At 28.3% G+C, this 52844-nt stretch overlaps 5 protein-coding genes across 8 annotated transcripts; 3 read left to right on the top strand and 2 right to left on the bottom strand.

Annotated features, from left to right (window-relative positions):
- Window positions 1-16963: 16963 nt before the first annotated feature.
- Window positions 16964-19073, top strand: LOC101490664 (xyloglucan O-acetyltransferase 1-like). Its single transcript, XM_027331745.2, has 2 exons — window positions 16964-17227; window positions 17704-19073. Exons 1-2 carry the CDS (start codon window positions 17050-17052, stop codon window positions 18798-18800), a joined length of 1275 nt encoding a protein of 424 aa, XP_027187546.1. The 5' UTR covers window positions 16964-17049; the 3' UTR covers window positions 18801-19073.
- A 475-nt stretch (window positions 19074-19548) lies between these two features.
- Window positions 19549-22238, bottom strand: LOC101514084 (xyloglucan O-acetyltransferase 1-like). The gene is made up of 2 exons (XM_004489820.4): window positions 21892-22238; window positions 19549-21129 (listed from the first exon to the last, which is right to left on the bottom strand). Exons 1-2 carry the CDS (start codon window positions 22109-22111, stop codon window positions 20024-20026), a joined length of 1326 nt encoding a protein of 441 aa, XP_004489877.1. The 5' UTR covers window positions 22112-22238; the 3' UTR covers window positions 19549-20023.
- A 7358-nt stretch (window positions 22239-29596) lies between these two features.
- Window positions 29597-31793, top strand: LOC101513434 (xyloglucan O-acetyltransferase 1). Of its 2 annotated transcripts, XM_027332014.2 has the most exons (3): window positions 29601-29974; window positions 30272-31387; window positions 31565-31793. In XM_027332014.2, exons 1-2 carry the CDS (start codon window positions 29758-29760, stop codon window positions 31384-31386), a joined length of 1332 nt encoding a protein of 443 aa, XP_027187815.1. In that variant the 5' UTR covers window positions 29601-29757; the 3' UTR covers window position 31387; window positions 31565-31793. The 2 variants fall into 2 exon arrangements, with proteins under 2 accessions (XP_027187814.1, XP_027187815.1); XM_027332013.2 differs by having other exon boundaries at window positions 29597-29974; window positions 30272-31793.
- Window positions 31794-42695: 10902 nt separating this feature from the next.
- LOC101490347 (GCN5-related N-acetyltransferase 5, chloroplastic) lies at window positions 42696-48372 on the top strand. Of its 3 annotated transcripts, none has more exons than XR_012161973.1 (6): window positions 42696-43413; window positions 45078-45343; window positions 45499-45675; window positions 45780-46989; window positions 47264-47358; window positions 48021-48372. XR_012161973.1 is itself a non-coding variant. In XM_073365104.1 (2 exons), exons 1-2 carry the CDS (start codon window positions 42785-42787, stop codon window positions 45334-45336), a joined length of 888 nt encoding a protein of 295 aa, XP_073221205.1. In that variant the 5' UTR covers window positions 42696-42784; the 3' UTR covers window positions 45337-45425. The 3 variants fall into 3 exon arrangements, 1 of the variants encoding a protein (XP_073221205.1); XR_012161974.1 differs by having other exon boundaries at window positions 45078-45374; XM_073365104.1 differs by lacking the exons at window positions 45499-45675; window positions 45780-46989; window positions 47264-47358; window positions 48021-48372 and having other exon boundaries at window positions 45078-45425.
- Window positions 46199-49301, bottom strand: LOC101513107 (probable serine/threonine-protein kinase PBL28). The gene is made up of 7 exons (XM_004489819.4): window positions 48669-49301; window positions 48379-48566; window positions 48002-48200; window positions 47747-47910; window positions 47561-47665; window positions 46881-47003; window positions 46199-46557 (listed from the first exon to the last, which is right to left on the bottom strand). Exons 1-7 carry the CDS (start codon window positions 48736-48738, stop codon window positions 46321-46323), a joined length of 1086 nt encoding a protein of 361 aa, XP_004489876.1. The 5' UTR covers window positions 48739-49301; the 3' UTR covers window positions 46199-46320.
- Window positions 49302-52844: the final 3543 nt, after the last annotated feature.

The raw sequence follows: 52844 nt of genomic DNA, 5'->3' as shown, positions 1-52844 counted from the left end.
AAGGAAGGGGAATACTGATGAGAATCCTCCGGCTGCAAATGAAGAACACCAAACCACTCATTCTCACCCACCAGGCTTTACCCCGACTACCCAGCAACCTCATACAACAACTATGCAATTTCCTATGTATGGTCTTCCACCCGGTTATGCTCCACCTTTAGTCGTCAACCTTCATAACCCAAACCAATCACAAATTCCATCTCCTTTGGGCTATATGCCACCCCAAACCCCAAATTCCATCTCCTTTGAGACACGAGTTGTACAACTCGATTGTCTTAAAACTCATATTTTAAGATAATTATCCAAATCAAACATCTTTTTTAATCTTTGAGTTATTAGAACACAAGTTGTGACAATTTGGTGGTTCTAAATCTCATCTTCACAAATAATTTAATAAATTAAAAATTATAAACAAATTAATAATTAAAAATTATTAAAATGTTAACTAAAAATAACATTTTTTAATCGCGGAGTTACATAATACAAATTATATATTTTAATAGCTCTAAAATTTATTTTTATAAATAAATAAATCTAAAATCAATTTTATTTTATTTTTAAAAAAATTTAATTAATTAGATGTGTTTATTTTAATCTTGAAATTGTTAAGACACAAGTCATACAGCTTGGGGGTTTTTTAAAAGCATAATAAAATAATAAAACTATTTTTTAAATTGGTTAATTAGATGTGACATCTTTTTACTCCTTGAGTTTTGAGACACGAGTTGTACAATTGGATCGTCTTAAAATTCATATTTTTAAATAATTATCCAAATCAAGCAAGTTTTTTTTTTTATGTTTTTAAAAATTAACTTTTTTTTTTAAATAACAAAATACAACTTATTTAAAAGCAATCAACACATCCACACCACCAAGAACTACGTAGCTTTGATTTCTCCATCGCATCGGGAGATACGTAGGAGCAAGATCACACTCTTGTCAAGTACACTAATAAAAACCTTTTTTTTTGTTCTACTATTTTTTAACACACTTTTATCTCAAAAATCACATTTATAAAAATATTTTATATTCATATTTAATAATAAAGAGGAATAAATATATATTTAAGTTGATATAATTTTGCACAATTAATTAAAGGTAACTGTGTTTTAACGGATGTCGTAGGGTGCTAATACCTTCCCTATGCATAATCGACTCACGAACTCAAAATCTGGTTTCAAAGACCATTTTTACATTTTTAAGGGGTTTCCAATATTTTCCCTATTTTAAAATAAATTTTGGTGGCGACTCCATTGAATTCGATGAAAACTCGAAATTTTAGGCCGCGACAACATCCAAGTAATGTTGATTGACCATGGTGATTCGCACCAACAACAACAAAGGGCATGTCATACTTATTACTCAAATATGTTGTGTCAAAAGTCACAACATCTCCAAAGTATTCATAAGCAGCTCTACTTCTTGCATCAGCCCAAAACACATTTCTTACGTGAAAATCGTCATCCAAATTTATGTCATAGAAGAAACCTAATTTTTGTTCCCTCATTTGGCAGAAATAGCTTATCAAGGCATTTCCATCACTTTCTTTTCATATTGCACATCTTTCCTTGTTAACATAATTCCTCACATCACATTCACAAAATGGTACATTTTCATGCTCTTCTGCATCTTTAACAAGAGATTGAAATGTCTTGTTGATCCTCACTCATGCATCATCATTGATTTGTATTGTTCTCTTCACATACAAATTCATCTTCTTGTTAGTTTTGAACAACCTTGCCTTTGTAGGAATCGTCTGGTGAGTGTGATCAGGTTCAAATTTTGTAATGTACCACAATCCACTTTATCCAACTTAATAATAATCTTGACGGGACAATTATTTACCTTAGTTGAAAGTGTTTCTAACGTACACAAATTGTTTTACACTTTATACCCATCTCTTGAGCATGATAAAATTAATTAGCAGAGCTCCTCATCTTTCGCTTTTCTTGAAGATCTAATCTTCCATCCAAAACCCCTTCTTGAAGAGTACTCTTCATAAAATGACATGACTTCTTCTAAGCAAGAAAAACACATCCCCGTTGCAGGCTCCCAACAACATGCGTTGTCATCATTATCAAGGTTGTCAATGTTGGTGTAATGACTTCTATCCTTAGGAAGTTGTATACAGTATTATTAACAAGATTATCTAATTCCTTCCTAAGTGATGAACTTAATATCAAAACCAACTTGTTTAATATTAATTCCAATTTTAACAGTAATAGATTCAAAGAACTCATGCATTATCAAGATAAGGAGTATAGGGATAGAGAAGTGTGCACCATAGATTTTTATACTGGTTCGACTATCAATTAGATAGTCTACGTCCAGTCCTGGAATCACTTACCGATTCCAGCCTTTACTATTATTGATTTGAGAACGTTTACAGACTTTCCAGAACTTCACTGCCTATACATCTAACTCAACATCAATCTTCAACAACAACCAATCTATCCTTAAGAACTAATCGCCAAGCTCTAGCAAGATCAGATTGAGGTCTCTTTTAGATGATCACACACCCTAAAAGATGACCACCAGTTTCACAATATTGGATTTCCACACTTTCTTTTACAAAGATAATTCTTTCAAAAAGACTAAAAACACTTGATTTAATCACAATGAATTCTCACACTAAGTATTTGCCAATAATATTTGTGAGTTATAACAGTTTTTCTCAAAGTGTATCTTTTTAAAAGTCAATGAGATTCTTTTTGTTCTTTCAAAGTATATCTGTTATCTTTAAAATTGTGATTGATTCAGTTTATATAGTTTCAGAAAAACTCAGACAAATCGATTTCCCAATCGATTTTATTAATGTGTATTACCAGCTCAATCGATTTCCCAATCGATTTCGCGCTTCTTGTTTTTCTTTAAATTCTTGAAACAGATGAACTAATCGATTTGCTAATCGATGTTTTTAATGCATAAATCAGAAAGTGATACTCAGTTCATATCAGATTCGATTGAGTAATCGATTATAATTGTTTTGTTTGAAATATGAGATCAAGCAATCGATTACTCAATCGATTCATTTTTACTAACATAATCGATTTGGCAATGGGCTAATTTCTCCCTGTTACTCAAACATTAAATTCAATCGATTTGCCAATCGACAGATTTCTTTCTGTAACTTAGACATTCAATCAAATCGATTCGCCAATCGACTGATTTCTCCCTGTAACTCAGATATTTAGTTACAATTGATGTGCCAATCGATTACTCAGTGTGTTTCTGATAAATGATTAACTGATTCAGTTTATGCAATCGATTACCTAATCGATTTCTTTTACTCATAGATCACATGTCTGATACAACCTGTTTAAGTAATCAATTTGCTAATTGATTACCTTAGTGAAGCCATTGTTCTGTGAATCAGAAAATCGATTAACCAATTGATTAGTAGAAAACTTGTAACTTAAGAAAAGTATATCAATCGATTGTCCAATCGATTTCCTTTAATCATAGAACACAGGTCTGACACAAACCTTTTAGTAATCGATTTCTAATCGATTGACTTAGTGAAAACTTGGTTCTATTGCTCAGAAAACCGATTTTCCAGTTGATTTCCCAATTGATTGATTAATATACTTATTTTATGATGTCAGTTTTAATTGGCAAATATTAGATGTGTGAAATCATAATGATGAATCAAACTAGTAAGCACTATGAACACTAGACATATTTACACATAATCTTCAAGCCTTGTATGATATGATCAATCTTTGCTTGATTGCTTGAGATCCAAGTTTTGTCCAAGTGTAGTGTTTGATTCTTTCCTGAAATGTATCTCAACTCAAACTATTAATCAGATAATGCATATACATTGTACGTTTGGGAGTTATATCAAAATCACAGAGGCGTATATCTTACAGTCAACTTCGATACCTTCATCTTCAATAGTACCACAATCAATGAAGTTTCAATTGATAGTTGAAATTTCACACAAAAACTATAAAAAAATAATTCAATCTAATCATTAACCAATGTATGCACTTTAGTAACCAAAACTAGCACCCCAAACTTAATCTATTGCTTGTCCCCAAGCAACAATCAATTTCAGATTTGATACAGTTAAAAGAAAACTTAAACTCAATTTCTCAAATCAAATCAAACTCAATTCTCATAGTTCCAGCTACTACAAAACATTCATCATGCTCCATGGTTGCTTACAAAAAAAACAACACAATTTGTACACTTTAGCCTTCATTCATCAAGTTCAACTATTTCTTCACACAATCTCACCAAAATTTCTCTCAAGTATTTAAAAAGGGTTATAATTATCACTTAAATCCTAGAACATGTATCGCGCTACGATAGATTTGAAAAAATTCGAGTTAGCAATCACAATGCAGCAAACAAATAAACTTTTGGAGGACTTTCAGGTTATAATGAGACTTATGTAAGGGTATCACATTTTGGGATAGTGGACTTTACTACTTGGAATTAGGCATACATTTTCAAATTATTCTACCACTTTTTTTTTCTCCATCTTTTTATTGTAGAGATTCTCAAACATTCACAAAAGAATCAAGAAGATAATATTTATCAAAGCACACAAACTGATTTTTTTTTCTTCTTTTTTTTTTCTTTTTCTTTTTGTGAGAATCACCACCCCAAACTTAAAAGATTGATATCCCATGAGCAACCCCAAACTTAGAATTTTACCAAGACAATAATTTTTTTTTTCTACCTAACTCCACGTAAGGTGATTTAATTAAAATCATAATTTTGCTTGTAATGTGGCTAGTAACCGAAATAAAAGGGTAAGAGTCAAAGGGGCTAGCAAATGATAAAATTTGCATAGGGTAGTTAAAAAGGTTTAAACGACCAAAAAAAATTGTCTTAGTGCATGCATAAATTACAAGTGATGTAAGTCAGAATTAGTGCAAGTTCTGAAGGGATAACACATGTCTGGATAATCACACAACAAAGAATTAAAGTGTTTACGCTCAAAAGCTCACAGCTAGAATAATAAGAAATAGTATGAACTATCTAAATGATGTCAAACATGCCACTACAAAATTTATTTAGTTTATTTTTTTATTTTTAAAAATGGCAAGTGAGACTTCGACAACCAATGAGTAATCAACAATGCATGCATTAGTGAAACTTATCGAATTAAGCAATGATATGAGCAAAGAAATAGAGTTTAAATTTCAAAATCTGAAATAAATAGTTTAAGACTAGCTTCAAGTTGTTAAAAAAATCTTCATCATAGTGCAAATTTACACACAATTAAAAAAAACAAATTTAAATAAATAAATAAATAAAAAAGATTGAAAAAAATAAAAGTTACCTCTACTTATGGGTTTTCTCCCACGAACCGCTTCTTTAAAGTCATTAGTTTGACGCCTCAACTATTGTCAAGGTGACACATCATCCTTCTTCTTCTTTTTATTTGGTAGAAATTCCATGAACTTGAGAAATAAAAGATGTTGCTTCCATGTCCTTCTCAATTGGACATTCATGAACAAGGCATAGATTGAATCTCGAACTTTATCAGTCTCTTTTTTTTCCTTTTCCTCGTTCGTCTTTTCCTCTTGCTTATCTTCTTCTACCACAACAATGAAATTATCTTCAATCTTCAACTTCTCCTCTATCTTCTAAAACTTAACCACTTGCTCAAATAACCTCTCACATTGACTTTCAAATCTTTCAATTGAAACCATGTTATTCTTCATGAATTTAACCAAAATGTCGGTAATGTGAAAGTCTTTGTCATCTGATTCTTTGGATATAATTTTAGTAGGTAGAATTTGTTCCCAATTGATCTTTTTAATATAACAATCGTCGTTTTATGCATCTTTGCCCAAAAAATCCTCATATTCTATTAGTTCAGCAAGGTCATCAAAACAAGTTCCATTCTTATGTCATTCTCCGCAAAAGTCACACCTAAGAGGTTGCATCTGAGAGATTTGAGGGTGATATTTTAAAAATGTATCTCTCAAGATTTGCCCCTCAATCATGTGACATATATCAGATATAAGACAAATATCATACTCTTTATATAATTGTAGTAGAATATCATCATTATAATCTTTCATGCTCTACAGCGAATAGTTATCTCAAACAAAAAAGAGATAAACCACTAGCACATGACATTGGCAAGTTCAACAAATAAAAATAGAAAATAAAAGAAAAACAAATTATTTTTTTCAAAATTAAAATTAAAGCAAAAACTTTATTGCAGAGCAAAAAATTTCAATTAAGTAAATAAATTAAATTCAATAGTGATATGGCAATCCACGACAGCGGTGCCAAAAACTTGATAATATTTCGGCAAATATACTGAATCGTTGCAAGTAATTATTAAAATTGTAGTACCGAGTGTCGAAGTCAAGGATTGCGTTTTACTATTGAATTATATTTAGTTACTAAAATTGAACAAAAATAGTTCCCAAGTTCATTGAAATAATATTTAAAATTAACAACAGTAATAAAATTGATCTTTTATAATAAGAAAAATGTTAGGGATGAGTTTCACCTCGAATCCAACCTTGGTGTCTTAGTTGATCCTAGTTATTGAATTCCTTTATTGAGTTATTACTGAATTCTCTTTATTATTCTTGCCCTAATGTCTTAGCGACAGAACCTTTAATTCCAAAGTAACCTTTAATCCCATGCACGACTGTTGCGCTTCAGGCGCACAACTTCCTATGTTTGACGTTTTCTGCATTTTTATCCTCTTTTGATTCTGAATTGGGTATTGGTGTATTCATAAAAGTTGTAGCTATGGAACTTAGATTTAATTTCCACTTGGTTTGACTCCAATTGAACATCTAAAATTCTAGATATGGCTGCATTACTCAACATAGGTCATGTTGATTTCTCACCAAAATTCAGCACTGCACTAAAAGAAAGTAACAACGCAAAACTCCAAAAAATCTCTACTTAATCAAGGAAATAATAACATAAACATTTCATTGAATAAAAAAACTAAAATCAACAAAATATATCAAATAACTCCTTAAATTAACTAATGGTTAAAGATAAATAAGATTAAAATCAATGAAAAATATGCATATGATGAAGAGCCATCACACACCATTAAATACATAATATGAAATGTGTTAGACCTATCACATTAAGACATAAACAATTCATTAACCACCTAGTGTACTGCACTAACCAATAATATTTACACTATTAAGCAGAAACAAAAAAATCAGAAAGACCTAGAATTAGCACACCATTAATCACATAATATGAAATGTGTTAGACCTACCAACAATTTAGACATTGATTAAACTTAACAATTCAAATATGATTAACATCATTGATTAACAGTGGTGAAACTTAATATTTAAACAAAAATAATTAATATGATTGATTAACAGTTCACAACCCTAATTTTTAGACAAAATAAGTCATTAACCATCTATTGTTCTTCATTAACCAATAATATTTATATTATTAACTAGAAGTAGAAAAACCAGATACAAATCCAGAAAAACGTGTATGAACCCAAAAAAACAAAAATTAATATCTAAACAAAACAATGTACCAAAAATAATTGCAATTTTTTCTAATACTAATTTCTAAAACAAACACCTTCTTAAAGTAAACAAGTTAAAGTAAACAAATTAAAATAAAGAAGACAAGCAAACAACCCCATTAATAAATGAAAGACAAATTTTGAAACTCAATATTATGAGAAATATGGAAATGAGAAGTTACCTTGCAAGGGAGGAGATAAAGTTGTTCAAGTTACTTTATTAAAAATTTGATTTTTTTTTCTCCATTTTTCTTCATCTTCCTTGAAAATCATGATGTTTCTCTCTAATATAATGTTTAACCAAAATTAATATCACTAAATAAAAGGAAGAATAAGAAATTACAGAAAAAAGAGAAGATGAATGTGTGATGTTTGTTTTCGTAGGAAAACAAAAAAATATGTATATGATAGTATTTGTGTTTAAAAGTATATTTAAATAACATTTCTCAAATGTTAATAATTAGTAAAATTAATATTATTAGTTTTTGGTGAAGATGGAGACAGTCACCAACATTTTTATCACTTTACTAAGCATTTGAGAGTAATCATAAATACAGCTCTTTAATTTGAGTTTTTAACATTACTCATTTGTAATTTATAATTTTTTTAATATTAATATTTAATAAATACTCAATCTCTTCAATTCAATAGTTTAATAAAATTCAAGTTTAAATACAATTTTAGTCCTCCTATTTTAATGGATACGTTATTTTGGTCTCTCTATTTTTTAATTTTGCAATTTTAATTCATCTATTTTAACGGTTTCGTAATTTTAGTCCCTTAATTTAACTGATTTGTAAATTTGATCTCTCTATTTCTAATTTCGCAATTTTAGTCTATTATTTTAACTGATTCGTAATTGTGGTCCCTCAATTTCTCAATTCATAATTTTAGTCCTCTAGTTTAACTGATTAATAATTTTGGTGTCTCTATTTCTAATTTCGTAATTTTGATCCCTCTATTTTTTAAAATTGATAAATTTTGCTCCCTCTATTTCTAATTTCGCAATTTTAGTCCTTCTATTTTTTAAAATTGAGACATTTTATCCTACCTATATATTTTACTATTGATATTGATTTGATCAACTATGACGTTAGATACAGAGGAACCAAAATTGCGAAATTAATTACGGAGGAACTAAAATTACGAATAAGTTACAATAAGGGGACTAAAATAGCAAAATTAGAAATAGATTGACCAAAATTAAGATTCAGTTAAAATAAGAGACTAAAATTGTGAAATTAGAAATAGATGGACTAAAATTATAAATCTGTTAAAATACAGGGTTAAATTTGCAAAATTAAAAATAAAAGAACCAAAATTAAGAATCAATTAAAATTGTGGGACTAAAACTGCATTTAAACCTAAAATTTACTAACTTTTATTAATAACTTGGAAAATGTTACAAATGAAGAAAAAATATTTAAAAGTTGTGTAATTCATATATGAAATTGTAAAATGTAATTTTTTTATTCAATTTTTTTTATTTTTTTATTTTTGTCTCCTTTACAAATGCACACACTTGTTAGCAGTACCTTAACAACTTTAGATAATAAAATAAATAGACTATCTATAAAAACTTATTTTACATTGTCATCCAATTATAATTCATCAAACATTAAATAATGAGATAATCACCGTTGATTAAAAAACAGTTTAATCGATATGTCATATTGAATGACAGAGTAAAACTATTTTACATTGTCGTGCACTATATTTGTACTCATAACTTTATATCATTATATTTAATAGGTTTAAATATGTCTTTAATTCTTGCAACTATTAACTATAACATTTTTTTTATTTTCATTTTCTTTAGTTTTTTTTTGTTTGGTTCACATCCTTACAAATATAACTTCATTTTAAAATAGTCCTTCAATCCAATTTCCGTTAAAAAATTGTAACACCGTTAAACCTAAATATAATTAAAATATAATTTTTTTTAACCTAAAAATAAATCCTAACATAATTAAATTATAATATGTTTTAACCTAAAACTAATCTCAATTATTTCATTCTTCTTCCCTAAAAAACTAAATTTCTACGTAAATTAGGATTATGGTTCCAAAAATAATATTAGTACAAAATTACAAAAGTTTGTTTCTTCTTTCGATTGATTCACTTCAATTTTATTTGTGTCGATGGATGAAAAAAGTGAAATTGAAACTAGCAATCAAGAATTGGTTCAAAAACGACGAACTGATTGTTTCCGTTATCAACGAATTGAATTTTGATTCATCAATTATCATATCTGATCAATTTTCAAGAAACTAGTCAACAAATTGAAAAATATGGTCAACCAAAAAATTCTCAAAGCAAATTTTACCTTGAAATGATTATTATAGAAGGTAAAAACTACAAACAAAAAATTGAACCAACAATTTCAAAAGAAACCCATCGATATTATCTTAATATCGTCGCTATTTTTGATAATATAATACAAATTGATATTTTATAATTAATCTTTCAGTGTTGATGCTTTAAACTTGAACCAACAATTTCAAAAGAAATCATTTTGTAGTTGTTAATTTTAAATTTTATTAAGGAAGAAGAATGAAACGCTAATTTTTGATTAAAAAGTATTATAATTTAATTATATTTGAGATTTATTTTAAAATTTCAAAAAAATATGTTTTAATTATGTTTAACACTGTGATAGATTATGTAATAGAAGTTGGATGAAAAAACTATTTTAAAATGAAACAATATTTGCAGAGATGTGAACCAAATAAAAAAACTTACGAGTATCAAAATTAAAAACAGAATACCAAAGACATATTTAAACCTTAATAATAATATCCTATCTCTATCTCCAAATATATGACTACATGTATTAAATAACATAAATTAAGAAAGTTGTTAATTGTATTATTATTATTTTTAAATAGATATTATTTTTACTTGTTTATCATCAAAGATAGATAATTAATTAATGTTTATATTATAATAATTTTTTTATAAAATTATAATATTTATTGTTGGTTGTGAAATATATATAATATTTATAAAATTATCATCAATACAATTAAAATTTCAAAGGGAATATTATAAAAAATGGCAGAAAAGTTTATCAAGAATGTTTTATATTATTTTTGTCTCTAATTATAGATATTTTTTTGGGAAAAATATTTGGCCCTAAATATTAGTATCATTTCAATTTATTAGGTGCATTTATTATTATTATTATTATTATTATTATTATTATTTTAAGATATTCTTTTATTAATACTACTGATTTATCTTGGAATATGAAAAGTGATCAAATTTAAAACATTTAAATAAAAAATATTATTTTTAAGAACATTGACAAATAAAATGAACAGATCAACCTTCCTACCAACTTTTTTAATAAGATACAATGAACGTTTATATTAAACCGAGTTAGTATTTAAGTCCAGGTAATATTTGTTAGATTAGATTAAGTATGACAAATTCATCAATTTATTCATCATTAATGTAATCCATCCAACTAATAATTCATCCAATGCATTCACTACTAAACAAAAATGTTATTGGACTAAATTCAAGCCATCTATTTCAAATTATTAATGGATTCAATCAATTCAATATTTTTTAAAAACTCAATAGATCACACTTTTTTTAATGTAATTCAATGGATTACATTCATTTTATTTAATATTTTTAGAAACATATTTTTAGTTTAATTTTTTTTTTTACTAATATCTGATTTTATATTTCTTCTTGGTAAACAAACGGTTTTAAACAACATAATATTTAAAATATTATTCTTTTAAAATATTTTCAAAATTGTTTTTATTAAAAATAGGTTATTAAAATAATAAATAAAATTATTTTTAAAAATAATAAAAACTATTATTATTTTAGATTTATAATTTTTAAAATATAAAAAAATTGTTTAATGAATTGGTGGATATCCATCCATTAAAATATGATAATGGATGATATTTATTTTAAATTGATAAATTGGATTGAATTTTTTTAAAGAATTTTTCGTAGATTGTAAATGTATTAATAGATTGTTTTGATCAATCTAATACCATCTACGTTCGTTTTGCCACCCCTAAGAGAGATGCATGACTTTTTTACTCTAGAACGGGAAATTGAATTCAGTACAAAAAAATTTCAGAGCATTTTGTGAAGTGTTAAATATTAGAAAATTTATATTGGACGAATTGTGTGGAAAACAAATTGTTATTGCAAGCAACACAATTATGATAGGACAATCTATACACAAGACAATTGATTTGAATGACTCAATCAATGACTTGATGATTCAATTAAATAAAGTAAATGTACAATTGCGCTTATCGGATTGCAGCATTGATAGGAAAATATATCAACAAATAATTCAATTTAAACACAATTTATGATTGTTTTGATATTTAATTTCAAATTTTTTAGTTTTTATTTCATTCAAAAACAGTATAATAATATGATCGCCTCTAAATACTAACATTGAAACATAATGAACCAAAAACATACAAGTAAAAATACTAAGAGAAAGAAAAAAAAAATCACATCACAATTTATATATCAATATATCTACGTCTTCTTTGCGTGTAGAATATTGAGTTATAACGAATCAAGGGTCAGACACCAAAAACATACAAGTAAAAATACTAAGAGAAAGAAAAAAAAAAATCACATCACAATTTATATATCGATATATCTACGTCTTCTTTGCGTGTAGAATATTGAGTTATAACGAATCAAGGGTCAGACTTGTTTGCACATGTGAGTATATGTGAGTTTGAGTGGTCGGGTGAGGATAAAAAAAATAGACTCATAGTTCTTTGAAACTAATCGTTTCACTTAAAACTCTAAATATAAAAAACTTAAATTTTATAGAGCGAGTCTCTCAGTTTCACTTAGTCATTACACTACACTGTTATGATAAATGTGTTGTCTCATAAAAATTTACTTAAGCATTAACAAAAATATTAAAATCCAAATAATACTTCTTTCTTAAAAAATAAATTTAGAAATAAAATCAACAAAATATTAAGAAAAATGAATATTCCAATAAAAAATAAAAGATCATCATCCAAACCAACCCACCACATGACCCGAAAACTAGCACTAACTGAATTTTGTCTAAATTGATGCAAAAATTGATCGGAATTGAGCCTCCAAATTGAGGACTCAATTGTTAGATGGTTTAACAAAATTAAAAGTTGATATAGTTCAAAAAATCAATTTTAAAGATAAAATTAATTTTAATAAGGAATAAGATATAGTTCAACTATCAAATGTCAATATTATTAAATATTATTAAGTTGAATATTAGGTTTAGTGTTCAAATCTTTGAGTGCAAATTTTAAGTAGTATATATTATCTCATCTACATTAAAAAAAAGTGACACGTATTTAATTCAATAGAAAAGTGAATGTTGAAAATATAGTGTGAAAGAGAGTGTTGCATCAATCACTAATAAAGTGGTGATTCTATGTATTAAAGAGTCGTTAAGTGCATTTATAACTTTGGAATTAAAGATGAGGGTAAATATAAGTGTAGAATAATTTTACACCGTCATTTATTCATAATAATTCATATCACATTACATTGTATAATTTTTAAATTAACGACAATTATTTAATTATCTAATAATATTGCTATGACGAGTTACATTTAGATAACAATGTAAAGTTATTTTACACTATCAAGATACAACATTTATTCTCATTGAAGATACATTATTTTCTATGTTGCTATTTCATGCGCTACTCTTGTGCCCTACAATAAATATCACATTTATAAAAAAAAATATGGTTCTCAAAAGGCTGTTTCTTTAAATTTTCATTTCAATTTCAAATTCTTTTTCTAATTAATCGAACCTTCTAATTTTAATTTTTTTTTATGTCCAAAGAAGAAATAATAAAGAAACTCGCAAATGAGATTTCTGATAGGAAAAACTTTAACACATATTATTAACAATATCGACATTTGTTAGTTGATTTAGACCTTAAGAACTCTAATTTAAAATTCTTATTCAAATCAATTATTAGCATTTTATTGACATCAAAGATCGAAAACATAATCTTTTTATCATTCTAGTGTCTAACTCTCTCATACTCACTCACTAAATCAACCTTATATCTTTTTCCATGGGCCTCAATTTACTATCATGATCTACTTAGAAATTATGATAAATACATTAATAATTATTCAAAAGTATTAATAATGGTAATTTGTTAATTAATATTAATATTCTCTTTCAATTATCATATTTTTTAATTAATATATGTAAAATGGCTAAATAATATGGTTATTATATGTAAGACTCTTTTATACAACTTTTTTTTCACTTTTATATAAAACTATCTTCAAATTACAATACGAATTAATTATTTTTCTTTTAAAAAAATATCCTTGATTAAATGTTAAAAATGAAAAGAACAACTACTTTTAACAATTAAAGGATAATTTTAAAAATAAAAGATACATTATTCACAAATTTAATATTTTTATATATTGATGATAGAAATCTGACATTTTAATGTATGAAGTGGAAAGTCTTGAAAGTAGGTTAACCAAAACTTAATCACCCACAGTCTAAGATATTCTTTTACAAATCGTCCTAGTAAGTCAAACAAGTAATGCAATCACCTTTTGTGGTAACCAAACAAACGTTGCCAAGAAAGCAGCAATGTGAAGTGGGTAACGACCGCTTTCAGTATCATGTTTTCCACATGTGTAAAAACCTATAAGTGGTTTATATCAACCAAAATAAAAAACTATTAGTGGTCTAATATGAATAAATAAGCAGAAACTACAGCATCTTATTCTGCGATATTTTTAAAAATAATCGAAATATATATATATAATTTCACTGTAAAACATTTAAATCTTAATCGTACAATCATATATATTTCAATATTAAAAGAAAATATCATGTGATATTTTAAGTGATTTATATATATATAACAATTAATTAATTATAACAATTTATTAATTATACCTTTTATATAAATATTAATTTCTTAATAAATAATTAATATTATTTATTTTATTTTATAAAGTAAGTTGTTGGTTTAAATATACATATCATAAATAACCTATCTTACAACTTTTGCTTTTTAATTTTACATTTTGAAATTTGTACTAGTTATTTGATAAATTAATTAAACCTCCGCAACTAGTATTAAATATCTTATATATTACTATACCTTACAAATTTAATATTAGTTATTGTCACATATGATGTTCCTACCTTTTTATAAACTCTCTCTACTTTTTTACTATACATTATAAAATGAAGATAATGAATTAATTAGTTTAATGTATTACATTAAATTTATTTCATATATTGATATTCTTAATATATATATGACTTTAATTTTTTAAATAAATTAGTTCATTAATATATATTTGAAAAAAATTATTTCAAAAGCTAAAAAAAGACATTTATTTAGAGATCTTTTTCAAACGGTAGTTATAAGACATCATCAAATAAACGGTACTTATGAGATATTTAACATTTTAAGACATAAATAATAATAAAAAATATTTAAAATTAAACAAATGATCAAATAAAACAATGATTAATTTATTATTTAAAATTAAATTAAATAACTGTGTATATTTTACATAATAAAAAATATTTTAACGCTCTGTAACGTGTTATTTCACATTGTAGCATTCTAAAAACACAAATCTAAAATCTTTGAAATATATTTGATACATCCTCCGCCATTTTGTTGAATATTTTCAATATCAAACATCATGTCACGTTTGTGTATATAGAATGTGTACAAGCTTACATTGTCCACTAATAAAAATATAGATTAAGATTAATTGCATTTTTAATTCTTTTATTTGTATTAATTTATGAAATTAGTTCTTCTATTTTAAAAATTGATAATTTTATTCTATTTCTTAGATTTTTGAACTAAAAAATTGAGATTTGATGTATTTTAAATAACGTGAGATACAATTTTTTAATATAGAATCATCTAAATGCATTAATTATTGATATTTCATTAATTAAATTACAAATATGAAAAAAATTCTTAAGTTGAAAATTAAATTTTTACAATGTTTTATTTCGATTTTATGAGTGTTAATCATTCTACATTATGGTATCATATGACACGTTAATTTAAAATATGTCACATTGTTATTTTTTAATTAAAATATCTTAAGAATTAATCAAAATTATTAATTTTTAAAATAGAAGATCGATTATGTAAATTAGTAAAAATAAAAAGGATTAAAATTACTATCAAATTTATTAACTATAACGGTAAAAAGAAGAGCACTAGTGCACTAAGATGTACCAAAATACAAAACAACATGTGCAAGTTCAAAAAGTTGAGGGTGTGCAAAGGTGAGTTCACGCTTGCTCTCTATTTTTTTTTTTAATAAAATACAATTAGAATTTATTTTTCTTTTTATATATTTGATCTATTTTATAAATTATATCAATTTGTATTGATTAAATTATAATTATATTATTTTTAATAAAAAAGACACGAGACAGTAATAAAATATATATTTAATTTTCTATGTTTATAAAACGATTTTACACAAATCTCATATCATTATTTAAATACTTAATATTATGAAAACTTTAAGATGATTCAGTCAAACAAACAAAAAGGGAAATTAGTATTTCATCTAATAGAAAGTAAAATATAATACATAACGTATACCTACATATAAAGTGCATATTAAATTTTGGTGACTTTTTATTTCTCTTCTTCAATTTTTTTCCTATTATTACTTAAATTATGTTATTACAATTTTGTCATTATGTATTCAATTAAATTATTAACTTACTAAATCTTTTAAAATGTCTATACATGAATGTAAAATAATATTTATTCCAATATTTTTTTATAAGAGACACTTGAGTTAAAATTAAGTCAATACAAATTAATAAATTAACAAAAGGACTGAAAGACATTAAATTTTGGTATAACATTTGTTTCTTTATGTTTTGTCATATATTTAAATTATTTAATTCAATTTTATAATCCGTTTAAAATATTTTAGTCCTAATCTTATTCTTTCTAACCAATCAAATAACTAATATTTTTTAAATAATCTTATAAATTTTATACCTTCTATTATTTTTATACTTTGTATAAGTAATTTTTTACTGTGGTATGCATAGCGCTTTTTCTTTTACCGAAGATATGCAAAGTGCCTAGAACAGACTTTCATGTATGATTTAGCTATTTGTCAAAAAAATAAATGTATGCTTTAGCTACTTTACAAATATTGAAATATATAAATTTTTAAGGCATAGTAACAAAGAATCATTACTTTCGGTCAAAAAACAAGGAATCGGACTTAATTAAGATATCAATTATAGCAATAACAATTGAAGATATATCTTAGTAAAGAAAAATACAAAAAAAAAAAAAATTGAATAATTACATTTTAGTCAAAGAAATCATGATGGCTTCATGGAGATTGTTTCTACTTTCTATAACTGAATCAATTACCCAACAAACCTGTTTGACTTGCACACAAAAAACCTCCTTAAAAGAAAAGTGATTTTTTTTTTCATTCTTCATAATTGAAAACGTTAGTGGAAAACAAAGCACAAAAGAAATTAAGCTCTGAAAATGAGAACTTCACATTTCTTCAACAAATTTCTACCTTGGACTATTTTTTATATACTACCTGTAGCTATGTTTCTTCTATACTTTTACCATCTAACCCTTTCTGCATCTCCAAAAACTGAATTTTCTCATTCCAAGCCCAAAAACTTCATTTCTTATTCTTCTCTTTCTGCTGATACAGGTATATCCATTCACAATTTTTTCTTTTGTTCAAAATTATAATATTGCTAGTAGATTTTCTTTTCAATTTTATTTCCGGAAACAAATATTTTAGTCCTTAAACATGTATCTGTAAGACAATATTATAATACTATTTAAATGTATCAAAATTACAAAAATAATATACTTAAATGTATTTTCCGTTATTATGTGATGTTTGAATGTATTTCTTTTTAATTATTTCAGTTCTTATGATATTATAGTTTAATGACTATGCCATAAATTATTTATATTCACTCGTATTAGATAAGAAGGGTGTATCGAAAAAAACATACATTATTTATATTCACTAACCACGACTAATAGTATTAGATAAGAAGAGTGTATCGAAAAAAACTCAAATTCTAAATAGATTAAAGATAAGACGTGAAATGAGTTTATATAAAAGTGACACTACTGAATACAAAATACTAATAGTTTGACTATGCTTGATTTCAGTAAAGAGAAAAGCTTATGAAAACCAATGTGATTACTTCAAGGGTGAATGGATCAAAGACAGTGCAGGACCTTTATACAATGATACAACATGTGGTATGATAAAAGAAGGAAGAAATTGCATAAAACATGGAAGACCTGACACTGACTATCTTTATTGGAGATGGAAACCAAACCAATGCAATCTTCCAAGGTTTGATCCCAACACTTTTCTCAAACTCATCAAAAACAAACACATAGCTTTTGTTGGTGACTCATTGGCAAGAAACCAATTAGAGTCCCTTCTTTGTATGTTATCAACTTCTTCAATTCCCAATCTTGTGTACCAAAATGGAAAAGACAATGAATTCTCAAAATGGTACTTTTCTTCACATAATGCAAGTGTTTCTTTGTATTGGTCTCCATTTTTAGTCCAAGGTATTGAAAAATCAAGCACAAGACCAAATAATGAGTTATATTTGGATCATGTTGATGAGAAATGGGCAAAGGACATAAATCAAATGGATATGATTGTTTTATCAATTGGTCATTGGTTTTTGCTTCCTGCTATTTACCATGAGGGTGGTTCAATTTTAGGGTGTCATTATTGTCAAGGTTTTAATTACACTGAAATTGGGTTTTATGGTGTTTTAGGGAAGGCTGTAAGGACTAGCCTTAATAGTATAATTGATATGAGAGGAAATAATAATAATGTTAAGGGTAAAAATGGAATTGATGTGATTGTGACAACATTTGCACCACATCATTTTGAAGGTGATTGGGATAAGGCTGGTGCTTGTCCTAAGACTGAGCCTTATAAGAATGGAGAGAAGGAAGTTGACGGAATGAGTAGTGATATGAGAAAGGTTGAGATTGAAGAAGTGGAAAGTGCTAAGGTGAAAGGTATTATTAGGTTGGAAGCACTTGACGTAACTAAATTGGCATTCTTGAGACCAGATGGTCATCCAGGTCCTTATATGAATTATTTTCCATTTGCTAAAGGAGTTGGAAAATTTGTTCAAAATGATTGTGTTCATTGGTGTCTGCCTGGACCTATTGATACATGGAATGAGATATTTTTAGAGATCATGAAGAAGTGGGAGGGTCAGAACAAAAGTTAAGTATTTATCAAATAATGTTAATTTATACTTTATTGTTTGCAGCACATGTGATTAATATTGCCTCAGAGATGAGAGTTTTAGTTTAAGGTTAGGTATCAAAAGGAAATATTTAAATTGATATTGATAAGAGTAGTATTTTTTCATTTTGTTTTAAAGTAAATTTTTTGTGGTTTGTACAAAAAATTAGAGCATTGTCCACCTGAGTAACTACCACATGGTATCACTAAATTTTTCATGCTTTAAATTGATTATGAGACTAGTCTTTATTTTTTATGATTAAGTAAAATTCTTTTTCTTTTGAATCTCATTCTCTTGATGTAAGTGTTTCTACAAAAATCTGAACATGAGTTTATTAAATGGTTCTCATACTTATGACTTATGAGCACAAATTTGTTCAACTAGACGAATCAGAATTCTTAAACTAAAATTTAAGTGTAAAGAGATTTTTTTTTTTTTTTTAAACTAGTAACATATATGTACATTTACACAAAATCATAGTTGTATAACTAACTTATATAACAACATTATAAAGTTTATAACGTTCATGTTATTTTTTGTATTTTAAAACTTATCACAATAAAATGTAGTGCAACATTTAAAATAAACGATGATCAATGGAAAATTGTCTTACATGTTGTAATACATGAAAATTTGAGCTTACCTAGTTCAATGACTACAAATATTGAATACCACTTATATATAGAGTCATAAAACGTAACATAGTCGATAAATTATTGATCGTAACTGATGAAACAAAGCAAAATTAAAGTACATTGACATGCTATAGGAGAAATGGTTGGTCCAACATGATTTCTTCCTATTGTAACTTACAAAAATTATGTACATCAAAGTTTAATTTCTGCATATTGGTCCAACTTACTTTAAAACCCCAAAACAATTTCCTTCTCTCACAACGATAAACAAAAAACCTCTTCCACTAACATATATATCTTTATGGAAGAATATCATAGAAAAAACAGAACAAACATAACCTAATATATGGAAAGATAAGATTAATAAATTAACAAGATATAAGAGGAATGACACAGACATGGTGTAACACAAATGGTAGATACTTGGATCATTAACTATTTGGTTAGAGGTTCGATCATTAACTGATACTTATAGAAAATCATATGTCGAAAGAGGTCAATCTCTCAATTGAATCTCAGAGAAATATGTCGCACGGCAAATACGTTGTTTATCCAAACAGGATAAATATTTCAATCTTCATTCCTTGGTTGTCCCTCCCACTCCCACTTCTTCATCATCTCTAGAAAAATCTCATTCCAAGTATCTATAGGTCCGGGCAAACACCAATGTACACAATCATTTTGCACATGATTTGAAACTCCATTAGCAACTAGAAAATGATTCATATAAGGACCTGGATGACCATCTGGTCTCAACAATGACAATTCAGTCACATCCAACAACTCAAACCTAATCCCTCCAAATTTGTTAGCTTTCACCTTAGCACTTTCCACTTCCTCTATTTCAATCTTTCTAATCTCACCATCCATTCCTTCAAGTTTCTTCTCACCATTTCCATAAGGTTCAGTCTTAGAACATGTTCCAGCCTTATCCCAATCACCATCAAAATGAGAAGGTGAAAAAGTTCTCACAATCACACCAATCCCATTATTCCCTTTACCTTTTCTCCTTTCAATTATAGCATCAAGACTTGTCCTTAAAGCCTTTCTTATAGGAACATAAAAACCAATATCAGTGTAATTAAGATCAGAACAATTTAAGCATCCTAAAACCAAACCATTCTCATAATAAATTGAAGGAACATTAAACCAATTCCCAAATGATAAAACTATCAAGTCCATTCGATCCATATCCTTCGACCACCTCTGGTTAACGCGGTCCAAATACATAGTATTATAATTTGGTCCTGATTTTGATCTTTCTTGGCCTTGCACAAAAAATGGTGACCAATATAATGATAATGTTGCATTGTGAGAAGGAAAGTGCCACCAATGTGAACCTTTATGATGAACAGGTTTTGGTTTTGAAACAGAGGATAACATGCAAAGGAGGGACTCAAATTGGTTCCTTGCTAAAGAATCACCAACAAAAGCTATGTGTTTGTTTAGACTTAGTTGGAGGAAAGTGTTTGGTTGAAACCTTGGAAGATTGCATTGATTTGGTTTCCATCTCCAATAAAGGTAGGTTGAGTTAGGTCTTCCATTAGTGATACAATTTTGACCTTCTTTGATAGTGGCACATGTTGTTCCATTGTACAAAGGGCCTCTTTTGTCATGGATCCATTCTCCATTGAAGTAGTCACATGAATTGTTATAAGCTTTGTGTTTTTCCTTTACTGCCAATAAAGGAAAAAGTCAAGATCATAGGGTTAGTGGATGCCACACAACTCCAATATCTTAATTACAATAATTTTGTTAAAGAATGGTCCTTCTTGTCCCAATTATAAAACAAAAAACATCAATGTCAATAAATTTATTTATTAGGGTCACTTTTTGAATAATTTTATAAATATATTCTTTTATAAAAAAGTGTGGGACATTGAATACATTTACTAATATTTAAAAGACAAATATTACATAAAGATAAAAAAAAGTTATTTAAACAATAAATACATTTTAAAAGTCACAATTTATTGTTATAAATAAGACCAAAAAATGTTTCAAATTTTTTCTTATAATTAGGATTGGAGATAGTATTATTTTGTAAGTGTTAATCATTAGTAGGTCTAGAAATTAGTTAGGAGTTAGTTGTTCAATTAGTTGTCCAGCTAATTTCTATAAATAGGACAATTAAGTATGCAATTTAATATCTTTTAAGTTGTTTTTTTTGGGTTCGAACTCGAAATCTGCTTGAGTTTATAGTGATATTTATCATTTTTTTCTATAAAAAAATAGTCTTAGTGGAGATATAATTAACAGTTTGAACTCAGAATAAAACATTCAACTTAACAATGTCGGCATTGGCATTTGTGAGTTGAATTAGGATTTAAAGAGAGAGAAAACTATTTGAAGTATGAGCTATGACTTTATCATCCATTGATTCTTCGGAAATTTATTAACAAATAGTTTAAAGGAGATAAAATTAAACATGCACGTACCTTGAGGAGAAAGAGTGACATGGTGAAGCTGATGAGGTTGAGGTTGAGATTGTGTAAGAGGCAAAGGGTAAAAGTATAAACAAAGGAGAACTATGGCTATGGGTAACAAAGCTACGGGAAGTAGAAGATGGAGTGTATGTGGAAAAAGGGTTTTGTTGAAAGGGGAAAGAGAATCATAATCAACATCATCATCTTTTAATGTAGTTTTTGTACTTTTCATTTTGAAAGCATTTCTTTGTGCTTCCCTTCTTGTTTTGTTTTCTTCTCATAGTCTCTCTTTTTGTTGTGTTCTATTTGGAATAGAATAGATTTTCCATCAAAATTATTGGCGTGAAGTAAACGTTGTTTAAGTGTTTTGTTTTAAGCTTACATTTTTAATTAATACACACACACTCACACATAAGTTGAAAATTGTGCATAATTATCTATTTTGAGCTCAAAACTTCAATTTGAAAGAAAAAAAAAATGTAACATTTAATGAAGAGATTAAGCCACACATAAAATTTTATTGTGTTTCTGACAAAGTACTATGAATTGAAAAATATTGTTTTTTCCTTGTCATGGGTTATTTATTGCATATGTGAGGTAATGTGAGATTAAAGAAAGTGTGACATAGAGACACAAATAGATTTGTTGGGTTATAAAATAAAATTATTCAATTGAAGAAACTCACCGCTTAATCGTCATGATTTTTTTTTGGGTCCGTTGAGGAGGGAATCAAATAATATTTTGACAAAATTCTATATTATATTTTGGATGAAAGGAATTATGGAAGATGTTCATGATGAAATGAAATAGGTTATAAGTAACAAAGGAGTTGTTGATCCTAAATGTTTCGGGAGGAGAAAGAGAAATCCATGAATGAAGGAAACAAAAGAAGGATGAAGTAAAAGCATGTATGTGAGGTAATGAAGGATACACGTATAAATGTGTCATGTGTGTAGAGTCTAATTTGGATCTCCATATTTCTCTCTTCACTCTCTATTTCTTTCATTAATTTTTATTATCACTCTTAGTTCTTACTTTTTTTTTTCTTTGTTTATTTATTTTTTAAACTAGTTAGGAGAGAGATAGAGAAGAATTTGGCTGAAAAAAGATCCGTAGAGGGTCATTTAAAAATGAAACTGATTGATTTGATTAAAATTAAATTAAATAAAAACAATTAAAAGCGGTTGACTATATTTATAAAAATAAAATAAAATAAAATAAATAGTGGTTGGCTCGTTTGGCTAGATGAGGTAAAATTGCTAGTTGATGATTGTCTGGATTTTCAGTGTCTCAAGTTGTTCAGTTTGTGAATTTATTTTTGCCGTCTCAGAAACCGATCATTGTGTGCAATTTCAAATCCTTGTATTTTGTAATTATTTATTTATCAATATACTTCTAAATATGTTATATATTTTTCTGTAATATATACTTCAATGAAAATATTAACTAGTTGTCTCTTTTGAAAGTTAAATTTATAAAATTATATTAATTATCAACAAATTTAATATCACAATAAATTTTCTTAATTCACATAATTTATTCAAATGAGTAGTATATTTAGTAATGAAGGTAGTATTCATTACTAAAATATTTTGTGAGACTTTTATTTAAATCTACATCTCATTTTCATTCTTGTCCCTTACTTATATATGAGGTAATTTTTTTGTTTGCTATCCAAAATACCAAATTATATTTTTATTCTGTACTAGCTCTCTTTTATCTTTCTTTCTTTCTCCTTTCTCTCCTTTTAATCTCCCTCTTGTGAGATATTTCCAATGGTAATATATTTATCTATAATTTGTTATACAACTGTTGATTTAAAATGAAAAGGTGCAAGGAGGAATCGAACTCGGGTCATACGTGAACAGGCACAATGTTTTGCCATCAGACCATCGCATAACTTCAATTTATATATGAACGTTAATTATATATGTCCCTTCGCAAACAGTGGCAGAAGAAGAATTGCAACTCTTTTCCAAGTGACATTATTTTTCCTATAAATAAGGTCACTTTGGACATAATGCAAACAACTAATTCAAGTAATTGCCATCCATTTTCTTTCACTCATTCTCATATACTAAGTCAACTTATTCTTTTCTAATGCATGAGAAAAGAATAGGTAACATTATTTTGTAACATACTATTGAAAGATATTCTTGGTGTGATAGTGCAAATCATATCAAGGTTTCCAAAGTACCTTGAAGGGGATTCGCTGGTTATCTCATTTGCATCCGATTGGTGGGGGCGAATCGAACCTAAAGGCTAGTGTAACAACACGCTTTGGAATTTGCTACATATAATCTTCATCAACAACTTCACTATTAAAGTCTTGCAGCAATTGTCACCAACACAAATCCAACACCTCATCCATTTCTCCTATCTATTTATCTATCTCTATTATATTTTCTCTCTTACTTTTACTCTTTCATCACTCTTTCTCTCTTCTCTTCTATTAATATTTATCATCATAAATATTTATATATGTCATAAATGATATTATTAATAAATTTTACATTATTTTGTTTGTGTTATCTATTTTCTATATCAAATATCATACAACACAAAAAATCTGCCATTTACATTTTTGTCTTATTGTTCGTTCATGTCTAGTATGTACTCTTTTGCATAACAAACAAACTCATAATTTTATATTTTCAATTATTAATGAGAAAGCTTGTTAATTAGGTCGGTAATTTATATTACCTAAAATAATTAATGGATACATGTTGGTGAATTCTATAAAGACTTGTTAACTTGCATCCACTCATGTTTAAGTTATTGTAAATTAACAAGTTATAACTGATTCAACCGGAAACTATACCTGTATTTTCGGTTAACCATTAAAACTGTCTTGCACTAAAACCGGGGTGAGAATCAGAAAACCGAATAAAAACCGGGAAAAAGAGGGTGTTAGAAAAAAGAAGAATAAGAGATACCCATTGAAGAAGAAGAAGATGAAAGAACATAGACTAGTAGAAAATAACATAGGAGAGTAGAAAAGAAACATAACAGAAGACTAGTGGCGACTGCATCCATTTTACTTGCTTTTCTATATTTTTTCTCTTTTTTTTTTTTTTTTTTTTTTTTATGGACTTCAATTATTGAAAAATTTACTCTTTATCCCCAAAATTTGTCCTGTACTCTAAAAAAATTTCAAAAAGGCAAAAATACCTTCAATTTTTTTTTACTATTTCACACAATCTAAAGTTATTTTTTTTTTTTACCAGTCAATCATTTCCGAAGAATTAAAAGTTTTTCAATAACTTTCGGAAAATATTTAAGAAGATTTTCGGTACACAGTCTGTTTTCGAAAAAGTTTTTTCAAGTTTTCCGGTGCAGAAGGTTAATACCGAAGAAGTTAAAACACATTTTTTTGGTACAGAAAGGGAAAAATTGTGTACCAGAAACCTTCATTTACAAGTTTTCCAGTACATAAGGGAAAAATTCCTTTCGGAAAACTTCATATACAAGTTTTTCGGTACAGAACTATTTTTTTAAATTTAATTTTTAAGTTTTTCGAATTTTATTAATTTTTTTTAAAATATTAACAAATATGAATAAACCGCTACTATTAATAGATAAAACATGCGTCGATACTACAAATATTTTTGACACAGATTAGGTATGAATAAGTATTATTGTGATTAATTATAATTTTATTTTATTTCCGATATTTGATACAAGGGACGTTGTTGTGAATTGGGCAAAAGAAATCAGTATAAAAAATAAAGTTACTGTTATTAGCAGAAGATCAGATATAGAGACGAGAGAGTAAGGAATGAGAAATAAATTAATATTAGGTTGTGAAAAATGAAGAAAATACAAATGTGCTACTAGTTTAACTCGAAGCTCAACAAAAAAGTGTGATTGTCCTTTCAAGCTTAGATCAAAACCATTAAAAGATGGTTCAGCATGGATAGTTAAAGTAATTTGTGGAATTGACAACTATGAATTATCTAATACTTTGGAGGGGCATGCATATGTTGGACGCTTAGATGAAGAAGAAAGAAAACATATTCATGACTTAACAAAATATAATATTGTTCCCAGACACATATTACTCTCATGGCAAGACCGAGATAAAAGTAATGTAACTAAAATCTCACAAAATATATAAACAGATGAGTATGATTCGATTGTGTGAGAGATAATAGAAAAAAGATGCAGAGGAGTAAGATCACTGATCTGCTGTAGGATACGTGGCGGCTGTGAACTAGAAGCATCTGCACTGGTGGGCGGTATACTATAATGTGGGACCTGGGGTACACCATCTGGTTGCACTAGCAGTGGATGAGACACTTGATATAACCACTCCAAATATCCATCTTCACACTCAGATGGATATGTAGTTGGACAAAGCTTGTGAAATATCTATGTCATTGGCGTCACATATCCCAACCATTCCACATCTACATCAAATAATCTAGATGGATCTGGAAGTGGCGGTGAAGGAATATATCGGACATATCCAAATTGTCTCAAACACCTCTCTGACAGATATTTCACTACAGTGCTGCATAATCGAATCTGACTAGTATAAAACATGATATCATCAAAAGGAATGACACCCCTATGATTCTCCCATGGTCTCCATATAACATCTGAAGGTGTCAATACATCAATGATACGTATGTATTCATGGACCTTATGCTTGTCTTGTTTGTAGCACCATCTATTCATTCGGGCAAAACATTCCACGTCAGCACCCTGATCACCTCTATTACAAATATTTGGAAAATATTCGTAAATCCAACACTGTTGTAAATAAAAATAAATATATTAATGATAAATAAACAATTAATAATTAACAATAATTAATAAATTAAATATAAAAATAAATAAATAATGATAAATACTAATAATTAAACATAAAAATAAATAAATAAATAACAATAATTAATATAATATTTAATAATTAAAATTAAATAAATAATTGATACCTAAAGCAGTGTCATATATCTATATAGCTGTTTGGTGTCATAACAGCAAGCATCTGAGAGGTAGTCATAAAGCACTACGAGTGCAACAGTACCTCATGCATATTTATCTGTACCGTCTAAATATCTGAATAAAGGAAGGTATTTCGTATCAACTAGAGTATGACTCTTATCAGCGAAAATAGTACTCCCTACTAAATTCAACAGATATGCCATAACAGCACAGTCAAATCTTTCGGTTGCACATTGTCTTCTCAAGACCTTTTTCAACCAATCCAGTCTATAATGCACACCTCTAGTATTTTTGGTCTTCTTCCAGATCTCTTATGCGGTCACTACTAATAGAGTCATGGCAAGATTACATGTCATTATTCTATCTACATCGGGTGGACCGTAGAACTCACCCCAAATAGGCAATCCCAGAAGATTGACAACATCATCCAAAGTAATCGTCATTTCACCAAATGGCATGTGAAATGACGATGTCTCGGAATGCCATATTTCCACAAACGCAAAAATCAGGCTGTTGTCGATCATTTTCAAACTACCCCGTTGTAATGGGTTCAAACCTGACAAATTTATCCAGTTCTCTATGGGTTGCGAGAGTACTGGCAGGGTAAATTGTTGCATTTTCTTTCCATGCGCAACAATTTTTAGCAATGGTCGCTCCTGTATACAAAGAAAATATATGACATTAAAATTTAACTTACACCAAAAATAATAATCAATTTAAATATTTTTAATACACTTTAAATAATAATTAATTTAATATATCTCACCAAACCATAGTTTAGCTGAAACATGATGACGATATCGTGTAAGGACAAATAAATAATAAGGTCCTCTAGGATACCGTGTGACCTCACCAGGTCCCTCAGATCCATCATGCCCCTCCTCCATATGCTCTCCCTCATGAGCAGGTGCAGCCTCCTATTGCTCATGTACATCCACCTGCTCATGTACATCCACCGACTCATGTACATCCACCTGCTCATGTACCTCCTCCTCCTCATGCACTATAGAAGACTCCTCATGCTGATACATAGTCACATATGGGATAAATTCATCATCATGATGTCCCTCATCATCGTCTTCAATTATCATTCGTCTTCTTCTCTTTGAAGCTGTCGGTCGAATTCTTTTTGGGGGATTCATCGTGGATGATGTAGAAGTATTAGTATCACGTGTAATTCGTATGATTTTGTCGTCTCTTCCTCGTGCGTCTAATGAAAAATTAAAAAATTAAAAGAAATAAATCACTATTAGTTATAAAATTATAATTATATATATATATATATATATAACTTCCGGGGAACTTGAGGTTCAAGTTCTCCGGTAACTACCGAAAATGTTAAGCCTCAAGTTTCCCAGAACAAGTCTCTGTATCGGAGAAGTTCAAAAAAGTTTTCTGGAAGAGTCCTCTGCATCGGAGAACTTCAAAAAATATTTTCCAGTAGTGGCTTATGTACCGGAGAACTTCAAACAAGTTTTCCGGAGTGTATCTTGTGTACCGAAAAACTTATATTCAAGTTCTCCGGAAGTTTGGAAGAAAAAAAAACTCACTCTTAAATTCTGGAAATCTTGAAATGAAAAATGGTAAATTTTTGGAGATTTTATTATTTAAACGAGGGCAAAAACGTCATTGCATTTCTGATTTAGAAGTATAGGTATAATTAGAGAGTATGAGATAAAATTTTCTCTTTTATTTTTACAAGTTGTTGGGCCTCAATTTGAGTTTACTTTAACTTCACTTTATTTATTTAAAACGTACTATAGCGTAATATATTAATATTCTAGTCGAGATAGTAATAGTAATGATAAATCTCTCAAAGACGTAAAAAATAATGATAAACCCCTAAAAATAGTAAATGATAAAGCTTTGGACGTAAAAAAAATCTAAAACTATGAATAATACAACACATTAAATAATGACATATTATATATATCGACTATAAAAACTAAACAATAATCTAATAAATTAAATAATAATAACTTAGCATATAAAGATATATAATTATAATATATGATAATCTTTCCTAAATGTCATTATTTTAAATCCACGTGTTTACGTCGATTTAATATCTAATTCAATTTTAATTGTTTTGTTAATTTTACATAAATATCATTAATATACTAACTATTTTCTATATGTAATTTAAATTTTTAATTGACTAATTTGTCACGGTGCGTTCACGATAAATTTTTTGTTTTAAAGAATACCAATTACAAATGCTGCACTTAACAGAACCAAATTCATAAACAAACTCGTCTTTAATAAATTGAATAATAATGACCTAACATATAAAGATAAAGAACATATAAAGATAAATAATTATAATATATGATAAATTATATTAATATTTAATATAATAAAAATTATAATATTTTGTTATTATTTTATATTTAAACTATAAAATATACTTTAAAAACTAAATTTAATTATATCAATCCAATCCTAGTTAAATTTTAAATTTAAATAATATCTACATGAATTTAATGTCAGATTGAATTTTGATTACTTTGTATCATCAATATACTTACTAATTTGCCAATAAAATATTAAATTAATTTATCAATAAACTAATTTGTTAATAATTCATCAACACATAATTACACAGATAAATTTATCTTTAAATAACAAAAATTCACAAATAAATTAATCACCCAAACATTGAATGTAGAATTAAGTTTGAAAAGCCACAACTTCAATTATTGTGCCACGTCTTGACTAAAAAATTTAAAGAGAGTCTAAAGAGTGTTTTTACAACCGACTTGAGTTGAAGAAGCCAATTAAGTAGTAATCAGCTTCTTTCTCTACGCTCCCAACTTTCCCCTCACAATTGCACTTCAAATCCATTTTCTTCATTCTTTATACATCTCATCTCTAAACACCATAAAGAACTCAAAACTGAACCATAATCAAGAAAATAAGGCTTTCAAAATGGGAATTTCAAATCCAAATAGAGACCAATCACTTACCAAGAAACTTTTTTCTTTGTTTCTCTATGCTCTTCTTCCTATTTCTCTTCTTAGCTTATACTTCTACCCTATTCCCTTTCTTCCATCTACACAAACTGAACTTCCTCATTCCACCATCATCTCTCACTCTTCTGCTTCTTCAACACCCCCTTCTTTTACTTCTACACCTCCTTCTTCAGGTATACATCTATGCACAATCTCATCTTGTTAAAAATCATATTTTTACAAATGGGTTTTCTCTTAAATCTTATTTAGCAACTATGGATTCTTTGAAGTCTTGACACGAACACTAGAGAAGACACTGATATGTCGACACTGATAATAATTTGATAAATTGAGTTAATTGAATGTAATCAGGTGTTGTGTTGGTGTTTGTGTTGGACACTAGGACAAGACTTGGATTAGAGGGGTCGGTGCTACAGATCTAGGAATGTAAGATTTGTGTTTTCTAAGACTTGAAATGTTGTTTTATGCAGAAAAGGTAGAAACTTTGGACACCCCATGTGACTATTTCAATGGAAAATGGATCCGTGACAGAAGAGGACCTTTATACAATGGAACAACATGTGGAACAATCAAAGAAGGTCAAAATTGCATCAAACATGGAAGACCTGATTCTGATTACCTTAACTGGAGATGGAAACCAAATCAATGCAATCTTCCAAGGTTTGAACCAAACACTTTTCTTCAAATCATTACCAACAAGCACATAGCTTTTGTTGGTGATTCTATGGCTAGGAACCAATTAGAGTCACTTCTTTGTATGTTATCAACTGTTTCAACTCCTAATCTTGTTTACACAAGTGGCGTTGACAACAAATTTAGAAAGTGGAACTTTGTTTCTCACAATGCAAGTGTGTCAGTGTATTGGTCCCCTTTTCTTGTTCAAGGTGTTGAGAAATCAAATGAAGGGCCAAATCATAATAAGTTGTATTTGGATCTTGTTGATGAGAAATGGGGAAAAGAGATGGAATTTATGGATTTTATTGTGATTTCAGTTGGTCATTGGTTTTTGCATCCTGCAGTTTACTATGAGAATGATTCAGTTTTAGGGTGTCATTACTGTCCTGGTTTTAATCACACTGAAATTGGGTTTTATGATGTTTTAAGGAAGGCTTTAAGAACTACCCTTAATAGCATAATTGATAGGAAAGGAAATAGTATTAAGGGTAGTAATGGAGTTGATGTAATTGTGACAACATTTTCACCTGCTCATTTTGAAGGTGAATGGGATAAAGCTGGTGCTTGTCCTAAGACTAAGCCTTATAGAAATAGAGAAAAGGAACTTGAAGGAATGGATGATGAGATAAGAAAGATTGAGATTGAAGAAGTGGAAAGTGCTAAGGTGAAAAGTAGTGAATTTGAGGGGATTATTAGGTTGGAGGCACTAGACATAACTAAATTAGCACTATTGAGGCCAGATGGTCATCCAGGTCCTTATATGAATCCTTTTCCTTTTGCTAATGGGGTTCAAGAGCATGTTCAGAATGACTGTGTTCATTGGTGTTTGCCCGGGCCTATTGATACTTGGAATGAGATTTTTTTAGAGATTATGAAGAAATGGAAGGAGAATCCAAGAATTGAAGAGTGAGGTATTTAGTATTTATCATATCTTGTCTGTTAATTTGTTATACCTTCATATTATGGATATTGTATTGAAAAATATCAGATTTTGTTTTTGGTAGAAAGGAGAAGCAATTTCAATTGAGGAATGATTAGTTTTCTTTTTGGTAACTGATTAGTTATTGTGAATTCAATTTCTCTAACAGAAAAGGAATTATTGATGAGGAAATATTGAGAGTGAGTTGTGACAAATGTTGAGTACTTCCTTTGTTGGACTAAAATACATGTACTTTTTTTTTTCTTTTTTCTTTCTTATATTTAAGAGCAGTAAGGAGTACAAGTTAAAGACAATATTGTTTATGGAATGTGTGTAAATTAATGACATTAGATATGTTGGATGGTGAATTTGAACATGAAATACCTTTTTTCTCCTTATTCAGTGTATATGTGAGTTTCGCTGTCAAAAGAAAAAATGAAGGGTTTAAAGTTAAACCTGTGAAAGAATTCATGGCACAAATGGTAGATCTGTGTTACTAAAATTAGTAACCATCAATTTTGTCCAGTGGGATATTTATTTTAACAGAAATGCTATATCTCACGAAGACAAAAGTAACTAATGCTTTTCCTTATTTCAATTGTAAAACAGTCTTGTTTTAACTTGTTTCATGCAAATTGGGTCCATCCTGTTATTCAAAAATCAACTTGAAAATGAGGATGTACACCTTTTATAATAATTATTCAAGATTTAAATATTTATTTAGTTCTTACAATTATAATCATTTTTTATTTTAATTTTTGGTAAATTTTTCCTGTTTGGTTTATATTCATGCAAATATAGTTTTATTTTAAAATAGTATTTTTATCTAACTTTCGTTACAAAAATTATAACACCCTTAAACCTAAACATAATTGAAACATGAATTTTTTTAAATTCAAAATAAATTCTAATATAATTAAATTACAACTTTTTTAATTTAAAATTAATCTCAAATATTTCATTCTTCTTAAAAAAATTTAAAATTAATGACTTCAAAATAGTTTCTTTTGAAATTGTTGGTTCAAGTTTAGACAATCAACAGTGACAGGTTGATTGCACGATAGTAATTTGTCTTATATTATCAAAGATAGCGAAGATATTAAGATAATCTCGGTAGTTTCTTTTGGAATTGTTGGCTCAATATTTTTTTTTTTAGTTTTTACCTTCTATAATAATCATTTAAGGTAAAATCTGCTTTGGAGATTTTTTGAATGATTATATTTTTCAATTCGTTAACCAGATTTTTGGTGGAACTCGAACTACTGGCAATCGAATTGAGAATGTTAATTGGAATTAAAAAATGATCGGATTTGATCATTGATGAATCGAAATTCAATTCGTTGATAACGGAAACATTCAGTTTATCGTTTTGAACATTTCTCAATCGTTAGCTTTCATTCATTGACGCAAAGAAAATCGAAGCAAATCAATCGAAAGAAGAAACAATCATTTACCACTTTGAACTAATATTGTATTTGGAATCATAACCCTAATTTATTTAGGAGTGACTTTTTTAGGGGAGAAGAATGAAATATTTGAGAGAAGAAGAATGAAATAATTTGAGCCAATTTTTAGGGAAGAAAAATGAAATAGTTGAGGGTTAATTTTAAGTTAAAAGATGTTATAATTTAATTATATTTATAGTTTATTTTAGATTTAAAAAAATCATGTTTTAATTATATTTAAGTTTAACAGTATTACCGTTTTTGTAACAGAAATTTGATTAAATTAATATTTTAAAATGAAACTATATTTGCATGAACTAAACAAAAAAAAAACTTATGAGGATCAAAATCAAATAAATTTATAATTGGAATGACCAAAAATATATTTAAATTATTATTCAATTTTATACTATTAGGTAATATTTTATAAGTTGTGTAATAATTAATTTATTTGTAAAATATTATTTTAAAATAATTGACATTTTTAATTTTTTATGGTGATACTAATTATATTTTTTAATTGTATTTTTCCATTCATACTACTTACAAAAAATTTAATTTAATATTTTTTTATGATAGTATTAATGCACTGATATTTATAATGATTACTTTAATTAATAATATTATTGTATTGCGTTAATTTATACATATTAATATGGGAAATTGTCAAAATTGATTAATTGAATTCAAATGTGACACAATGGAGTATACTTGGATTCAATTTTTTAGTTTGAGTTATCTGTCTACGGGTTAATAGCATCTAAATAAATTTATATGATTTCAAGTTGGCATCACCTAAATTTAAGGCTGAGTAAGTAAGGTTGTGCATTTAATGTATTTTATAGCTTTGAAGAATTGAAGATAGTGAGTCAAAAAAAGAAAGAATTAAAGACAGTGGTTGTGTTAATTGAATGTATTTTTTAGCTTTGAAAATAGTGAGTCAAAAAAAGAAAGAATTAAAGATAGTGGTTGTGTCAATTGATTTTTCTTTGTCAATGCTATACTGCAGTGACGTTTTCACCTAACCAGATTTTATTTTGATACTACAAGAGTACTATTATGTCCTATAACATATATGCTGCAATCACATTTAAAAATTGTTAGTAAAAACAAAAAGTCATGCTTGTGTTAATTTTGTCAAAAAATTATTTGATTTTGTTTCCTCTGAAACAACGTAAAATCAAATAGTTTTCGATATATTTAAGAATGTCCTTTTGTGAAAACTATACATATCAAATTTTAAATTCTTTATTCAAAATATAATTAAACTGCAATAATAAATTTTAGGTTAAATTATATTTGCAATCTCTTAATTTAATTTCAGTTAACGTTTTATTCATTTTTTTTCTTCTCGAGTTGGTCCTTTATTTTAATTTTAAGTGACAATTTGATATTTTATATTTTAAAATATTAACAATATTGTCCTTTTTTTTTACAAAAATTCAAAAAAATCATCAAAATTTTCAAACAAAATCCATAAAATTCATTATTATCTTCAATAAAATGTAAATTTAATCAAATTCATAACTTAAATCTTTAAATAAACTCATTTTTGCATTCTTTATTTGATGTTGTTGGAGATGAAAATATGAGTTTATTTGAATGTTTGAGTTGTGCATTTGATGAAATTTGCATTATATTGAAGATGATTATTAATTTTATGAGTTTTGTTTGAAAATTTTGATGATTTTTTTGAATTTTTGTAAAAAAAAAAGGATAACATTGTTGACATTTTAAAACATAAAATATTAAATTATCACTTAAAATTAAAATAAAGGACTAAATCGGGAGAAAAAAAAAAGAAGATAAAAGACTAAAACGTTAACTGAAATTAAGTTAAAGGATCGCAGATGTAATTTAGCCTAAATTTTAATACTTATTTATTTATTAAATAATATTATATTGCATTATTTATTATTTGTTGGTTTTTAATTTTTTCCTAATAATATTTATTAATTTAATTTAATTTAATTTATTCTATTGTTATTTCATGCATTTTAAATATAGTTGATCATTGTTATTCTATAATGTACTATTTTATGTTATATTTTCCATCAAATTTATTATTTTATCATATTTTTATAATATTAGTAAATATTTTTTAAATTGTAAATTGAATATCCAAAAATCAACTCAAATTAAACCATTTAAAATTGAATCGGATCAAATTTTTTTAAACTTATCATCAAAACAAAATCGAACCACATGTAATTTTATCTTTGGATCAGATGAGTTTTTGCCTCAAATCGATCGCAATCGCACCTCTAATATCCTTATTTATAGAATTCATTAAACACTTACAAAAAAAGATTTATATTTGACTCTCTTCGAATGACACTAACGGGGATCGGAAGTGTTAGTCATTAATAAAGAAATAAGATACTTTTGAAATAAACAATTGTCTACATTTCTAGAAACAATGAAAATGTCAAAAAGTAGTTTATATTATTTTCAAAAATGCATATTCGTTAACCAATATTTCATATTCTCTCAATGACAATGTTTACATTTAGATTCATGCTCTCTCCGGTCACTATTATAAACAAAAAAACTACTTTTGCGATATTAAGAAATGTAGTTAAGTGCAATTAATTTTATGTAAAATACAACTTAAATTTATTAAATTTTCACTTTTTAATGTCAAACACATAACTATAAATATTAAATGTTTGAAATAAATGAAAGGGGTATTGAAAATGATAACATTAAATGATTCACAAATAGTTAATTTTTACTTATAACAGTGGCCAAGATTAAATACTTTTGTGTGTGTTTATAATAGTGACTAGAGGAAGTACATCAAAGATAAAATCAACATACATTTAATTAGGGGTGTTTAGGGTGCAATTTAGATGAGTTATGAGACCAAAAAATCATCTAATCCAAATATGAAAATACTTGTCATTTGGATGTCACCTTTGAAAAACTTGATATGACGCAATTCAAATTAATGTGGTTTAAATTTGATCTATATGGTGTTGGTTCAAATTACATTGATAGACTATATTAAAAGCATATGAAAAATAATAATAAAAATATATTGACTTAATTATAATTTTAGTCTTTATATTTTTATCGGTTCATGAAACCAATCTCCCTATTGAAAATATAATAGTTGTGGTCTCTCATTATGATTATTTAACTAAAAATATGGTGATATAATATGTTTTAAATAACGTGACATATAACACAACGATATATAATAATTAACACTCATTAAATTATATTAAAATCCTCTAAAAATTTAACTTTCATCTTCATAAATTTTTTATTTTTGTAATTTAATTAATGACATATGAATAATTAATGCGTATGAATTATTCTATATTATGAAATTGTATGTCACATTATTCAAAATATGTCAAAGCGTTATTTTTTAGTACAAAGATTTGAGGAATGAACCAAAAATATTGACTTTTAAAATAGAAAAACTAAATCCGTGAATTGATAAAAATAAAGAGATTAAAATTATAATAAAATCAAATATTTAAATTAAACAAATAATTATTAAAAAATTAAAACTAACAAGTAGTAGATTAATGCAATATCTTATATTAATAAAAAAATATTAAAATTTATATATGTGGTTTCGTTTAATTTTGAGAAAAAAATCTAAAATTTGATTCAATCTGAATAATATTTTTGTAAAAAAATTCAAATATATCTAATATATTTTATTTTGTACCATTTTTATTTTCTTTAAATTAATTATAATAATTATTTTTTATTTAGATTAATTTGCATGTATAGAGCAGTAATTGTGTATATATATATTGCTTGTGTTCGTCGAAGGTTGACAATGCTAAGTTGCTAACTGTTGGGGTTGATTGCAAGTCACACATCCTTTAGTGTGGGAGAATAAGGAGAAGGCTAAGGCTATATATTGGGTTTTAGTCCTTTGTTTTCAAATGCACTAGTCAGCAATAGCACTTTAAGCTTGTATCTGACTTAGTTTAAATATTTGCTTTGTAAGAGTGTGGTTGTACTGGGGTGTCTGGGGTGTGAGTGAGAGAAGTCTATGTGTTGTAACAATTTTCACATAGTATTAATTCTCTGGTTGCCGGTTTAGGCAGCGGTCGTGGTTTTTTCTCTGGTTTTGGAGTTTTCACGTTATATTCTTGTGTTGTGATTGTGTCTTTTAATTCTTTTAACTTATGCTATTTTTCCCAACAACTGGTATCAAGAGCCAAGGTTCGGATCTGTGGTTGCAGCTTTGTCTGATCTTCCACATCAGAAAAGAATTATCCTTGGTATTGTTAGGGGAAAGGTGATTCTGTGAAAGTGCTGCTTAGGGAGGTTCTGGCTAAGGAAAGACTTGGTATTTAAGCGTGTCTGTTGTGACCCACCTCTCTTTCCTGGGAACTTACCTGGTGCACAGTTTACAGTCTACGTGCAGCTGCTATGTCTTATTCAAGCGCTATGAAGTTTGACATAGAGAAGTTTGATGGAAGAACCAACTTTGGCTTGTGGAAAGTACAAGTCAAGGATGTGCTTATACAATCAGGATTACACAAGGTGTTGAAAGGAAACACTTCCAACATGGAGGACGACAAGTGGGAGTGTGGAAAACCTGGGCATGTGAAGAGAAATTGTCCAAGTGGAGCAGTATTTGAAAAAGACTCTGAGACAAGTGCTGGCAAGGTCTCCCTTGTTTGGGGAGATGATGGTGATCTCATCTAGAAGATAAAGTTTGTCCTTATGGTATTTCCGCTATACCATGAAAAAGGACAAGTTATTGCTAGCGGATTCAGAACAACACACGGGCATTGGTTGGCATTGATGCAAGGTGTGTGGTGATTTGTCGATGGCTGAAGAACTTCCTGGAAGCCAACATGGGAGTTGCACCATAAATTTCAGCAAGGTTTCGACATGAGAAAATTCTTGGAATGGTTTAGTTCCAAGTGGAGAAAATTCTTGGGATGGTTTAGTTCCAAGTGAAGTGTACTTTTGATGGTGGAGTATGATTGTCGGTAAGACAATGGAAGCGGAAGTTGTAACTCTTACAATCAAGGTGGAGATTGTTGGGGTTGATTGCAAGTCCCACATCCTTTAGTGTGGGAGAATAAGGAGAAGGCCAAGGCTATATATTGGGTTTTAGTCCTTTGTTTTCAAATGCACCAGTCAGCAATAGCACTTTAAGCTTGTATCTGACTTAGCTTAAATATTTGCTTTGTAAGAGTTTGGTTGTACTGGGGTGTCTGGGGTGTGAGTTAGAGAAGTCTATGTGTTGTAACAATTTTCACATAGTATTAATTCTCTGGTTGCCGGTTTAGACTAATAAAGATTATCTAACCCCCAAAAAAGATGCAATAAGTATAATTAAGTATAATAAGTAAGATATAAATAAAAACAATTCCCCAGGTTATATTCATGGTCGTGGTTTTTTCTCTGGTTTTGGAGTTTCCACGTTATATTCTTGTGTTGTGATTGTGTCTTTTAATTCTTTTAACTTATGTTATTTTTCCCAACACTAACCATGAACATTATATCAAGAAAAAATCTAACATCTAGTAATAAATTTATTTTAATCACGAAACAAGAGTTGAGTCTAATGAAAAAAAAAATACTTCTACAATACTGAAGTATCTCACTTTTAGAATATATATATATATATAGTCGGTGATGTTTTATCAGAACGTGAGTGTATGTTGGTCAACCAATTGATTGATTCATCTATCAATAATCCAAGTATTTCATTGTTTGTGATGTATTTTATTTATGAAAAATGCTGAATGTTATTATGAAAAAATCTTTTACATCTTTTTTTAATTAATTTGATTATTTTAATAGTGTATGATTAATTTTTTAATTTTCATTATTTTAATAGTGTATAATTAATTTTTTAATTTTCGTTATTTTTTATGAAAAAACTTTTCGTATTATATAGCACCGCACTGCTGCTTATTTATTTATGCAAATGAATATTTTTTTTAAAAAAATAAATAACATTTGTGTTTTAGCAAGTGTTTACAAATATTTTTTTAATGTTCTCGCACTCTAGAGTTTTTTATTTTCTAAAAAATGATATTTATTTATTTAAATTGATAAAAATTACATCAATTAAGAATATTATAATTAAAAATTGTTAAAATTGAAAAGAAAGAATATGCGAATAAATTCACAAAACTTAGATTAATAGTATAAAACAGTAAAATATCTACAAATATGATAAAATCTATAAAATTGAGGTGTTTTGAATATTCATGTTTCATGAGTTATAATGTTGATGATACCAAAATTATTATTAAAATTACATTTAATTAAAGTTGATTATTCAATCTAAATCAAAGAACACTGTAATAAAATGAGAAAACAAAATGTTGCATTAATACGACAAACAAACATAACGACGCACTGAGACGATGAAACCACATAAAAATACAAAAGAAAAACAAAATATGTGTGAGAATCACATACTCAGATAAAACATAATAAAAACAAATTAGAAGGGTGATTTTAAATCAAAAATTGACTCTAAAGCACCTACTCTTGAATGAAAAAAATGAAAAATCGATATAAAGGGAGGAGAAGAAACACTAGAGGCGGCGAGGTTTAAGATCTATTCATTCATATTTCTATAATCTATAATGGCCAGATTATGAGTTTTGCTAGATATGATATTTAACATCTAATTATTTAATGTCATGTCATTTTTTTATTTTATGTTTAATTATTTTGATTTAAATTTAAAATTTGAATTGAGTTTGTCTTCGAAATACGAGTATCCAACCAAACTCCAACATACTAAAGAACTTACCTATTTTTTTTTTTATAGTCAAAGTGTTTACATTAGTCCATATAAAAGTTAATAGTTTTATTTTTATTCTCTTTAAAAAAATATTTAAAAAAATGTCATGTATGTAGTTTTAATTTCTACTAAAATGTCAACATATATTTTTAAATAACTTTTTTTAGGCATGTGATGTTTGTAATATTATAAAAGTTTCTCTAAAAAAAATAATTCAAAATTTATTTTTTAAGTTCATATTATTGTAACTTTTATTATAAGTTTATGACGTTTACATTTTTTTTATATATTTAATCTATTTCAAGTTAATCAATTAACAAAATTCGGTTAAAAAACCAATAAAAAATTTTGTCGAGTAATTTTTTATAATATTTTAAATATGTATGTAAATAATTATTTAAAAATTTAAAAATTAAGGTACAATTAAATATATTTTATTCTAATAGAAGGAATTAAAATTGTTTGCATAATAATTTTATATGAGCTAAAAATTTAAATCTTAAAATCTTATGAAGACTAAGAATTAACTTATTTAATCATTTAACTCTCAATGATTTAATTTTTGTTAGATAAAATTTGAATTAAAAGTTTTAGTTTTTAAATTTTCTTATCTCAAAATCACGTAAAACTAATCTTTTTACTTCTACTCAAATCAAATGATCATTTTCTCAAAACATAAAAAATCAAATGTGTATTGATGGATAATTTGATTTTGATAAAAAATAATTAAACATATTATACTATATATATATATATATATATATATTTTATTTTTAAAATATGTGATATAAAATTGATTTGATGATCGAGATAAAAACTTAAAAATTGGAGTAACGAGAAAATTGCAGATTTATGTAAGTTATGGAGTAGTAAAGTGCCGGTTGCTAATTTAATATACACCTACAACAAAGTTTAATAATATAATAATGATTAATATTGGTCGTTCATCTACAACAAAATTCTAATAATATAATAATGAAATTATTGATATTGGTCGTTGAAAAAAATTATATATTTAGGTAAAAATATTCTTCCAAAATAGGATTGGATCGATCTTGTGGAGTGGCTAGTGCAAGGACGAATCGAATAACATGTTTAGACGAAGACCAAGAAAAATTTAATCCTATATAATAAATGTTTAAATTAAAGAATAATTATATATAGATATTGACCAGTTATCAAACGCAAACACATCAACCAATGGTGATAGAATGACGAGACAAACTAACTTGAGTTAACATATTATCAATTGAACTAATGTAGAACCTATATAAGCAAGGTTTATATACTAGCATAAATATTGGAACAAACTAAATAAACTTAACTTGCTGACTCAACAAACTAACTTGAGTTAACTAGTAAGTATTGATACCCCACAAGTTGGAGGATGGAAAATGTCCCAACATTGTAAATTTGGAACACATATCTTGAAAAGGGCGAGAATGGGAGGTCTTCGTAAAGATGTCACCATTCTAAACTTGGGAGGATATAGGTAGAAGTTATAAGCTACATTAACAACTTTTTATGCACCAACTGACGGTCAGTGTTAAGATGTTTGATGTGTTCGACGAAAACTGGATTGGTTGCGATATGGAGTGCACTCTGATTGTAACATTAAATAATAAGAATTTGAGTAGGAGATCGATGGAGATCTTTCATCAAGTACACAAGTCGTTGAAGCTCACACAATTTAGCAATTGATGTACAATATTTCGCCTCATAATAAGAACAAAAATTAATAATTTGCTTTTTTAATTTCCACGAAATAAGGGATGAGCCATAGTTTAAGAAGCATTATCCAAAAATAAACACCCCACCCCCGAGAATCAATACATCCACCCCAGTCAACGTCACTAAAACCCAACAATTGAATGCTCGAATTTCTAGAAAAATAAAGACAATGAACCAAGGATCCCTTGAGGTAGCATAAAACGCGATGGACAATTTGTAGACGATGTTCAATAGGAGAACCTCATAATTGCCTCAACTATTGGGTCACAAAATTGAGGATCCAAATGACGATACAACATGTTAAAAAGAGCAGGGTTGGAGTTCTGATGCAATATGACAGATGGATCAAGCGAGATAGTGATATGCTTAGAAATAGTTAGTCTCACATCAAAAAGAGATCGAGGTATTACTTTCGCTGACAGACAAGCTTGGTGAAAATCATAAGCTAGATGCAGATATGAAAGCTTTTCAAACCACCTGCTTAAGGCCTCCAATAGATTTATGTAACTTGCATACCAAATCTAGATCAAGATGAGCGAGATGCTAAGAAACCTTCATATATAGATCCTCAATTAAATAACTACGAAAAATGACGTTAAAAACATGTAAAAAAAATGAAGAATGACGTTTAAAAAATTATTTTATAAAACTTGGTTAATATTTGTATTCCACCCAACTTTCTAAGATCGAATAAATCCAACCATTATACACATTGAACTCACTAGCACAAGACCCATCTAAATCGGTTTATGTCTGAATCAAGATTGGGCATGCACACACCATCCACTGACTTAGATTGGGTGTTTGGGTCCCGAATCTGAAAGATCGTCCACCCTTACTACAAATGGAGAATGCTCATCCAGGGTGTTTATCGATCTACTCCTAATACATTATCCGAAGCTAGGATTCAATAACATATTTTACACTACTAGAAATTAAAATCTGATAAATAAATATGAAGTTGAATGAACATCCACTATTACACATAAGGGATTTATTTATTTTAACAAAAAATAATTTTAATACTAAGATCACTGATTTTACATAAATTGACAAATTCTATGGTACAGTGAAAAACTGAGTTTGTATCAGTATTAGAAATATTTTTATCAATAATTTTTTTAATTTATTTATGTATGCATTATTATAATATCGGTTAAATTTAACTAAATTAAAATTTTTGATATATATTATATGTCATTAGTAATTTAATTTTAATAATATCAAAATATATTAATTTTTTTGATATAGATTAAAAATCCGTTAATTTTATTTTAATTTATCAAACGGCTAATATTATAAACCGGTGGGGTCACGTCCTCCATCAGAATCACACATACATCAATGGTGAACAAGAGTGCCATGTTACTCCTCTTCTTCTCATTACTATCCCCAACACCAAGTTTAATTATTAATTCTTTCTATTCTTTAACTAGTGGTAGCATAGATAACATTACATTACACCATGGCCACAACTCTTTCACTTTCCTTCCCCTTAGACCCCCAAAACCGCTTCAACATCTCCAAAACGACACGCCGTTTCTCTCTCTCATCCCTTCCCTACCACAAATTCCCAATTCCAAATCCCCACTTCAAAATCTCCTCTTCTTCTCATTCCCAATCCCAATCTTCTTCCTCAACATCCCTAAACGACACCTTTTTCCTACCAGGTCGATTCCTCACACACGACGAACTCAACAGACTCAACTTCCTCGAATCATTCCTCTACTCACAACAACTCCAATCCGGTACAGTTTGGGTTCGAGTCATGAGAGATCACGAAGTGGACCCCATCGTATGTTTACTCGCTGATTCCTTCGCTGAATCGATGATGTTTCCAAAAGGTTACATCAACGTGTTGAGGTTTCTTGTGAAACAGTATTTGATTGAACGAAGGACGTTGATGCCGCATATGGTAACTCTCATTGCGTTTTATAAAGGAATTGTTGATGATGGTGAAGAAGAAATGCATTTGGCGGGAACTGTGGAGATTTCTTTTGATAAAAATGGTGCTAATACTTCTCTTCCTTCGCCTACTCCTCCTAAGGATAAGCCTTATATTTGTAACATGGCTGTGCAAAAATCTCTCAGAAGGTAAATTTAGAATTACAAACACTCTAGGGTTCAATTTTATTTCTTAGGTTAAATTGGTTAGTGAACAGGGAAATTGCCATGTCATAGCAATTCAAAAATAAGTTAGGAGAGAGAAAGGCCATTTTGACTGACTCGATATATTGATTGATGCTCACAATTCCGAGGAACAATTTGTCTATTCACTTTATTTATAATGATGAAATGCGAGCTTAAGAGATAATGATAAAAATAATAAATATTGCGTCTGAGGATGAATTTGACCCATATAATATATAGTAGAACTAATTTGATTGGCTAAATGAATATTCAGAGGCTGAATGTGTAGTTTTCATTTTTTAGAGATTAAGACTGCATTTGGATTGGATTATGAATAACTTTATCTGAGTTTATCAATTGGAATAAACACTTGTGAGTATATTTATGAGAGTTTATGAAATAGCTTATGACATGTTAACAAGCTGATTTCATGTTATTTCAATAAACTCTCAAGGATAGTTTATGAAAATAATTATATAGAAATAATTTAACCATTTTCTCTTTGATATTATAAATAAATTATGTAGAAGTGTTTAATCAACAAGCGGTAAAATGTGGGGGTGGAGTTGGGTAGCTCAACTGGTTTGAGATAAGGAGTGAAGGGGTAAAAAGACCAGGGTAGGAGGAAAACATACTGCCGTAACTAACATACTAACATTTGTCTATAGAAGTAAGCGCTAATTAAGTTGTTTATACAAACACACCCTAGTATATGTAAATGTGAAAGCTAGATATTGATGAAACAGGCATTTTGAAACTAGATTGATTATTATTTATATACACTTCTGCTAGATAAGGTAGGATGTTTATTGGGTGTATTTTGACGGCAATAGTGTTGTTAATAGCGGCTATAACAACGTTATATTGTTATAGCATAGCATAATTTAAATAAATTGCTATTGCTATTGTTCACGATACGCTATTTAGTACGAAATATTGGCAAATATAGGCTAGAGCAGAACTGTTGCATAGAAAAATTTGAATAAATTGCTATTTTCCATAATCCGCTATTGGCAACACTTTGGCAGTCTTGACACAGTATTACATACTTTCTACAATTTTACCTTGCCTGAACTTTTTTCATAGACAGATAGTATGCAAACAAATCTGACTTGCTGCGATCTTACAGCACGATAAATATTTTCATCAGTAGCAATTTCAGTTGGGAAAACCTGCAATTTAATTAATTAAGCTACATTCTTCACCATCAATGATTTCCAAATTGTAATAATCTACTACTTAACTGAATACGTCAACTCATCGAGAGATTGACATAATCCTTGTGATAACAATTTTAATATGTTGAGTATGATTCTAAATTTACATAAGTGTATGCTCTTGTTTTCCTTTTCTTATTGTATTCTTTCCATGAGTAATACTAATGCATGCTATGGAGAAGCCTATAATACATCAAAGTTTAAAATTTAGGCAATCAAAGATATATTCTCATCCAGAAATTCCCATAGCTCACATTTTCAAACATTTGGTATGTCTTTTGATTAAGTTAAAGAAAAGAACACCTGGGTGTCTGTTTACATCTAAATGTAATTGGATTCCAACTTTCTTTCTTTTTTGACGGTGGATTCTAACTTTCTAAAAATGTGTTTCTGGTAATTAATTCCCTTCAGGAGGGGCATTGGATGGCATCTTCTAAAGGCAAGTGAGGAACTGATTTCTCGGATGAGTTCATCAGGAGATGTTTACTTGCATTGTAGAATGATTGATGAAGCTCCATTTAACATGTATACAAAAGCTGATTACAAAATTGTAACGACAGATAGTATTTTAGTCCTGCTGATGTTGCAGAGACGCAAGCATTTGATGTGCAAAAAACTTCCTCTCATAAGTATGCCTTCAGAAACAGATGTGTCATTTTCTGATGAGTAAAGGACATGTATGTGTGCAGGATTGCTTAATGTTTTCATGTAATTTTGCCATTATCTCTTAATGTTGATAAAAGCTCATATTTTTCTCTAGCTTCCACAGGATCTTATACTCAAAATGTTTCCCATGATAAAATTTATTATTTATATTTCTGGTGGTTTTTAGTGTTTCAGCAATGGTAGCAAAGATGATCCTGGTGGTTTTAAGTTTGACTGGAGAGTGGAGATTGGTTTCAGGCATCCTTATATATTTGGTTTTAAGTTTGACTGGAGAATGGAGATTGGTTTCAGGCATCCTTATATATTTCTCTTATCTTTAGGGAAGAGATTTGTTGTGTTACAGGTAATTTACAAAATAATGTTTTCTAAATTCTTTATTTACTTTCTGGCTTTGACAGCTAAATGATGAAAAGATGATAAAACTGGTACTTTGTCATAAATTACCAGGCTAGGTACATGTTCTTTCTTGAAGAATCTATGAACATTAAAGATGCATGGAAAATAAACATAAAATTTGCTCCAGATTTCTTCTATTCAATCAAAACATCGATTTGTGTATGCATCGAGCATTTGTATATCAATATTTAAATTTGAAAGTGGCACACCGGATCTGTTGAGTTGTACCAATCATGGCCGAAAGAAAATAATAATGCTAGGAGGTTATGGGACATTTTTGGTGGAAGTGGTTGATTCTTGTCACGGTCTCTTAGGTACTCCTTTCATGTAACCAGAGGTGCAGCTAGAAGTAGGATGAGGGTGGTGATGTGGTTGAAGAAGAGAAAAGGAAATGCTCATTTAGATTTGTCCACAACAGACTTAGTTCCTCATCTCGTAAGATCATCAAATTAGTTATGTTTTGTACACAGTGAGTCAAAATACTTGTGGTCATATTAATTGGTCTAGTGTATAAATATGGAAAAACTTCCGAATAGAGTTTACTCTTTTATTTTCAACAAGAAATCATTATAATTCTTGTGTCTAAACTTCACTAGATCAGTCTGAAACTATGCATAACCATTCCCAAGCCTTTTGAATTTGTATAGATAATCATTAGGAGTTCTTTTACACAATCTGCCACTGAAGGCCTCTCATTACTTTCAGTACGTACACATCTTGATGCCAGATTGGCAAACATGACTATAGACTGAATGGTGTAAGAATTTCGAGCCATCTCTGGATCTATCACCTTACGAAGCCTCTTGCGGTCATTCAGTATGTGCCTCACCTGCATATAAGTGTAAAACATATTAAAGTCTTGCTTCTGTATATATGTTTAAAGTTCTGGAAATTGTGAATTTAGGATTTGTTCTTCTCTCCCTTATTATATAGCGTTTCTCATTTAATGTGTGTGTGCGAGACTATCCTCAATAATGGACTATGAAAAATGTACCAGAAAATTACCAATTACTAGTAATAATGTCCAATTATTTCTGAATGATTTGAAAAAAAAAAATCACAATTGCAAATGTGAAGGTCCTATAGGCTATTTATCGCTTTGAAATCCATATGGATGTCTTGTGAGCATGTGTGCACACGTGCATTTCCTACCTGCAGTACAAGGTTCTGATCATTAGGACCCTGGTTTAGATCTACAGCTCGACGTCCAGTCAAAAGCTCCAGAAGAACAACACCAAAAGCATAGACGTCACTTTGGAGAGTGAGTTTCCCTGTCTGTTGTCATATGAATAAATTAGTGTGAAAATACTCATCTAGCTTTCAACAGATACTAAATATATAAAAAGATGGAAGGTTAAAGATTGCAGGATAGTATTTTGAGTAATGAACATTTTATTTGGGTTATAGAACTGTCTGTTGGTATGCTGTATGCTTAGATGGAAGGATTAATAGGTGAACAAAATCAGTTTGGGTAGCAAAATTTGGTGGAAAGTATGTCTATTTATCCTTTTTTGATTGAATCATGTTCCTTTCAGGTCATACGCCAGTAAAATAAAAGGAAACTGAAAGACTTATTTGGAATTGGATAAAATTTCAGCTTCAGGCTTCTAATGCAGATCAGATTTTCAAAGTAAAGCCTACATTTACTAGATGAGTTGGTGTTGGATTTGGTAGCTTAATTTGCATTAGTAATTTATCTATGTTTGCCTAGCCAATCACAACAGGTACTAGTTGGTGTTGTATTGCTGTTGTGATTGATTTAGCTCACTAAATACATTATGCATGACATGGAAATAAAAGTTAGGTATATTTTGCATGTAATGTAAATGTACCGATGTATACTCGGGATCAAAGTAACCAAAGGTACCGAGCACTCTGGCAGTCACATGTGTCTCCTGTCCTTCCGGCATTAACTTGGCAAGCCCAAAATCAGATATCTACAAAAAGACTTATAGTTCTTACATATTATTGTTAGAAGGAAATATTATAATAAGTCGTTAGTAGGACTTTATTTATACCTTTGCTTCAAAGTTGGCATCTAATAGAATATTGGTCGATTTGAAATCTCTATGAACAATAGGAATTCCAACATCAGCACTTGAATGGAGATAAGCAAGCCCTTTTGCAGCTCCCAGGGCCACATGTAGTCTTCGAGGCCAATCCATGTTTCTTTCTCCAATTCCTAAAATTAGTTTTAGATTAATAGAGCTTAATGTAAGAAATGTTGGTAGTATTAGTGTTGTGGATTTTGGGTGAATTACAAAGTAACAGACCATTCAAATGATCTTGCAGGTTCCCATTTATCATATATTCATATACTAGGAATCTATGCTTTCCGTCAGCACAGTAGCCTATCAAAGAAACAAGATTTGGGTGGTTGAGTCTGCTCAAAATGTCAACTTCGACTCGGAATTCGCGTTCCCCCTCTGCTTCTTTAATTGCTGGAAGCTCCATTTTCTTGATTGCTACAACCTTCAAAGGGAGACATATTGTATAAGTATGTATTCATTTTTAACACGATCACATATTTTGAACCATTTTGTAAAAAGTTTGGTGTTTCTGTTTGGAAGCTACAACTGATGTTAACAAAATCTTGAAAATCATGATGAATTTTTGTGGGCTTTATAAACATACGTTCAGACCACACTACCTCTCCTGACCGCAGAGTGCCTCGATAGACTTTGCCAAATCCTCCTTTTCCAAGCAGATTTTCTTCACTGAATGAACATGTTGCCTCTTCCATCTCCTTGAGTGTGAAAACAGATGAACCATGCAACCTTTTTGTTGGAGGTGGTGTTTTATCATCAAGTTGCCAAAGTTGTGCAGGTTTGTAAATCCCTGTATAGTGTAAGTGTTAAAGTTGGTTGTGCACAATGAAATAGAACTATAAACATGCTTGAAAGTTAAAACATGAGAAGAAGAAGAAAAAGAAGAAAATACAGGGATCTGTATGATCTTGAGACTTTGTTCTTCGCCGCTTGTTCCACGCTGAGACTAACCCGAATGGCATGATTGGCTGCTCTATCTAATTTGTTCTCTGCTAAAGGATTGAACTGGTAGATTCTAACATAGGAAACATGCACTTGGATAAAGATGATTAATTCAATTACAAACTCAGTTACAAGTAGATGATGCTAAGAATTTTGAAGTAAACACTTTTTTGATACAGGAGAGAGAGGGGTGTGTAAAGTTAAAAACTTTGACTTATTTGCATGCGTTTGAAAGAGTTGATAGAATGGGAATTCTCTATGGAATACGTATGCAGCAAGTGAGGTTAGATTAGAAGAATACTTAACAAAACATCTTCCAACAACAGATGGAGAGAGACATATGGTAATGTACTTTAAGCTTAAGAGAATGCTGAGGCAAAGTAGGTATGACTTGCATACCTATGGTTGGTTGTAGTTGGGATAGGGGGTGTGTATAGTTTGACAAGGAAATGGGAACTACAACCACATTCTCCATGTTGTTCATCTTATATACGTTTTACCGTTTACAGATTAAAAATAAAAGGTGGGTAGGATGGCTTTTTCATTTGTTCTCTTAATTACATAAAATGTTACCTTATTTCTAAATCTTTCTCTTGTATGGTGCAACCGTCATTGTTTATATTAAAGATTGTCATAATCAGCTTTTGACGAAGATATTCTTTAGCACTAATGATCGTCATTCATGGTCATGTGGGATCCCAAAAATCAATATCTTTTCAATTAGTTACCATCACCTGTAAATATGTGACAAGGTAAGAAAAAAAAAATGAAAGATTTTTTTGTTACAAAAAGTGAAGGCTCCGTTGCTGTTAAAATTTCTCTCTTACAGTTAATATGTTGTTTTGATTCCGTAATAATTCTTTTGTAAATTTAGTTGATTAAATTTTTTACCATTACTTTCTAGTTTTTGACTTGAAATTTTAAGTTTGGGTTTCTATTCGAATTTCTTATAATTTTTTTACAGATAAATTTTTTATAAGTTGAACACACTAAATTGTTTTAAATTAATATTAGAATGTACAATGTTGTAGCCGTTAAAATCATTAATTAAATTTATATAATATAAATTAAAATTAATCTATCAATATAAATTTATTTATATAAAAAGATAGAAGTATAGCGTTGTAAAAAAAATGTTAGTTATAAATTTCATTAGGCTTAAAACTCACCTGCTGAAAAAAGTCAATTTTTACGTTAATTTTTTTTTTCTCTCCAACTTTAGCATCATGTGGCTGTGTTTTTATTTTATTTTTTTGCATGGATTAATAATACTAGGAGAAAATAATGAGAGTTTTTATTTATTTATCTCAATTTATGATTTTTAATGAAAAATTTAGAAATATATTTCTACAAGACCTCTCACCAATGAAAAACATGTATGATGCATGAAGATAAGCCATAATCTAAGTTTGCAAAGCTCGACCAAAGAGAGATCTCAATCGTATGAAGTTACTATTATGTGAGTGTATACATCGTTCTATTTTGATTGAGTCATACTTCATCTAATTCAAACTTATACACAACTGACAAATGTCTTATATTTGTTTTATTTATTTATTAAAATATGATATTCATTCAAATTAATAAAAATTGTATCGCATTGAGAATATTACAATTCAAAATTACTAAAATAGAAAAGGATGAATCTGTGAACAAACTCATATAACTCAAGTTAATAGCATACAATGACAAAATATCTACAAATGTGACAAAGTATGCAAATATGATAAAATTAAGGTGTTCAAAATACTTATGTCTCTTGAATTGTAACGTTGATGACACAAAAATAATTGATTGAATTTACACTTGGTCGAAGTTGATCTGTCAATCTGAAGAAAAAATCACAACAATAAAACAGGAAAGCAAAACACCAAAACATAACGAAAAAAACATAAGACCACAACATGACCAAAAAATTAAACACCACAATATAATGAAAAAACAAAATACCGTTTCAAGATGACGAACAAACACAATATCACACTAAAACGACAAAACCACAAAAACACATTTCACATATAAAATGGATCATAAACCACTTATCTTTAAGTGAATAAATAAAAACCGTTCAAAGAGGTTAAAAGGAAAGAGGAGTATAGACGTCTAAATCAACTTCCTGTTTTTTTTGTTTGACAAATGACATTATTCTTTTCGTTTCGATAGGTGAGTGAGTTGTGAGTTATATTAACCAAGTATTATTTGTTTACACTATATTATTCAATATATTCTTTGTTTATCTACCTATTAGTCAATGTATATCATTTTTTCACTTATTCACATTTAGATTTACATTCAAATTTTACTAGACTTTTCTATTTTATAACTAAATCATTTCATGTTTACATCTTCTTTCCCTTATTTTATTCTTTTTTTTTTCTCACTTTATCATTTTCAACTCCACCTTCTCTAACCAATATATTTTTTTATTCAAGAAAGTTGAAAGTCCGTCTTTCCTACAAACAAGAATAAAAGAAAAAGGGTAAGTAAATAAAATTTATTATTCTCTTCCATGTAATTTTTTTTTCGTACACAAATTTAATTTGAATCAAAGTTAAAGTGTTTTCTAATTTTTGTTGTCTTTCTATTCTTAATTTTTTAACATATTTTCACCTTAAAATATTGAGCATCATTCTACTAGGTGTAAAGAAGAAGATGAAACAAGAGAAAGAGTTTGATTTAACATTTTAAATTTTTATTTTTGACTTCTACTACTTTTAAAATTGATTGATGTTGTCTGCTTTTTGCTTTTCTATTTTTATTTATCAACAAAAAATTTCTTAAAATGTACCAACATAGAAAAATTTAAGAAAATTGTATCCGACATAGAAAAATTATATAAGTGAAACACAAAACAAATAAGGAGAAATAGACTACTAATTTTATTAGAAAAAAAATTTGATCCGCCATTTTTCCTAAACCAAATTGAACCATTGCACATCCAAATCTACACTTAAAACACACAAAAAGTATAGAAGTATACCTACAAAAAATATAAAATAAAATAATCTAAAAGGAGAAGATATTTTATTCCATGAATCTAATTCTAAAAATATAATTATATTAAAAAGAAAATATCCAAGGAATCCAAACATAGTCTGAAGTAAAAAATATCTTCAAACGTCTCTAATTTTAGTGTTGCATGCATAAGAGATGCACAAGAAGAAGACGATTTGTATTGTTTGATGTATGGGACGATTTGTATTGTTTGATGTATTGTTTGAAGATTTTTGTGATGGAGCTCCTATGTTAACTTAATGGTTTTGAAAAATTAAAAAGATGAAAATGAAGAAATCAATGAAAGGAAAAGATTGATAGTGATGGTGTGACCATTGAAGGCCACATGATGGTGGGGTGCAACTATATACAAATCCCAAAGATATATCACTATATCAATATCATCATTAACCTATATACAAATCTCAAATATATATATATATTGACACTATCTCAAATATATTATTAAAAAATTACAGCAAAATATAACAATAATAGTTTTAGATAATTACAACAATTTATATTGGATTATAGATTTTTTGAATAATAAATATAAAAAAATATGGAATAAATATTTGTATCGATTATATATATAAAAACAGAGAATACATATTTATCACCGGTAAATATAAGGAAAAAAACGGATATATTACCCATATATTCTAGTTTTCAAAAAACTTAACCAAAATACCCCACTTTCTAAAACTGTTACCAAAATGCCCTACTTTTTAGGGCAAGAAGGAAAACTCTCCCTGGGGGAGCGATACGCTAAAGGGGCAAAAATTTTCTCCCTAGTAGGAGGTCGCTGGCCGGGGATGCGACCTCCCAAAGGGGTTTTTAAAATTTTTTTTAAATCGTTTTGGTTTTTATTAAAAGGTTTTTGGTTTTAATAAATAATTCTATAAAATAATAAATTAATAATTAATAATAATACTACATATATGAATAATAATTATTATTATTAATTATTATTATTATTATTATTATTATTAATAATTATTATTATTATTGATTATTATTATTGTTATTATTATTAAAAATTGTTATGATTAAAAATTATTAAAATTAAATTAAACATAATTATTATAATATTTATTATTATTATTATTAATTACTATTATTGTTATTATTA

Source organism: Cicer arietinum, chromosome 2 (assembly GCF_000331145.2).
Source record: "Cicer arietinum cultivar CDC Frontier isolate Library 1 chromosome 2, Cicar.CDCFrontier_v2.0, whole genome shotgun sequence".
Taxonomy (NCBI): domain Eukaryota; kingdom Viridiplantae; phylum Streptophyta; class Magnoliopsida; order Fabales; family Fabaceae; genus Cicer; species Cicer arietinum.
Note: the sequence above shows the minus strand (reverse complement) of the source record. Positions and strands in the feature narration are given on the sequence as shown.

Bases quoted from the DNA above. Each gene is read 5' to 3' on its own strand.
- LOC101490664 (XM_027331745.2), top strand. From the start codon at position 17,050: ATGAGAACTTCACATTTCTTCAACAAATTTCTACCTTGGACTATTTTT. The intron at 17,228-17,703 runs GTATATCCATTC...GCTTGATTTCAG, and splicing joins TTCTCTTTCTGCTGATACAG to TAAAGAGAAAAGCTTATGAA.
- LOC101514084 (XM_004489820.4), bottom strand. From the start codon at position 22,111: ATGAAAAGTACAAAAACTACATTAAAAGATGATGATGTTGATTATGAT. The intron at 21,130-21,891 runs GTACGTGCATGT...CTTTATTGGCAG, and splicing joins TGTCACTCTTTCTCCTCAAG to TAAAGGAAAAACACAAAGCT.
- LOC101513434 (XM_027332013.2), top strand. From the start codon at position 29,758: ATGGGAATTTCAAATCCAAATAGAGACCAATCACTTACCAAGAAACTT. The intron at 29,975-30,271 runs GTATACATCTAT...TGTTTTATGCAG, and splicing joins TTCTACACCTCCTTCTTCAG to AAAAGGTAGAAACTTTGGAC.
- LOC101490347 (XM_073365104.1), top strand. From the start codon at position 42,785: ATGGCCACAACTCTTTCACTTTCCTTCCCCTTAGACCCCCAAAACCGC. The intron at 43,414-45,077 runs GTAAATTTAGAA...AATTCCCTTCAG, and splicing joins GTGCAAAAATCTCTCAGAAG to GAGGGGCATTGGATGGCATC.
- LOC101513107 (XM_004489819.4), bottom strand. From the start codon at position 48,738: ATGCCATTCGGGTTAGTCTCAGCGTGGAACAAGCGGCGAAGAACAAAG. The intron at 48,201-48,378 runs GTAGTGTGGTCT...CTCCCTTTGAAG, and splicing joins GCACTCTGCGGTCAGGAGAG to GTTGTAGCAATCAAGAAAAT. The intron at 46,558-46,880 runs GTAGGAAATGCA...ACTTATATGCAG, and splicing joins ATCAGAACCTTGTACTGCAG to GTGAGGCACATACTGAATGA.